General features: G+C 37.7%; 10 protein-coding genes across 10 annotated transcripts; 6 read left to right on the top strand and 4 right to left on the bottom strand.

The window, feature by feature from the left end:
* Positions 1 to 16197: 16197 nt before the first annotated feature.
* On the bottom strand, positions 16198 to 17070 carry GCK72_000770 (uncharacterized protein; the record flags this gene model as incomplete). Its single annotated transcript, XM_003109129.2, has 3 exons — positions 16198 to 16455; positions 16505 to 16693; positions 16960 to 17070. 3 exons carry the CDS (start codon positions 17068 to 17070, stop codon positions 16198 to 16200), a joined length of 558 nt encoding a protein of 185 aa, XP_003109177.2.
* Positions 17071 to 19255: 2185 nt separating this feature from the next.
* Positions 19256 to 20338, top strand: GCK72_000769 (uncharacterized protein; the record flags this gene model as incomplete). Its single annotated transcript, XM_053722670.1, has 4 exons — positions 19256 to 19287; positions 19335 to 19647; positions 19881 to 20152; positions 20197 to 20338. The coding sequence occupies 4 exons, from the start codon at positions 19256 to 19258 to the stop codon at positions 20336 to 20338; spliced, it is 759 nt and encodes a 252-aa protein (XP_053591315.1).
* A 283-nt stretch (positions 20339 to 20621) lies between these two features.
* GCK72_000768 (uncharacterized protein) lies at positions 20622 to 23125 on the top strand (the record flags this gene model as incomplete). Its single annotated transcript, XM_053722669.1, has 5 exons — positions 20622 to 21067; positions 21121 to 21185; positions 21231 to 21439; positions 21516 to 21650; positions 22970 to 23125. 5 exons carry the CDS (start codon positions 20622 to 20624, stop codon positions 23123 to 23125), a joined length of 1011 nt encoding a protein of 336 aa, XP_053591314.1.
* A 1616-nt stretch (positions 23126 to 24741) lies between these two features.
* On the top strand, positions 24742 to 27819 carry GCK72_000767 (uncharacterized protein; the record flags this gene model as incomplete). The annotated part of the gene is made up of 8 exons (XM_053722668.1): positions 24742 to 25166; positions 25216 to 25280; positions 25325 to 25524; positions 26393 to 26760; positions 26809 to 26873; positions 26918 to 27117; positions 27469 to 27540; positions 27784 to 27819. The coding sequence occupies 8 exons, from the start codon at positions 24742 to 24744 to the stop codon at positions 27817 to 27819; spliced, it is 1431 nt and encodes a 476-aa protein (XP_053591313.1).
* Positions 27820 to 28457: 638 nt separating this feature from the next.
* Positions 28458 to 29338, bottom strand: GCK72_000766 (uncharacterized protein; the record flags this gene model as incomplete). The annotated part of the gene is made up of 2 exons (XM_003109322.2): positions 28458 to 28622; positions 28736 to 29338. 2 exons carry the CDS (start codon positions 29336 to 29338, stop codon positions 28458 to 28460), a joined length of 768 nt encoding a protein of 255 aa, XP_003109370.2.
* A 4543-nt stretch (positions 29339 to 33881) lies between these two features.
* On the top strand, positions 33882 to 34679 carry GCK72_000765 (uncharacterized protein; the record flags this gene model as incomplete). The annotated part of the gene is made up of 1 exon (XM_003109284.2): positions 33882 to 34679. One exon carries the CDS (start codon positions 33882 to 33884, stop codon positions 34677 to 34679), a length of 798 nt encoding a protein of 265 aa, XP_003109332.2.
* Positions 34680 to 34800: 121 nt separating this feature from the next.
* Positions 34801 to 36030, bottom strand: GCK72_000764 (uncharacterized protein; the record flags this gene model as incomplete). The annotated part of the gene is made up of 4 exons (XM_053722667.1): positions 34801 to 34968; positions 35077 to 35313; positions 35410 to 35679; positions 35992 to 36030. The coding sequence occupies 4 exons, from the start codon at positions 36028 to 36030 to the stop codon at positions 34801 to 34803; spliced, it is 714 nt and encodes a 237-aa protein (XP_053591312.1).
* Positions 36031 to 36873: 843 nt separating this feature from the next.
* GCK72_000763 (uncharacterized protein) lies at positions 36874 to 37674 on the bottom strand (the record flags this gene model as incomplete). Its single annotated transcript, XM_003109215.2, has 1 exon — positions 36874 to 37674. The coding sequence occupies one exon, from the start codon at positions 37672 to 37674 to the stop codon at positions 36874 to 36876; it is 801 nt and encodes a 266-aa protein (XP_003109263.2).
* Positions 37675 to 41945: 4271 nt separating this feature from the next.
* GCK72_000762 (uncharacterized protein) lies at positions 41946 to 42814 on the top strand (the record flags this gene model as incomplete). Its single annotated transcript, XM_003109205.2, has 2 exons — positions 41946 to 42542; positions 42641 to 42814. The coding sequence occupies 2 exons, from the start codon at positions 41946 to 41948 to the stop codon at positions 42812 to 42814; spliced, it is 771 nt and encodes a 256-aa protein (XP_003109253.2).
* A 606-nt stretch (positions 42815 to 43420) lies between these two features.
* On the top strand, positions 43421 to 45107 carry GCK72_000761 (uncharacterized protein; the record flags this gene model as incomplete). The annotated part of the gene is made up of 5 exons (XM_003109292.2): positions 43421 to 43427; positions 43474 to 43591; positions 43639 to 43793; positions 43845 to 44139; positions 44186 to 45107. 5 exons carry the CDS (start codon positions 43421 to 43423, stop codon positions 45105 to 45107), a joined length of 1497 nt encoding a protein of 498 aa, XP_003109340.2.
* Positions 45108 to 52033: the final 6926 nt, after the last annotated feature.

Below are 52033 nucleotides of genomic sequence, written 5' to 3'. Positions count from 1 at the left end.
AAATTCCTAAAAACAGGAGTTTTCTAAATCTAAAAATCAAGAAAATTATAATTGAAATTCCTAAAAACAGGGTACTTTTTATGAAATTAACTTCCCCCACCATTCTTATCTGTGTCGGTTCCGGTTAGACTGATCGAGCATGGCGCTGTAATAGTCTATACTATCCGGGCTGAGGTTTACTTCAGTAGACGCGGGTTTGAATCCTCCCGGGTTAGAAATCAACAAAATTATAATTGAAATTCCTAAAAACAGGAGTTTTCTAAATCTAAAAATCAAGAAACTTATAATTGAAATTCCTAAAAACAGGGTACTTTTTATGAAATTAACTTCCCCCACCATTCTTATCTGTGTCGGTTCCGGTTAGATTGATCGAGCATGGCGCTGTAATAGTCTATACTATCCGGGCTGAGGTTTACTTCAGTAGACGCGGGTTTGAATCCTCCCGGGTTAGAAATCAACAAAATTATAATTGAAATTCCTAAAAACAGGAGTTTTCTAAATCTAAAAATCAAGAAAATTATAATTGAAATTCCTAAAAACAGGACTTTTTTAAACCTAGAAATCAAGAAAATTATAATTGAAATTCCTAAAAACAGGGTACTTTTTATGAAATTAACTTCCCCCACCATTCTTATCTGTGTCGGTTCCGGTTAGACTGATCGAGCATGGCGCTGTAATAGTCTATACTATCCGGGCTGAGGTTTACTTCAGTAGACGCGGGTTTGAATCCTCCCGGGTTAGAAATCAACAAAATTATAATTGAAATTCCTTAAAACAGGACTTTTTTAAACCTAGAAATCAAGAAAATTATAATTGAAATTCCTAAAAACAGGGTACTTTTTATGAAATTAACTTCCCCCACCATTCTTATCTGTGTCGGTTCCGGTTAGACTGATCGAGCATGGCGCTGTAATAGTCTATACTATCCGGGCTGAGGTTTACTTCAGTAGACGCGGGTTTGAATCCTCCCGGGTTAGAAATCAACAAAATTATAATTGAAATTCCTTAAAACAGGACTTTTTTAAACCTAGAAATCAAGAAAATTATAATTAAAATTCCTAAAAACAGGGTACTTTTTATGAAATTAACTTCCCCCACCATTCTTATCTGTGTCGGTTCCGGTTAGACTGATCGAGCATGGCGCTGTAATAGTCTATACTATCCGGGCTGAGGTTTACTTCAGTAGACGCGGGTTTGAATCCTCCCGGGTTAGAAATCAACAAAATTATAATTGAAATTCCTTAAAACAGGACTTTTTTAAACCTAGAAATCAAGAAAATTATAATTGAAATTCCTAAAAACAGGGTACTTTTTAGGAAATTAACTTCCCCCACCATTCTTATCTGTGTCGGTTCCGGTTAGACTGATCGAGCATGGCGCTGTAATAGTCTATACTATCCGGGCTGAGGTTTACTTCAGTAGACGCGGGTTTGAATCCTCCCGGGTTAGAAATCAACAAAATTATAATTGAAATTCCTAAAAACAGGAGTTTTCTAAATCTAAAAATCAAGAAAATTATAATTGAAATTCCTAAAAACAGGGTACTTTTTAGGAAATTAACTTCCCCCACCATTCTTATCTGTGTCGGTTCCGGTTAGACTGATCGAGCATGGCGCTGTAATAGTCTATACTATCCGGGCTGAGGTTTACTTCAGTAGACGCGGGTTTGAATCCTCCCGGGTTAGAAATCAACAAAATTATAATTGAAATTCCTAAAAACAGGACTTTTTTAAACCTAGAAATCAAGAAAATTATAATTGAAATTCCTAAAAACAGGGTACTTTTTATGAAATTAACTTCCCCCACCATTCTTATCTGTGTCGGTTCCGGTTAGACTGATCGAGCATGGCGCTGTAATAGTCTATACTATCCGGGCTGAGGTTTACTTCAGTAGACGCGGGTTTGAATCCTCCCGGGTTAGAAATCAACAAAATTATAATTGAAATTCCTAAAAACAGGAGTTTTCTAAATCTAAAAATCAAGAAAATTATAATTGAAATTCCTAAAAACAGGGTACTTTTTAGGAAATTAACTTCCCCCACCATTCTTATCTGTGTCGGTTCCGGTTAGACTGATCGAGCATGGCGCTGTAATAGTCTATACTATCCGGGCTGAGGTTTACTTCAGTAGACGCGGGTTTGAATCCTCCCGGGTTAGAAATCAACAAAATTATAATTGAAATTCCTAAAAACAGGACTTTTTTAAACCTAGAAATCAAGAAAATTATAATTGAAATTCCTAAAAACAGGACTTTTTTAAACCTAGAAATCAAGAAACTTATAATTAAAATTCCTAAAAACAGGGTACTTTTTATGAAATTAACTTCCCCCACCATTCTTATCTGTGTCGGTTCCGGTTAGACTGATCGAGCATGGCGCTGTAATAGTCTATACTATCCGGGCTGAGGTTTACTTCAGTAGACGCGGGTTTGAATCCTCCCGGGTTAGAAATCAACAAAATTATAATTGAAATTCCTAAAAACAGGAGTTTTCTAAATCTAAAAATCAAGAAAATTATAATTGAAATTCCTAAAAACAGGGTACTTTTTAGGAAATTAACTTCCCCCACCATTCTTATCTGTGTCGGTTCCGGTTAGACTGATCGAGCATGGCGCTGTAATAGTCTATACTATCCGGGCTGAGGTTTACTTCAGTAGACGCGGGTTTGAATCCTCCCGGGTTAGAAATCAACAAAATTATAATTGAAATTCCTAAAAACAGGACTTTTTTAAACCTAGAAATCAAGAAAATTATAATTGAAATTCCTAAAAACAGGACTTTTTTAAACCTAGAAATCAAGAAACTTATAATTAAAATTCCTAAAAACAGGGTACTTTTTATGAAATTAACTTCCCCCACCATTCTTATCTGTGTCGGTTCCGGTTAGACTGATCGAGCATGGCGCTGTAATAGTCTATACTATCCGGGCTGAGGTTTACTTCAGTAGACGCGGGTTTGAATCCTCCCGGGTTAGAAATCAACAAAATTATAATTGAAATTCCTAAAAACAGGACTTTTTTAAACCTAGAAATCAAGAAAATTATAATTGAAATTCCTAAAAACAGGACTTTTTTAAACCTAGAAATCAAGAAACTTATAATTAAAATTCCTAAAAACAGGGTACTTTTTATGAAATTAACTTCCCCCACCATTCTTATCTGTGTCGGTTCCGGTTAGACTGATCGAGCATGGCGCTGTAATAGTCTATACTATCCGGGCTGAGGTTTACTTCAGTAGACGCGGGTTTGAATCCTCCCTTGTTAGAAATCAACAAAATTATAATTGAAATTCCTAAAAACAGGACTTTTCTAAATCTAGAAATCAAGAAAATTATAATTGAAATTCCTAAAAACAGGACTTTTTTAAACCTAGAAATCAAGAAAATTATAATTAAAATTCCTAAAAACAGGGTACTTTTTAGGAAATTAACTTCCCCCACCATTCTTATCTGTGTCGGTTCCGGTTAGACTGATCGAGCATGGCGCTGTAATAGTCTATACTATCCGGGCTGAGGTTTACTTCAGTAGACGCGGGTTTGAATCCTCCCTTGTTAGAAATCAACAAAATTATAATTGAAATTCCTAAAAACAGGACTTTTCTAAATCTAGAAATTAAGAAAATTATAATTGAAATTCCTAAAACAGGAGTTTTCTAAATCTAAAAATCAAGAAAATTATAATTGAAATTCCTAAAAACAGGAGTTTTCTAAATCTAAAAATCAAGAAAATCATGAATGAAATTCCTAAAAACAGGGTACTTTTTATGAAATTAACTTCCCCCACCATTCTTATCTGTGTCGGTTCCGGTTAGACTGATCGAGCATGGCGCTGTAATAGTCTATACTATCCGGGCTGAGGTTTACTTCAGTAGACGCGGGTTTGAATCCTCCCGGGTTAGAAATCAACAAAATTATAATTGAAATTCCTAAAAACAGGACTTTTTCAAACCTAGAAATCAAGAAAATTATAATTGAAATTCCTAAAAACAGGGTACTTTTTAGGAAATTAACTTCCCCCACCATTCTTATCTGTGTCGGTTCCGGTTAGACTGATCGAGCATGGCGCTGTAATAGTCTATACTATCCGGGCTGAGGTTTACTTCAGTAGACGCGGGTTTGAATCCTCCCGGGTTAGAAATCAACAAAATTATAATTGAAATTCCTAAAAACAGGAGTTTTTTAAACCTAGAAATCAACAAAATTATAATTGAAATTCCTAAAAACAGGACTTTTTTAAACCTAGAAATCAAGAAAATTATAATTGAAATTCCTAAAAACAGGGTACTTTTTATGAAATTAACTTCCCCCACCATTCTTATCTGTGTCGGTTCCGGTTAGACTGATCGAGCATGGCGCTGTAATAGTCTATACTATCCGGGCTGAGGTTTACTTCAGTAGACGCGGGTTTGAATCCTCCCGGGTTAGAAATCAACAAAATTATAATTGAAATTCCTAAAAACAGGACTTTTCTAAATCTAGAAATTAAGAAAATTATAATTGAAATTCCTAAAAACAGGAGTTTTCTAAATCTAAAAATCAAGAAAATTATAATTGAAATTCCTAAAAACAGGAGTTTTCTAAATCTAAAAATCAAGAAAATCATGAATGAAATTCCTAAAAACAGGGTACTTTTTATGAAATTAACTTCCCCCACCATTCTTATCTGTGTCGGTTCCGGTTAGACTGATCGAGCATGGCGCTGTAATAGTCTATACTATCCGGGCTGAGGTTTACTTCAGTAGACGCGGGTTTGAATCCTCCCGGGTTAGAAATCAACAAAATTATAATTGAAATTCCTAAAAACAGGAGTTTTCTAAATCTAAAATCAAGAAAATTATAATTGAAATTCCTAAAAACAGGGTACTTTTAGGAAATTAACTTCCCCCACCATTCTTATCTGTGTCGGTTCCGGTTAGACTGATCGAGCATGGCGCTGTAATAGTCTATACTATCCGGGCTGAGGTTTACTTCAGTAGACGCGGGTTTGAATCCTCCCGGGTTAGAAATCAACAAAATTATAATTGAAATTCCTAAAAACAGGAGTTTTTTAAACCTAGAAATCAACAAAATTATAATTGAAATTCCTAAAAACAGGACTTTTTTAAACCTAGAAATCAAGAAAATTATAATTGAAATTCCTAAAAACAGGGTACTTTTTAGGAAATTAACTTCCCCCACCATTCTTATCTGTGTCGGTTCCGGTTAGACTGATCGAGCATGGCGCTGTAATAGTCTATACTATCCGGTCTGAGGTTTACTTCAGTAGACGCGGGTTTGAATCCTCCCGGGTTAGAAATCAACAAAATTATAATTGAAATTCCTAAAAACAGGAGTTTTTTAAACCTAGAAATCAACAAAATTATAATTGAAATTCCTAAAAACAGGACTTTTTTAAACCTAGAAATCAAGAAAATTATAATTGAAATTCCTAAAAACAGGGTACTTTTTATGAAATTAACTTCCCCCACCATTCTTATCTGTGTCGGTTCCGGTTAGACTGATCGAGCATGGCGCTGTAATAGTCTATACTATCCGGGCTGAGGTTTACTTCAGTAGACGCGGGTTTTGAATCCTCCCGGGTTAGAAATCAACAAAATTATAATTGAAATTCCTAAAAACAGGAGTTTTCTAAATCTAAAAATCAAGAAAATTATAATTGAAATTCCTAAAAACAGGGTACTTTTTAGGAAATTAACTTCCCCCACCATTCTTATCTGTGTCGGTTCCGGTTAGACTGATCGAGCATGGCGCTGTAATAGTCTATACTATCCGGTCTGAGGTTTACTTCAGTAGACGCGGGTTTGAATCCTCCCGGGTTAGAAATCAACAAAATTATAATTGAAATTCCTAAAAACAGGAGTTTTTTAAACCTAGAAATCAACAAAATTATAATTGAAATTCCTAAAAACAGGACTTTTTTAAACCTAGAAATCAAGAAAATTATAATTGAAATTCCTAAAAACAGGGTACTTTTTATGAAATTAACTTCCCCCACCATTCTTATCTGTGTCGGTTCCGGTTAGACTGATCGAGCATGGCGCTGTAATAGTCTATACTATCCGGGCTGAGGTTTACTTCAGTAGACGCGGGTTTGAATCCTCCCGGGTTAGAAATCAACAAAATTATAATTGAAATTCCTAAAAACAGGACTTTTCTAAATCTAGAAATTAAGAAAATTATAATTGAAATTCCTAAAAACAGGACTTTTTTAAACCTAGAAATCAAGAAAATTATAATTAAAATTCCTAAAAACAGGGTACTTTTTAGGAAATTAACTTCCCCCACCATTCTTATCTGTGTCGGTTCCGGTTAGACTGATCGAGCATGGCGCTGTAATAGTCTATACTATCCGGGCTGAGGTTTACTTCAGTAGACGCGGGTTTGAATCCTCCCGGGTTAGAAATCAACAAAATTATAATTGAAATTCCTAAAAACAGGACTTTTCTAAATCTAGAAATTAAGAAAATTATAATTGAAATTCCTAAAAACAGGACTTTTTTAAACCTAGAAATCAAGAAAATTATAATTAAAATTCCTAAAAACAGGGTACTTTTTAGGAAATTAACTTCCCCCACCATTCTTATCTGTGTCGGTTCCGGTTAGACTGATCGAGCATGGCGCTGTAATAGTCTATACTATCCGGGCTGAGGTTTACTTCAGTAGACGCGGGTTTGAATCCTCCCGGGTTAGAAATCAACAAAATTATAATTGAAATTCCTAAAAACAGGACTTTTCTAAATCTAGAAATTAAGAAAATTATAATTGAAATTCCTAAAAACAGGACTTTTTTAAACCTAGAAATCAAGAAAATTATAATTGAAATTCCTAAAAACAGGGTACTTTTATGAAATTAACTTCCCCCACCATTCTTATCTGTGTCGGTTCCGGTTAGACTGATCGAGCATGGCGCTGTAATAGTCTATACTATCCGGGCTGAGGTTTACTTCAGTAGACGCGGGTTTGAATCCTCCCGGGTTAGAAATCAACAAAATTATAATTGAAATTCCTAAAAACAGGACTTTTCTAAATCTAGAAATTAAGAAAATTATAATTGAAATTCCTAAAAACAGGACTTTTTTAAACCTAGAAATCAAGAAAATTATAATTAAAATTCCTAAAAACAGGGTACTTTTTATGAAATTAACTTCCCCCACCATTCTTATCTGTGTCGGTTCCGGTTAGACTGATCGAGCATGGCGCTGTAATAGTCTATACTATCCGGGCTGAGGTTTACTTCAGTAGACGCGGGTTTGAATCCTCCCTTGTTAGAAATCAACAAAATTATAATTGAAATTCCTAAAAACAGGACTTTTCTAAATCTAGAAATTAAGAAAATTATAATTGAAATTCCTAAAAACAGGAGTTTTCTAAATCTAAAAATCAAGAAAATTATAATTGAAATTCCTAAAAACAGGAGTTTTCTAAATCTAAAAATCAAGAAAATCATGAATGAAATTCCTAAAAACAGGGTACTTTTTATGAAATTAACTTCCCCCACCATTCTTATCTGTGTCGGTTCCGGTTAGACTGATCGAGCATGGCGCTGTAATAGTCTATACTATCCGGGCTGAGGTTTACTTCAGTAGACGCGGGTTTGAATCCTCCCGGGATAGAAATCAAGAAAATTATAATTGAAATTCCTAAAAACAGGAGTTTTCTAAATCTAGAAATCAAGAAAATTATAATTGAAATTCCTAAAAACAGGAGTTTTCTAAATCTAAAAATCAAGAAAATTATGAATGAAATTCCTAAAAACAGGGTACTTTTTATGAAATTAACTTCCCCCACCATTCTTATCTGTGTCGGTTCCGGTTAGACTGATCGAGCATGGCGCTGTAATAGTCTATACTATCCGGGCTGAGGTTTACTTCAGTAGACGCGGGTTTGAATCCTCCCGGGTTAGAAATCAACAAAATTATAATTGAAATTCCTTAAAACAGGACTTTTTTAAACCTAGAAATCAAGAAAATTATAATTGAAATTCCTAAAAACAGGGTACTTTTTAGGAAATTAACTTCCCCCACCATTCTTATCTGTGTCGGTTCCGGTTAGACTGATCGAGCATGGCGCTGTAATAGTCTATACTATCCGGGCTGAGGTTTACTTCAGTAGACGCGGGTTTGAATCCTCCCGGGTTAGAAATTAAGAAAATTATAATTGAAATTCCTAAAAACAGGACTTTTCTAAATCTAGAAATCAAGAAAATTATAATTGAAATTCCTAAAAACAGGAGTTTTCTAAATCTAAAAATCAAGAAAATTATGAATGAAATTCCTAAAAACAGGGTACTTTTATGAAATTAACTTCCCCCACCATTCTTATCTGTGTCGGTTCCGGTTAGACTGATCGAGCATGGCGCTGTAATAGTCTATACTATCCGGGCTGAGGTTTACTTCAGTAGACGCGGGTTTGAATCCTCCCGGGTTAGAAATTAAGAAAATTATAATTGAAATTCCTAAAAACAGGAGTTTTCTAAATCTAAAAATCAAGAAAATTATGAATGAAATTCCTAAAAACAGGGTACTTTTTATGAAATTAACTTCCCCCACCATTCTTATCTGTGTCGGTTCCGGTTAGACTGATCGAGCATGGCGCTGTAATAGTCTATACTATCCGGGCTGAGGTTTACTTCAGTAGACGCGGGTTTGAATCCTCCCGGGTTAGAAATCAACAAAATTATAATTGAAATTCCTAAAAACAGGACTTTTCTAAATCTAGAAATCAAGAAAATTATAATTGAAATTCCTAAAAACAGGAGTTTTCTAAATCTAAAAATCAAGAAAATTATGAATGAAATTCCTAAAAACAGGGTACTTTTTATGAAATTAACTTCCCCCACCATTCTTATCTGTGTCGGTTCCGGTTAGACTGATCGAGCATGGCGCTGTAATAGTCTATACTATCCGGGCTGAGGTTTACTTCAGTAGACGCGGGTTTGAATCCTCCCGGGTTAGAAATCAACAAAATTATAATTGAAATTCCTAAAAACAGGACTTTTCTAAATCTAGAAATTAAGAAAATTATAATTGAAATTCCTAAAAACAGGAGTTTTCTAAATCTAAAAATCAAGAAAATTATGAATGAAATTCCTAAAAACAGGGTACTTTTTATGAAATTAACTTCCCCCACCATTCTTATCTGTGTCGGTTCCGGTTAGACTGATCGAGCATGGCGCTGTAATAGTCTATACTATCCGGGCTGAGGTTTACTTCAGTAGACGCGGGTTTGAATCCTCCCGGGTTAGAAATTAAGAAAATTATAATTGAAATTCCTAAAAACAGGAGTTTTCTAAATCTAAAAATCAAGAAAATTATGAATGAAATTCCTAAAAACAGGGTACTTTTTATGAAATTAACTTCCCCCACCATTCTTATCTGTGTCGGTTCCGGTTAGACTGATCGAGCATGGCGCTGTAATAGTCTATACTATCCGGGCTGAGGTTTACTTCAGTAGACGCGGGTTTGAATCCTCCCGGGTTAGAAATCAACAAAATTATAATTGAAATTCCTAAAAACAGGACTTTTCTAAATCTAGAAATCAAGAAAATTATAATTGAAATTCCTAAAAACAGGAGTTTTCTAAATCTAAAAATCAAGAAAATTATGAATGAAATTCCTAAAAACAGGGTACTTTTTATGAAATTAACTTCCCCCACCATTCTTATCTGTGTCGGTTCCGGTTAGACTGATCGAGCATGGCGCTGTAATAGTCTATACTATCCGGGCTGAGGTTTACTTCAGTAGACGCGGGTTTGAATCCTCCCGGGTTAGAAATCAACAAAATTATAATTGAAATTCCTAAAAACAGGACTTTTCTAAATCTAGAAATTAAGAAAATTATAATTGAAATTCCTAAAAACAGGAGTTTTCTAAATCTAAAAATCAAGAAAATTATGAATGAAATTCCTAAAAACAGGGTACTTTTTATGAAATTAACTTCCCCCACCATTCTTATCTGTGTCGGTTCCGGTTAGACTGATCGAGCATGGCGCTGTAATAGTCTATACTATCCGGGCTGAGGTTTACTTCAGTAGACGCGGGTTTGAATCCTCCCGGGTTAGAAATCAACAAAATTATAATTGAAATTCCTAAAAACAGGACTTTTCTAAATCTAGAAATTAAGAAAATTATAATTGAAATTCCTAAAAACAGGAGTTTTCTAAATCTAAAAATCAAGAAAATTATGAATGAAATTCCTAAAAACAGGGTACTTTTTATGAAATTAACTTCCCCCACCATTCTTATCTGTGTCGGTTCCGGTTAGACTGATCGAGCATGGCGCTGTAATAGTCTATACTATCCGGGCTGAGGTTTACTTCAGTAGACGCGGGTTTGAATCCTCCCGGGTTAGAAATCAACAAAATTATAATTGAAATTCCTAAAAACAGGACTTTTCTAAATCTAGAAATTAAGAAAATTATAATTGAAATTCCTAAAAACAGGAGTTTTCTAAATCTAAAAATCAAGAAAATTATGAATGAAATTCCTAAAAACAGGGTACTTTTTAGGAAATTAACTTCCCCCACCATTCTTATCTGTGTCGGTTCCGGTTAGACTGATCGAGCATGGCGCTGTAATAGTCTATACTATCCGGGCTGAGGTTTACTTCAGTAGACGCGGGTTTGAATCCTCCCGGGTTAGAAATCAACGAAATTATAATTGAAATTCCTAAAAACAGGAGTTTTCTAAATCTAGAAATCAAGAAAATTATAATTGAAATTCCTAAAAACAGGAGTTTTCTAAACCTAGAAATCAAAAAAATTATGAATGAAATTCCTAAAAACAGGGTTCTTTTTATGAAATTAACTTCCCCAACCATTCTTATCTGCAAAATGTTTTGGTAGTGAATGCTTATTGAGGCTAAAAAGCTTCGAACTTAAATCCTTCAATTAAGCAAGGACTGGAATATTAATGACCTAAAAAAACTATCTAGGAAAAAAACTGCTTAACCACGTGATACGTCAAAAACATTGTTGTGTCATGTAAGCATAGTGTGGTAAAAAGGTATTACCTACTTGTTTCCTTAAAATTTTTTTTCCAAAATTTCCGGAAAAACGGACTGATTTTGTGTTTGGTCAAAAATCATTTTCATGTTTTAAATTTTTGCAAAAAAAAATACACTGAAGTTATTCATTTCAAGCAAAAATTACAGCGTTCTACGTTCAAAAACAAAACAAATTTTTTTTGCTCTTTGAGCACCTACAGTACTACCGTAACCCGAAGCCCAAGCTCAAAACTTTTTGTATGGGTTACTTCCATTTCTCTAAACGGAAGAGCCATATTGAACAAATATTTTCAAGTAATAGGTTTCGAATCATACTAATATTGTTTTAGGCCGTTTTAAGAAGGGGAAGTACAAAGCTACGCTCAAACTGACTAAACCGATAACGATCCTAGCTAGAAGATAGGTGTGGGCTGTTGCTAGATATATACTCAGGTATTTTTGGCCCATTTCGTGGGCAAAGTGCCGAAATTCGGTTCAACGCGCAGCATTCAGCTCCCTTTTCTCTTTCCCATTAATCACAATAATTAACAAGATTACACATTTTTGTACTTTTCTACTATTTATTTCTCAAATTCAAACACAAAACAATTATTTCGATAATTATGGAAAGTAATAGGATAATATAAGCTGAAATTGGTCAAACTAGAAGGTGGAACATAGGGGGAAAGGAAATAATTTTTCGTGAAAACTACAAATATACAAATTACAACAAAAAATTCAGAGTAAATGCAAAAAATTAAAGACAGAAGAAAATGAGCAGCTGGAGAGCGTAGTTGGTGATGACTCTTGTGTTGTTGAAATCATTTTTTGCTCAGCTGAAATTTCACCAAAAGTGAACAAAAACAAATAAAAAATACTGTCTTACCTGTTAAGTCGAATTTAGATTTGTTTCATTTTCTGTGCGAAATAAGTAGAATTATATGAAAGGACGATAAAATTGAAAAAGAAACGAAATAAATAAGAAAAATCGTGGCGAAAAATCAGAGTGCGCAGTAGAGCGCGATTTCTCAACCTGTGCCCACTCCGTGCCCATGCTGTGCCCATCCTCCTCACCAAGCGCCCAACCTGTGCCCACATCCGCCAAGTATTTCCTATCTCTCAACCTGTGGCCCAACCTGCGCCCAACTTGCGCCCACTGTGGCCCTTTTTGCGGGCACTGTGCCCTATTCACGGGCCACATGGCCCAATCGAAAGTTTCGTTGCCCAATCGTTGCCCAAAAATACCTGAGTAGAGCTAGGTATCGATGATCATCGATTTCAGCTCAGCGTGCGCTCTACCGAACTGATTACTGTAGCCTAAAGATGTTTCTCCAATCTCCCTTCCTCAACAACTGTCTAAAACAACAACTTCTTACTTTTCCCTTTATTCAAATCAAAACACTGACAGATATGTGACCTATTCCATCACCCCCAAACTCGATATGATATGTATATCTGTGAAGAAAGAAAAGAGAAAGGTGTCCACGCAGTGATGGGGGTTCTAAATGCCATCTAGGGGTGTACAGAGCAGTTATTTCACTCATTAACCTATTTTTTCATTCAATCGAGAGGAATGAGCGCGCGCTAGCAAACTATCTGCGAAATGGGATTCTTTTTGGAGAGGTTTTAAGGTTGTTTTGACATTTCTAAAGCCATTTTAAGTTGGTAGATGACGTGCTACTTCAAGAATAGACTAACTATTTCTAGATTTGGAGGCGGCGCTTAAAATTCAAAATTTCGAAGTCGAAAACACCGAGAATTTTTTTATATGAACGTCCCGCTCGTACTCCTTCAACCACCATCTAGTCTCATTTTCTAACAAAAGTTTGTCGAATTCAGCTTGAAAATTGAGCAGATTTAGAAAAAAATTGCCGAATAAAAAGTCGGCAACCCAACAACGGCAATCCATTTAAAAAAGTCGGCAATTTCGGCAATTCGGCAACGCGGCAACGGCATTGCCGCTCGTCCCTGGTTCGAATATCTGCTAAAGAAATAGGAATAACAGATAGCAATAAATGGGACAGGTAATATGAAATGAGCCAGTTTGACCGGGAGTCCACGTTTTGTAAACCTAAAAGAAATCAGCTTGTTCTTTCATATCTTAAACACGTTAACCCCCAGAAACAGCAGGACAAGAGGAAGTAGAAGAGTAAGAATAATGAGAGAACTGAGCGGTTTCATCTTTGGAAGGACTCTGGTTGAGGGGCGTGGCTTCGCTCGGCCGAACTATCGAAACTCCGCCCACCTCGCATTCTTAAGTGTTGCTGGCGTGGTGCCAAGAATAATCCAATTGGGCGGGCCAAAACATGATTTGGCATGCTGCCAGGTTTCGAATTTATAATTGCTACGCAGCAAGATCTTCCGTGAAGCAAGATGGGAGATCTTGAACACGTTGAGATTATTCATACCAAATTCTGTTTATTCTGAAGTTGAGCTATCACGTTCCCCCCTCCCCCAAGAAATATCTCATTCTATTAAAAATTAAATTGCCTACATTTCAATCGGCAAGTCAGCCCATATATTACTAAACGTTTGAATTGTCTCTGTTTAGAATATATAGCTGACTTGTCGCCAGAAGTGGCATTTTCAATCTCAAACCAACTGATGAGATTCCGCTTGTAGTAACTTGTATTATGCATAAGTAACTACTGAAGGGTCAATCTCAACAGCTGGTGAGATTGTGGTTCGAATATCAGTACGAACAATAGGAATACATGGGACGGGATATTGTGAAATGAGCAAGTTTAGCCGGGAGTCTACGCGTTATAGGCTCAAAAGAAATCTGCTGATTCTTTTCTCCCTCAAACGTGTAAACCCCCAGAAACAGCAGATGTAGAAATAGAACAGTTGCAGGTTCTTTCTATGAGCTGGTTTATTCAGAACTCAATGCTTATTATAGACACCAAATAGTTGGGACTGTTTAAGTAGGGAAAAGGGGAAAATGGGGGAGAAGGCAAAATGTTTGGTGGTAAGGAAAACTGAGGAAAAGGGACGGAACGGGGTCTCTTTTATACTAGGGACTGTAGGAGGGGAGCTAGAGAGATAGTGGGGAAAAGAAGGAGACTTAGAGAAGTCAGGATGGGTTCTGGAAACAAGCGAACGGAATGGTGGTTGGTCACTTAGACCACGAGGTGTCTGAGTCATCTAAACAATACAATGCTAGAAGAAATGAGGGGAAATTGATAATGTGAGGAAAGTATGTACAAGAGAACAATTTACAAAAATAATGAACAAGAAAAAACAAACTTAATCTTTACGGAAACAGCGACGTTCTGATATCGCGGTGGTTCCAAGAAACAGTTCAATTGGTAAAACATGATTTCGCACATTTTGCAGAAAAAGAAGGCACTATGCAGCTGATACAATTGTTTTAGAGTACTGATAAATGATAAAGAGTCCATTTGGCACATATGGCTGGTTATTCTCGGAATAAATTGTGACGGGGGAGGGTTGCTTGGACGAGTTAATCTGATAAAATGAATATATTCCTACTATGTGATTGCAAAGTCCGTTCTAGCAAACTGTTATCGGGTGTTGAGACTCAAAAACTCATCTACAGAGAAGTCGTTTGTTACTTTATCTTACTGGATGTACAATGTTTTAAGTTTGAGATAGAAGAAAGGATTTTGAACCAGATTCTAGTTTGGGTGCTCTGAAAAAATAAGAACGGTTTAGAACGGTAAAGTTATTAAATAAGAAGTCAGAAGTAAAATTCAGTACAGAAGGCCTCTATTCCGAGTTTTATATATCCCCTGTCTTCAGCATGCCAAAGAAAATCATTCGAAATAGTTTTATTATTTCATTTTCATATAATGAAAAACATCATCATTCTTATATATAAAAGACAATTGGGCGTTGTCTGTTTGTCTGAGGCGATGTCCGCAGCGGTTTTGGAAAGAGAAGAGAAACTGAGCCAGTGGGCAAAACCGAACTAGCGTGCTTTGGACACGACCACCGCTTTGGACCACTCACAGGTAGTTGGCGTGTGGTCCGCATGCGGATTCAGTCCTATTTTCCGTCCGTATAGAGTCCGCGGCGAAAAGATGGCCCGCTGCGGACTCTATATGGACGCAGTGTGGACTTCGGGAAAAGAGGGAGATGTGGAGGGTGGAAGTTCGCGCGCGGACTCAGCGCGGACCGTATATGGATTGGCGAAATAGTCCGTATGGACTGGCCGCGGCGGCCGCTTGCAGCAGATCTTCCGAAGCTCTCGGACTCCTCTCGGATAATGATAATTTTTGTAATCATTTACGGAGCTTTTACGTTTCTTTCCCTATTTTTCGAAAGTTTCGCCTTTCTTTATGTTTTTTATATTGAAATTTCTTTTAATTAATTTTTTTCGTGAAAAATTCTCGCATTTAACTGGGAATGATCGAAAAATTAGTATGTTTTCAGTCAGTCCGATGATCCCAAAAAGAGAAACAGCGGCGATAGCTGAAATGAAACCAATTCATCGATTTCCTCAAAGGTTTGTAATGGTATTCAGCTTTCTCTATTCAAAATAAATTTTTCAGTGAGAAGCTTAGATAAAATTGGCCGGAACTCCTTCTCAAGCACGACATCTGTATTTGTCCGGAGGAGGAACCCTTTTTCGAAAGTAAGTTAACTGAATAATTATTTTTTATTCCGCAATTAATGGATTTTTTTCAGTAATACAAAGGGAAACACGGAAATCAACGACTGAAAATTGCTTCTACGACAATTGGATTTCGATGGATTTCAAGGACACGACTGCCCGACAAACGTGTGATTTCTATGTCTAATTTGCAATGTTTTCTTCTTATTTTCTCTATTTTAATGTTCCTTTTTATCTTTCTTTAAATAAAATAGTAATTTTATCACTAATCTTCCTTGTTAAATGACGATCTGAACCGGGGAACAAAGTAGGGAGGGGGCTGGCGGTAGGAGGGAGAGGAGCGACTTTTTCGGCGCGCGGACGCGAAACGGACCGTATATGACGCACACATTTCGTCCTTAGCTAATTCTTTTGGAGTCCGCGCGCGGGCGCGTATATGGTCCGTATTTCGTCGCTGGCCAACTACCTGTGACTTGGCCATGCGGGCACATTCGAAAGTCAATCACCACGTGAATGAAGAGAGACCAGCCGGCTCAACCGCCGAAGGCGGGGGAGACAGGCTGGTCTTTAATAAAATTCAGACAAAAATAAATCCAACAATGAATAAAGTATTCGAAATACCAAGTCAGGTACTCGAAACCTCACGCCTTCAAATACAAATAATCCTCCACCTCATCATCAAATTTGAATATCTTCGGCAAATCTTCTGTGTTCTTCATTTTCTCGTACATTCTTCTGACAACTACGTGGCAAACGATTTCATTGTCTGAATTCTCTTCGTTGTTCATCAATGGACGCTGATCATAGAAGATGTATGTGTCAGTGAACAGACACGAATATGCATCAGCACAGAAAACGAATGATGATGCTAAAAGAAGGAGGCAGAAGGGCCAGGCTCTCTGAAAATTAAGAAGACTTACACAAACTTTTTAAGCCACAAAAACTTACAGTAAGACTAACAACGGCGATTCCGACCATTAAATGGAAAAGTCCAAACATGACAACGTACAATTTAATTCCAGAGAACGACTGCCTTGCACGAGGAAGACTAATGTAGTAATCATTCCCGAAATTTGAAAAAACGAGATAGAATAATGTGAGTGAACAGATACATAACATGAATATGCATCCAGCAATCTGAAAAAAACTCCTGTTTTTTGAGATTCATGACCTAAAAATTCAATAATATATTGTGAAAGTAGTCCTTGCTTGATTTAGAGCGTTCTTAAATGTTTACAGACAAGTTGATTCCGTCATTTCGTGAATTAACTTTCCGATGAATTTTTGAGAATACTATTTATTTCAATCGTGAGGATACATTACTTTTGTCAGGAAATAGAATTCTCATGATCAAAGTACACTTGACTCATAATCAGTAGCTTAAAAATATTCTTTAAACTCACAGTGCGGTAGAAGTCGAATTCCCACGAAACAACACATCCAATCATCATCCAAACCGATAAAATCATACCAAAAAGTCCAATAATAATATGAGATATTCTTTGAACTTTCATTTTGATATAATCCAAAATTACATGAGATTTCGAAAAAATAGGCGGATATAGCACGAAAAATGCCAGAAACACCCAATATAAGTCTTCAGTTCTTGCTTCTGGATTCTTCGGAGGGAAAATCATTGGAAATGGAATAATTGTTAATATTAAACAGTGCCAAAATGCTTGATGTGTTAGAAAGAAAGAGGAAATGTGAGTGGAATATAAAGTACTATTTACTGCAAACCATATAGGATCGATCAAAATTAATAAAAATATCTTGAAGAAGAAACAAAAATCTAATTCTTGATGACGTGGCATTTAATCGATAGATCTTGAGGAAGAGAGGGCAGAGTGAATGAATGAGAGAACTCGTTCGAAAAAGAATGACCAGATGTGTTAGGCGACGGTGTTGTGCGCCCCCTGGGAATATGACGTAAAGTATTTTACGATCAATGGCCTATAGAAATGTGCCAATACGTAACAGTGGTATACAGTGCGCGTCATAAAGCCACTCCCCAAAAAAATCTGATACTAGCTCATCTGGGATGACAATTTGAAGTGCCTATTAGGGTATTAAGAACTGATCTTGTAATAAATTCAACTGTCTTGAACGGGAGGAATAAGAGTCTCAAACCTTATTTTTCGTTATTTTACCAAGAAATAATTCCGAGCCGAGATGAAGTTACGGGTCGAGAAATATGTGGCAAGAAAGGAAATCGGCTGGGAATTTCAAAACTACTCTCAAATTTTTCTGAAGGCATCGAAGAATGGAGAACATTTAGCTCAAAGTTCAAACTCTGACCTCAATTCTTAACCATACAAATCTTTTGAATAGGAGAGAACTACTCCCAAGATAATCCACATTTTCCAATCATTTTCCAATTCGATCATGAAAATTCTATTTGAGCACTGAGAATAGGTTAAATACAGACGAAGCTGAGTTATGGCGTGCTTAATTCTTTCGTTTCAGACCAGTTGCCCTGGAAAAACAATAATCATTTCAATATTTCTGACAAAAGAAATGTACTCTTGACTTTTTTTGGGAGCGCCCTAATTTCATCATTTTAATGAGCTTTTTAAGTTAGAAACTGTAACAGGTATTGAGAAAAATAGGCTATTTGATGATTGTAATCTGGATACCTTGGATTGGGATCGATCGGATAACAAAAAGAATATGTAATGACGTGTTTGCATACGGTGAGTGCGCAAGGACCACACTAATCTTGCCACTACACCTATTTGAACGCATCGGATTTCTATTGATTTTTCTCTTGATTTGTTGAATGAGTTCGATGAAATTACTATCATTCCCTTTCTTGGTTTTTTCCAAAATTGTGAACTCGATGGAACTAATGGAAATGTGAGTTTTGTGAGAAAGGAATACATGAATAAACAACGGGCCGGCCCGGTCCGGCCGGGCGGACAGAAATTTTTTTGCTGGCCCGGCCCGGTTTTTCACATATTTTTTCGAAATTTTCATTAAAAAATAATCAAAATACTCTAAAACTCTCGTGCACTTCAGTTTTCATCTTTTTTCAAAACATAGTCGAAAATTCGGCTTTTTTGCGAAAAAAAAATTTAACATTTTTTCAAAAAATTTTAAATTTCTAAAAGAGCCGGTGCTCAAGGTTTAAGAAACTAATTCAACATTATATTATATTTTTATAAACGTTGTTCAACTTTTTTAACTTACAAAATCAAATGGTCCAGTTCAAAAATAAAAAGTTTTTTTCCGGATTTTCAAATCAAGATCCGGAAGAATCGATAATCAAAAAAATCAGTTGATCACTTCAAACGAAAAAATTTATGTCAGTATTACTGGATATTTCAGCTATCTTTGAAAAAATGTTTATGCAAAACGGACACATTTCAGCTGAGATACATATGAAATTATGGAGGTATACTCACTTATGCTCGCTACTGTAAAAAATTGAAAAATCTTCATCGACGCTATGGTGATATGATTGCTTATGACACTAAGACCAAATTCTTTTCAGTTTTCCCTACCTTGACTTTCAGATTCGAACTGTCTCAAGTGTCTCGTAGGATACTGAATAGATTGCATCTATCAAGAATTCCGATAGGAACAGTCAGCGTAGTGAGTGGAAAATCGGATGAAATTGTCTTTTATGAGAAGAATAATAGAACAGAAAGAGATTTTATGATCCTTTTTCTCAAAAAATCTCAACCAATAGTTAGCCGAATGAAAGTCAACAATGTTTGCATTGATGTCTGGTTCGTCAAAACGTTTATAGAACAAAAGTTGAAACTGTGTATTGCAGTGAAAAGAACGTAAATAGAAAAATCATTCGTTGCAATTCAAACCAATTCGGATACGGTCTTATCCATGTGTTGACACATTTAGACAGAATATTCTACCGAATCGATTTTGGACTTGGTATAGAAATCAACATGGTACCGGTTTTAAAAGGAATACTATCCCATCAGATTTTCCAAAAATGCATTTATGTGCAATTTCGAGGCAAAAAGGAGATCCTATCGAATGAGATCTTTGACTATTTGTTGGAGAAGACTCAGCCTACTATTGGTATTACTATATTTTGCAGTCTGAGTCCTGATTTCGATTATAAAAAGGTGAGTACGGTGACAAGGTTTGATGCATGATCTAGGTGCTAGAATGAGTAAAAACTCCAATAACACCAAGCTAATTTTTCTTCTCATTCGTTAGTCAACTACTCATAGTCAGTAGCATGTGTAGATCAACCGGTTACGTTTTCGTGCCGGTGGGAATCTACCTATAGGTTCGGATCAGTCGAAGGATGAAAAATGACAATTTTTAAAGAAATACTATCCAAACCCTTATTCAGATTCTTCATTTTTCCCGCCTTCGTGTACCAAACCTTGGTGAAATGCCGCTGAAAGACCTGAAGGCTTTGGATTGTGAAATCGCCATTTTGGGAAGTCATCAGTTCAAAGAAGCTGATATCAATGAATTCCTTCATCACTGGATAAAAGGAAACAATCGGAAATTAAGACGTCTGAAGCTTGATGGATTCCAGGAAGCTCCAGATTGGGATATTTTATTGAAAGACATAGTTCATACGGAATGGAATCCAAAAGAGAGAGGAAAGTACTACAAGTGAGTTGTCAACTGAGATACTAAACCCATTTCTCAGTTTCAAGATCAAAATATACGAACACAATGGAAACTATCGATTGTCAGAATGGGAGAGACTTCAAGAACAAGGAAGGACAAATGTCTACTGTAGTCCATCATTGGAAATTCCTGGATTTTCTCATTTGGAGTGACCCGTTCCCAGAGTAACCTGACAAATTCTAATTGCGTTAATATCAATAACAGATTCAATAGCTGTACTCGATCATTCTTCATGATTCTCTTCGGAATCTCCAATTTCCTTCTCAAATGTTGCTTCTCCAGCTTTCCTGTCATATAATTTTTTCTGATCATAGTCTTTCAGTAATTGTTTGTTTCAAACAAGACACGTGACACCTGAAATTTTTAGTCTCGATATTTCTGTTGAAAATAAAGAATATGTTTCCACCTGTCTAACGAATAACCTGGTACTCCTTACTTCTCCTCTATTCCTATGAATAGCTATGATATAATTTCAATTCGACAATATCAGGACTCTGATGATTACTGTAATAGCCTCGCTACAATTGCTCAAACTTTAAAAGTAACTTTCCTTGTGTTCAATAATGTTCTATTTTCATTATTGATTCTCTATAAACTTCGAAAGTCGAAAGATGTTCAAGATCAAAACTTCCACGAGCCGATATTCAATCAATTATTCTATAACTCTGCTGCATTTCTCGTCCTGAATAATATTATTGTTTTTTCAAGCTTTTTTTGGGATCTTTCCGATGAAGCCACAGCTCTGACGTATTTAACAGCAGCAATCATTTCAATCGAAGTTTTTCTCGAATGTTCCTGCAGTATATTGTTTGCAATCATCACATTGTTTTCGTTTCTGGCATCCATTCAAAGAATTATTATGATTTATTTTTCTGATTACAAATGGATAGTTACTGGGTAAATTGTGGGCGTGATTTTGGATATCAGCTCAAAGTTATTCTGGATTTCAGAAATTGGCTAAAGTATCAAATATTGTTAGTGTATGCGTCTCTCATCCATTATTCGTACATTACAGGTGAGCAATTCTTTCAGATATTTTAAAAAACATAATTTATTTCAGTGAAATGTTTTCCATCGATCGGAAACATAATATGCTCAACAGATGAGACAAAACGAATCTATTATGCTTACAACACTGTTTTCCTTGTGATGTCTCTGATAAGCGGTGCAATTTATTTTCATATTTGGAGAATTTTCCGGAAACTCAAAACAGGGGACAATGGAACTTATTTGTTGTATCAATTCGTACCAATCCATACAATGTTGTTGGTTAGTCCCATTATAATTGATCACTCTCCCATTCATAGCGCTCTCAAATTGAGCATCTAACAAACCCAGTTTTCAGATCCACAGTTTAGCACAATCCATCGGAGAGTTATTGGATGAAACGCTAGAAATTCAAGAAAGTCACACCATCAGTCTGTATTCAAACTTTATTTTTGTACCGAATATTCCAGCTGTTGTGTCTTTATCTTATATTGTATCGCAGAGAAGTTTCAGACAAACGTTTACGATAATTTTCTATCCAGTTTGGAGAGAGTTGTCTTCTTGAACAGAACAAATTCATTTTTATTTAAAAGTTTTATTTGCTCGAAGACCAATGTTCTTTCCAAATTACTGAAAACGGTGACAAAATTTTTTCGAAGATTTATTGTGGTCTGCGACAGTATTTTGTGAACTCATAAAAATGACACAAACGAACTCACTTCCAGAGTGAAATTTTGATCCCGGCGCGCTGAAGGGAAATAGTTTTAAATCCGCTGGAAATATTAGTTAGTGAGATGACCTAAATCCAGTTTTAGTTTTCTGTGTCGTCTAGTCACATTCCTTGAATAAATTCGTGTCATATGAGTTCTAGACGGGTTTTCTTAAACTTCAGTATCAACATTTCTGTTATTGAAAAAACAAATTATATTTTTTCACCTGTCTTCTTAATATCTACATTTTCTCTACTTCTCCTCTTTTCCTATTACTACTCAGGGAATTTTGAGCGAATCGCCCACCGTTTGGGCGATCTGCCCACCAATTGGGCGGCCGTGCCCACCCGGGTTGGGCACTACCGCCCAAATCAAGGGCGAATCGCCCAACGTGTGATGTTTTTAGCGCTTGCTTTCCTTGCCGATTATCATATATTTTGCTTGTAAAAAACAGAAGGCAGTTATTGTTTTCATCAATATTTATTAATTCAATTAAAAAGAAAAAATTTATCAAGTCTCTGGCACTTCTTTTTGTTGTTGGCTGTGGGAGGAGTTGGTGATTGAGAGAAAACCATCGATTCACGAATTGGTGTGGGAGTATGGTTTCATGATGATCCGTATTCATCGGGAAGAAATCTGTATAATGAATTATGAAAGCATGAAGAGTTAGAACCATATAACATTTGGTCCTCTTTGAAATCTTTTTTCACATCAACCGGCGGATCACTTGCAGAAAGAAACGATTTAGCAGAAAGACATTTTGAAAAATATATTTTCATACATTTCGCGAGCGTTTTTACTCTATCAAAGTACACTAACCTCAATTAGAAATCCATCCTCGGGGCATGAGTTGCAGATTGAGCAACTAACGCGGTTGTTGTTCGCAACAAAAAAATGACCCCCTATCCTTTCCGACGAACAATTTTCTGAAATCTTAATCGTGTTTTTTAGATTAATTTGTGTAATTTTTCACTTACAAACATCTCTTCTTCTATCGGATGGTGTTCTTTTTTCATATTTATAACAGAATAGTGCCTTTGAAACAAAGAATTAATGCAGAATACTAATGAAAAACAAAGAAAAATTGAAATGATTTTTCCAGTACGATAGAGCGCGTGTTCATAAACTGGGCGAATCGCCCTACAAATGGGCACTTCGCCCTGCCCCACCACTCCTCCTTTCTCAATTCTTCGACCTAACCGTCGCCCAACCCTCGCCCACTGGGCACTTCGCCCAAAACGCCGCGGATTCGCCCTAAATGAAGGCTCATCGCCGATACTGTAGGCAATTCGCCTACCTGATGCCCACCCGATGCCCAACCCTTGCCGAAAATTCCCTGAGTATGAACCTCTTCGATATAGTAGCCATCCGGTCATAACAGGATTCCGATGATTTCTGTAACAGTCTTGTACTCTCGTTCTAACTTTCAGAATGATTTTATCAACAATTCTGTATTTTCATTATTGATGATCTACAAATTTCGAAAGTCAAAAGACATTCAAGATCAAAATTTCCAGGTGCCGATAGTCAATCAATAATTCTATAACTCCGCTGTCTGTTTAATCATAAATGATGTTTTTTTTTTTTAAATTTATTTACTTACTTCAAGGGAAAACTTGAAACATATCCCTCACGAGATAGTCTCAAGTAAAAAAAACAGGAAAAATAAGGTGCATGTCATAAAAACAATAACGGGGGGAAGGAAACAATTGAAATGACTAAAACGGGGAAGAACTGTGTTATGGAATTGAGATCAAAGGGAGTTAAAGGAACTAGGCAATTAAAGGCAGGGAATAGAAAAACTGATACAATTATGCAACAAGAAGGGAGCAAGAATTATTAGAACCGGGTGATTGAGGAGTCAAGTAAAGTAATAAATTGTAAGGGAGAAAGAAAAATATTTACATTGTAGGTAATGTCATTCCAAAACGGAACAGTAAAAGAGAAAAAGTTATCAGATAAGGGGGATAGATAGATAAGAGCCATGGGTCTTCTGAGAGAGTTTGAGAGTCTGGCATAGGTGTTAAGGAAGGGGAAGTGAGATGCGCCAGCAATGAATTTGTAAAGTAAGAGCAATGGGGCTTTGAGTCCGCGGTGTCTAATGGAGTGCATTGAGAGGAGTTCCAAACGTTGCGAGTAGGAAGAGAAAGAGATGTTGCATCGCTGGAGAGTTTTTCTAGAGTATACTCTGAGGGTGGATTTTAGAAGTCTAGAGAGATGAGATGAGGGGGAAAGGCAGAAAATAACAGAGCATTACTCCAGGATAGGAAGAACGTAAGTTTTAAATAAGAATGAGAAGAAAGCAGGATTATTAGACTTAAAGGATTTTTAAATCTGGGAGCAACGCAGTCGGGCAAGAGCCACGGTTCGATTAATGTGAGCACGGAACTTGAGATCAGGTTCAACAAGCAAGCCAAGATCACGAACGGAGTTTGAGTCAGGAATGGGAGAACCCGCGATAAGAAACTGATGATTAGGTTTGAGAGAACCTAAGCGAAGTAAACCCGTTTTCGAATGAGTAAGAGGAAGGAAATTGGATTCAGCCCATTTAGAGACTAAATCAATGCCTGCTTGAAGACTGGATGGGAGGTGAGAGTAAATTTTAATATCATCAGCATAGGCTGCCACGTGCAGGTAAGGAATATCATTCAAACTGAGTAACAAATCGTTGTTATGTCAACTTTTTTATTTGAGTTTAAACTATATTATACAGCAGAAGAAAAACAAGCGGCACTTGGAAAAATCAGATAATGTTCTCGTTTTCAATCTCAACCAGCACATTTCAATTTGTTCATTTTCACCTGATCGCCACAATTATTCCTCATATTTTTCCTCACTACCATTCTTCTAATGTACCACGTTTTGATAATAGCAATGCGGAGTAGTAACGATACAACTGCTCATTACAATAGTATTGCTACCATTTATCAGACTTATGAGATTCTCGGGTTTATCATAAACAATATTCTGTTTTTATGCTTATTGGTATACAAGTATCGAAAAAAGGCAGATAAAACTGATGAGAATTTCCATGAGCCCATATTCAACCAGTTGTTTTATAACTCTGCTGTCTGTTTAGCGATCAATGACATATGTACTCTGGTATCTTTTGTTATAGGAGATCCAGGAAAAGCAATTTCTGCGGAAGTCTATATTTTCTCACTTGCGGTTTTACTCGAAATGCTTTTCATGTGGCTTGCGAGCGTAATGTTTGCTATCATAACCGTTTTCTCATTTCTGGCAGCCATTCAAAGAATCGTCATTCTTTATATACCAAACTACAAGTATCTAGTAATAGGGTAACCGTTTTTTTCAGTATTCTAAATCCTACAGTTATATAGTTTTCAGTAATTGTCTGAAACTTGAAATGTGTCTAGTCTATGTATCAATCATCCATTACAGCATTATCGTTTGTGAGTATATTTCTAGAGATTCAATTTGAATAGTTGATTTTCAGTTCAACAGGGAGAAATCGGCAAAAAATTGACATATAATATGAAACAAGCTCTCTACATTTATAACGTTATAATTCTGGCGATGTCTCTTATTAGCGGTGTAATATATTTTCATATTTATCGAATCATGAAAAAACTCACAATTATTGATAATGGGACTTATTTGTTGTATCAGTTTGTTCCGATTCACACTATTTTATTGGTAAGTTTCTCATTGTTTTTCGTTTTTGAAATATAACTTTCAGATTCATAGCGTTGCAAATTTAGTTGGAGAGTTGTTACGTCAATATTCTGAACTAGAATATACATTTGAGATTAGTGTGCTGGTTTATTCCATATTTGTGCCGAACATTCCTGGAGTTGTTTCTTTGTCTTATATCGTTTCACAGAAAAAATTCAGACACGTATTTACAAGGATCGCATTGTCTATGTGGAGAGAGATCTCTTCGTGAATAAATAATAAAAAGTGAACAGTTTTTTTGTAATATAGAATGGTTCTAATACGAGAAGTCTTTCTGCCCAGAGTCTTTCAAAGATGCTCAATTGAGAAACCAATGAACGTTGCACCTCTATGGGTCTCGGCGCGAAACTGACCAAGTTGCGGTAGTTTTATCGAAATAGAAGCCCACCCTGGTTGAACGATTGAAGATCTTTTGTTTAGAGTCCATTTGCAAAGTTTGGACCTTAATATCCATTCTCAGCGTGATAAATTCAAAATTTCTAATTGTAGATCCGAATCGCAATCAAACTTACCATTCGGAAGTGACCCTCGCCAATGATACAAGAGTAGCGGAATTCAGTCTTCCGGATTTTTTCGCTATATTTTTTACGTTTAAACAATGTTACGCTGCAAAAGGCAAAAGAAAAACGAGTGGGATGTTAAAACCCAGAACATGTTATCTTTTTCAATCTTATGGCGCATTCCAATTTGCTTATTTTTCACCTGCTCAACACAATCACTCGTTACTTGTTTCATAACTGCCACTCTTCTAATGTACCACCTTATGATTTTAGCCGTACGGAGTCGTAACGATACTGATTCTTACAATGGTATTGCTACCATTATCCAGACTTATGAGATTATCGAGTTTATTGTAAATAATATTTTGTTTTTATGCTTATTGGTATACAAGTATCGGAAAAAGGCAGATACTACTGATGAGAATTTCCATGAGCCCATATTCAACCAATTGTTTTATAACTGTGCTGTCTGTTTAGCGATCAATGACATATGTACTCTGTGTACTTTTGTTATAGAAGCTCCAGAAGAAGTAGTTTCTGTGGAGGTTTTCGTTTACTCACTATTGGCTACACTCGATATACTTTTCATGTTTCTTGTGAGCGTCATGTTTGCTATCATAACCGTTTTCTCATTTCTGGCATCCATTCAAAGAATCATCATTCTTCATATACCGAACTACAAGTATCTAGTAATAGGGTAACCGTTTTTTCAGTATTCTAAATACTACAGTTATATCGTTTTCAGTAACTGTCTGCAACTTGAAATCTGTCTAGTCTATGTATCAATCATCCATTACAGCGTTATCGTTTGTGAGTAGATTTCTAGAGATTCAACTTGAATCGCCGATTTCCAGTTCAACAGGTAGCACTCCACAAACCATTGACATATAATATGAAACAAGCTCTCTACATTTACAACATTATAATTCTCGCGATGTCTCTTATTAGCGGTGTTATATATTTTCATATTTATCGAATCCTCAGAAAACTTAAAACTGGTGATAATGGGACTTATTTTTTGTATCAGTTTGTTCCTATTCATACTATTTTATTGGTAAGCTTCTTATTGTTTTTCATTTTTTTTAAATATAACTTTCAGATTCATAGCGTTGCAAATTTAGTTGCAGAATTGTTAGATCAATATTCTAAATCAATATATAAACTTAATATTAGTATGTTGTTTTATCTTATATTTGTGCCTAACATTCCTGGAGTCGTTTCTCTGTCTTATATCGTTTCACAGAAAAACTTTAGACATCTATTTACAAGGATCGCATTGTCTATGTGGAGAGAGATCTCTTCTTAAGTAAATAATAAAAATTGAAGAGTTTGTTTTTTGCGATTATGTATAATGATTCTAATCTGAGAAGTCTTTGTGCACAGTGTATGAAGTTATAAATTTCAGAATCTATTTCCGCCAAAACCTAAACTCTTGATCGGAACTATAACGTCAGTGTACATATTCTTGTTGATTAAAGTATGTTTTCACCTGTTAAGCAGGTGTAAATATTCTCTCGCTCTTTTCCCTTACAAATTATGTACAACTCGATATTACAAAAATTTGAGTCAATGAGGACAGCAGAGTTGTGCGGAAATGATTTTTTTCTAAAACAGAAGTCGGAAGTCGGAATTCCGCACAACTCTGAAGGACAGCTATGGATTTGAAGAACCTTCATAACATTCAAATTGTACAGAGTAACTCAAAGTGTTGAAATTTCAGAGTCGTGAAGTGTCACAGTTGCGAGTTGTCACTTAACCGTTTTATCTGCAACTGTTTTTGAAATTGAAAAAAACTAATGCGTACTCATATTTTAACACTTTATCATAACACACATTAGAAAAATATGAAATACCATTGAATACAACAAATAAGAAGATCTCATAACAGATAACATGAAAAAAAAACAACAGAAAAAGGTCGAAGAAGAACAAATGAAGAGTGAAGGAAACAAGGGAAAAGAAGGAGGTTTCACAGGAGAGACCCTTGGTACTACGATATACTACCCTTATTAACTGGAATTCCGAGGTTTTTTTGGAATTTCGGATTCCAGATTCCGGTATTTTGAGTTTCCGCTTTCCGGAATTCGGAAGTTAAAATTCATAATTTTTTTGAGTTTTTATAACTTTTTTTTTTGAGTTTTTTACTTATTTTTGTTTTTTATCCTTAAAAGTAGTTTTAAACGTTATTCGTTGTTAAAAATACTGGAAAAAGTGACTGGATCTTGTAAATTTAGCAAATCATTTTTTTTTGGGTTTTTTTTCGTTTTCGGTTTTTTTCTTTTTTTATCATTTTCGGTTTTTTTTCTCCATTTTGGCTCCTGATTCCGGATTTCGGAAAATGTCATTCCATACAACTATGTACACTACACTACAAGTTCACATAGAATCTCATATCTACTTCATAGTTTTCAGCTTGAGGTGTCGTCGGTACTCTTTTTCCAGTGCGATTTCGCAGAGCATATAGTTCAACGGCCACTCGTTCTCAATTTGTTCCTTCGTTTGAGGGATGTTTGTTGGCGGGAAGAAATCGTTCTGGGCGATTTTTGCGTACTCGAGGTCCTGAAAATGATTATGAATTATTGATAGCAAAGTGGTGTTATTGGTGTTAAATAGATAACTAAATGCTTGTAACTGTCCTGGTGCTAGCCCCCCACTAAAGCTTGAGCCCTTACCTCTTCCGCCAGACGCAGTCGTTCATTAAAACTATCCGTCGTCCTGTTTTCACTAAGTTTCATCAGTTCCACGTGTTTCTTCTCCTTAACTAACTCCATCAACACCGGCACTTCCTCATCTGTTAGCGTTCCAGTGCACACTGCCTTCGCAGCTTCAATATCCTTCTTTAACGCCATGATTTCATCAATAATCCTCTTTTCCTCTTTTTCCAACTCCATCAAACTCTTCGTCTGCTCGTCATAGTTCTTCTGGTTTCTTTCCATTTGCTTCTGGGTGGTATGAGACAGTTTGTATTCCTCTGCTTCGAGGATGTACAAGTTATCCATTAGTTCATCCACATCCTCAAATTCATACTCCTTCTGGGATTCCTTCATTTTCTCATTCTCATTTTCAAGAGAGCAGAGTTTCATTATAAGGGCCATCTTCTCCGAGTCTCTCAGATCTGGCTTGTTCTTGTTGAGCTCAATAAGCTGAAGGTCCAGCGTAGCACGAAGGACACGCTCTGTGTGGATCGCTTCTTTTAGAGCGACTTCTTCAGCAGCCGCTGTCGTTTCTTGATGAAGTTCAACAACGACTGCGGAATCTTCGAATTGAGCAGACATTGCGATGCTTGAAATTTTTCTGGAAATTAGAAGGCTTGTGAAATGAAAGTGCAGGAAAACGAAACGAATAGAAAACGTACTAACACAAGACAAGTTCTACAACTCTACAACTCTACCGTCAGTGAGAAATTGAATGAGAAAACGAGAGATGCAGGGATTTCGGTGGGGCGCGGTTGCAACCACTGTCGCACTAAAAGGATTACACAGAATAATATGGTAGGAGTGAGAAGTCTTTATTGAAGTCTTTTGACAAGGCAGGTGCTCAGTGATTTGTTAATTGGTCTTTTCGAAGCAAGTGCTTACGACAGTAGAATTTTGTGCTCTGGGAAGTTTCCACATTAGGATAGACAGATGCCCCAGAATAGGTGTAACGCAGAATAATACATTAGGAGTGAGAAGGCTCTACTGCCCTTTGACAAAGCAGGTGCACAGTGATCTCGTAATTTGTCGTGTCTTGTCAAACAAAAATCGATCGAGTAAGGACAAAAAATGTTATTGTGCTCTGGGAATTTCCCACAGAACACCCACAGTGAGGGACGAAGATTCAGAGTTGAGAAGAGGTCATGAGAATCCGTATGTGGGCAAACACCCAGGTAAATGGGAAGATCGGAAGGTAGAGTACAGTGACTTGTGAGAAATCGATGATGTCGGATCAAGCAAGAGAGGTCTGGTACCATGTCGTGATGGTACTTTCTGGCATTCTATTGAATTAGTCTCAGTTAAAACGGAAGTTCGGAGGATCCTTATTTAATAAAGCTTTTGTGATTCTCAGATCCCTGGTGAAAACTCTAGACCTCTTTGGGTTAGGGTAGTGGTAGGGCTTGGTTTAGGCATGAATTGGGTATGCATTCGGCAAGGTATGGGGGATGATAATGACAAAGGTTGGGCACAGATTGGGTAGGGGTTTTGGCAAAGGGAAGTTCGGAAATTTTTTGAAGGAGAGCTAGTTGAAAAGTGTGCACAACGCTAATAAAACGGTCAAATGAGGTGGGATGAAGGGATAGATGGATAGGCGGGATCTTCGTTTGCGGGGGAGATGGGGGTCTATGGGAAAGATCCCAGAGCCATTGTGTATAGAAGGCAGATAGATAATTGGCGTGTCACGTCACGTAAAGAATCTAGTGAGTGAGAGGTGAAGAAAGGGAGTATGAAAAGATTGAGATGCGGGCGGAAAGATAGGATAGACAGTCTGAAGTGAATCGGAACCAAAATAGAAAAATACCTTGGAAGCAGGCATCTTTAGAAAAAGTAGTTGAAATTGAGGTTGCTCCATTTTAACGCGTTTTTTTTTAAGTTCTGTACTCGGTTCACGAACACTTACCGGGGGTGTTATAGGCTAATCTAATTAGTTCGAAATGGTTTTGAAGCGAAAAACATAGTTTGCAGTTCTTATCAAACTAACAATGCTCAAAAACACGGAATTTTATCTTTTCAACTACGAGACCATTCCGCGAAACTCTCAATAAATTAGATGCGCCTTTAACACCCTTCGACAGCAGACCATGAACCGATAATATGAGAATAAGGGGGCTTTCAAACCTATAGGAAATTATTCGCGAAATGAGAGAATAAAACTCTAACCGGATCAAACAGTCCTCAGCATCCAAAAAATAGAGTTTTGTTTGTTTGGTGAGTGCAATGGACGACTACCAAGCAATGCTAATAGAGGTATGCACACACACATCTACAGAGATTCTTGTCGGCATTCTTGGCATGAATCCAAGTTTTCCCAGGAGCAGACTTCAGAAGGCCCGAGGTTAGGCCAAAGAGAGTGAGTCTGTGATAATCTATCTATATGCCACTCTTAGAATACAATAGTTTTGGAATCAGGAATTAGGAAAGGATAGGTGTACTCGGCCTGCCTGATCCGAATCCTATTTTTCCCAGAAGAAAGCTTCAGAAGGCCCGAAGTCTAAACGATTGAGAAGATAATGGAGAAGTCACTCTCATAGAACACAAAAGATTTGGAATCTGGTTGTCAGGGAGACGATTGGAAAGGTAGACTACTATTACTAGGAAAAAATCTATGATGTCGGACCAAGCAGGGGAGGTCTGGTACCATGTAGTGCTGATACTTTCTGTCGTGCCATGGGATAACTCACTATATTCAGTGTTAATTAGAACGGAATCTAAACGGGATATTGATTTCTTAAACATTGGAGATTTTAAAATTTTTTGAACGGTGTGAAATTTTGTGCCTGGATAGTTTTCAGGAAAGGGTTGGACAAGAGTTCGGTATAAATTGGGCATAAGTTGGTCATAGCTAGGTTATTATTGAATGAATCAATCATGAATTGGACATAGATTGCTGGAGGAAGGGATAAGATTATCGAAATGTTTTGATAGAGAAGAAGAAGTGTGCACGACACTAATAAAACGGTCAATCGAGGGGAAGTGAGATCACTAATGACGAGACATATACTAGTCGGATCTAGTAGGCGGGATCTTCTACATCAAACAATTGTGCGGGGAAAGACGACGTAGGATCCTTTGGGAATCTGAACGTGCCACCAGAAGGCCAGAGAGCGATGAGTGTAAGGTGATAATTGGTATGTCACGTCACGTTACACAAAGAATCTGTGGAATGAAAGAAAGAGTCTCTCTTCTTCTTCTTCCTCTTTCCCTCGATTCTACTTTTCATGTCCCCCTCTATTTATTTACTCGAAACTGTCTCGTGAGGGACCGTTTCCAGTCTTTTGTATCTATATCTTTTTCCTTTCGTCCCAATAAATAAATAAATAAAGAGGATAGGAGACGTCAAGGGTGTGAGCGGATCAGGCAAGTGTGAATAGAGGTTAATAAAATGATTCGAAATAAAAATAAACTGCATTTTCCACCTCATCTTCTGTGCAGGAACATTACGGAACTAGCCATTTCGAAATTGACTAAAACCTTCATGATGGACGATTCTTCATCACGTTAAAAATGGTAACGTGTCTTATTTTCTGTACCTAAAGAAGGATCCAACAAGCCTAGATGGCCTCTCTGGTAAACATCCAAGTTTCCCCAGGAGCCAAATTCAGAAGGCCAGAGAACAGAGAGTGAGAAGACAATGAAGCCGCATCTTTATCTTGATGTCAATCTTAGAATACATTAGATTGAGAATCTGGAGATCATTACAAGAATTATGGTAGGACAGAGCGTTTGGTCTTTTTGGCACTGATCCAAGTTTTCCCAGGAGCAGACTTAAGAAGGCCCGAGGTCAGCCCAAAGAGAGTGAGGAGATAATCCATCTAGATGTCACTCCTAGAATACAATAGATTTGGAATTTGGTGATCATGGCAAAAATAGGAGAGGGCAGGTGAATTCGGTTTTCCTGGCCCTGATGTAAGTTTTCCCAGGAGCAGACTTTAAAACGGTCAGAACGGTTGAAAAGATGATGAAGATGTCACTCTCCTAGAATACAATAGATTTGGAATCTGGTTGTCAGGGAGACGATTGGGGTATATCAGGAAGGGTGAAGTGGATTTGGGGGGTTGAGGGTAGACGGACGATGTTTGCTTTTTGTGGAATCAAGTTTTTGAAAACGGTCATTCCGTTGCGGAGCTTAGCATTGGGAGATGAAAGTTGAATTACAATAATTAAGAAAATACAATTATCCTGGTTCTGATTTATGAAAAACGGGGAAAAGGACGAAGTTTTCAGAATGAATTTTCTATCCTCAATTCACTTTCTGATAAGCCAAAAATCGTGCTACAGAAAACGGGATAAGCAGACAAAGTTCTCCCAGGACCTTAGTCTCAAAAAAAAAACGGTCAAGACCAACCAGAAAGCGGTTCTAACTCGTCTTTCTCTTCTGGCTCGTTGCCAAGTATTCCCAGAAGCATTCTTCACAAACTCTGAGAACGAAGACTGTGAGGAGATAATGGAGATGTCACCTAATACAATAGGAAAAAAATTGGGAAGATTAGATGAGATGGGATGTGTAAGGATGGGCGAATGTGGAAAATCGGGGTGAGATTCGTAGTGGAGGGATTGGAATGGTGTTATCGTGAAGTAGCTCTCGTTGAAAGAATCCACTGTTCGTACTTTTGAAGTCAGAATAGCATTTCGATATCTTTGGCTGGCCAGATAAAACAATATGAAAGCCTGAAAAGATTAGGTTCCAGTTCCGATAAGATTCTTTCAGAAATCTCAATCTATAGTGGATACTAAGAACTGCAAACTTTATTCAGTTCGGTCCAGTACAACGAATCTTCTCCTCTTGAGATTTTCTCACCCCTCCTCTTTTCTATCAATCATCTTAATGATTGCTGGTTACGGTAGGACTACAGCACTCTCACCCGCCACGTCATCCACTCAGTGCAAATACGACCTAGAAGACTCTAGAAGATTCGGAGACAACATCTGTTGAGTCTATTAGTATGGTCCACCTCCATCACTCTCCACCATTCATTCTCGCATCGAGGCATCCCAATTCGGTTGCTCCGACTTTCTTTTCTTTTCTCTCTTTTCCTTTTTTCTAGTCTTTTCCCTTTATACTGTCCTAAACATATGCATTTTCAGCAATCTATCTGCACAACAACCCTCTGTTCAATTCAAAATGATTCTCGATAAGTCAATGAACTGGTGCTATTACACCGACGGATTCGATAGTCCTTCTGAAGAAGAGGAGCGAATCGATCGGTTGAGAATGGAAGCCGATCGGTTAAAGAAAGACAATGATGTGAGAAATAATGAAATCAAAGAAGGAAAAGATTATAACAAAAGAGTTGGAGAGAAGGCTGAGATGACTGTGGAGGAGTTGAAAAAGAGGATCGAAGAAGAGGAGAAGATGAGAAATGAACTATTGAAGAAGGCAGAACTGAAGAAAGAGGAGAAGGAAAAGATGAAGAAACTAGAGAAGCAACGAGAGTTCTCAACGAGACTCATCCAGAATCAGAAGAGAGATTTCGAGTCGAGGAAGATTGAGATTCACACGAAAAGAGAGGAAATGGTAAAGCTGAAAATGAAGTTGGAAGAGTTGCAAGTGGAGAAGAAGACGTGGAATTTGTTGTCGACAGACATGACTGCCAATTTGAAGGATCTTCTTGTAAGGGAACGAGAGACGAAACAGAAGATGGAACGGAAACTTCGAGAATACACTGGAGGTCTGTATTCCAGACTCACCCACCTCGTCAATGAATTCAACGAACTCTCTCAGCTCGTGTTCTGTCAGAAACAGATTGCAAACGATCATGATGATGCTGTCAGATTCATGAAGAAGAAGGAAGAATACGAGAAGAAGAAGCGAGAAGATATCGAGAGATTCGAGAAGCTTAGAGAAGAAGAAGGGAAACGCCGTCGTTCGAGACCGAATCCAAGGAAGAATGATCTCTACTACGGATATCTTGCCTATTAATTTACTTTTTTTCATTTATTTGTTATTTTCAACTTTTTTCTTGATTATGAACTATTAAAACATGAATTATGAACTATTAAAACATAAAAATAAAATTGGAAAACGTTTGAGTATGGTTTGGTTAATACCAGAGAAGTGTTTCATAATCCGAGTCATCCGAATCGCCATCCCTTGAAGCAGCCTCCATGATAACCCTCAAATCGGATTCCACATCGATAGCATGAGCGATGATGTTCGCCGCTGTCGCTTCGAAAACATTCTTGAGGAAATCGATGGCTCGCTGTCGGACCTAATAAATATTTTATTTAGCTGAGAATTCCTACTTGCAACCCACAACTTGAATCTTATCTGTTGTCTTTCCCTTCTGCTTTAAGTGTCCCTTCATCTACCCCCAGACCAACTCTATGGGATTGAGGCTGCAATGATAAGGGGGCAGACGAATGATTATGACTCCATACTCCTTGGCGATCTCATCCACCGCGTATTTCTTCATGACGACACTGCCGTCATTCGCTCTCATGAACCGCTCCGCTTCACCCCATAGCTCTGCTTGCGTAGACTTGGGGTCCACCGCGATACCCTGACTTTCAAAAAACTCAGCAATAACTGGGTTGGTAGATGTAGATACGGGAATCTGGAATATTTACTTGTTTTTTTCTTTCTTTCTCTAAACTTGTTTCAATTTAACCTTTTAAATCGGGGTATTATGAATTGACGCGTTGTCAATTACCAATACCGGCTGTCTTCCTGGAGGGGCTGCTGCTGCGATTGCAGGAAGCACTCTCTCCATGTACTGCTGGTAGGAGTGAGCGTTCATGTTTTTGTGGTAATCCACAAGCTGCTCAGAAACTGGACGTTTGGATGTGACCACGTCGATGGATTCGTGTATGATTCCTGATTTGGTCAGGACGGCGACGGCAACTCTGACTCCTTTGTCGCTGGCGGCTCTGAAACCTGGTAAGCTTCTTCCAAAAAACTTTGCATTGATGGATTGTTTTCGCTGGACTCTTCATTTAGGTAGTCTGAAAAAGGGAGGCATAAGTAAAATGTAAGGAATAACAAGAAAAACACCAAAAGTAAACAAACGAGAAGCATTTTTACACGTTCGGTCAAAAGGTAATAAAGAAAACAAGTATAATAAAGACGAAAACTGAACAACTGACCGTTTTCATGCCGATTTCGATTTTAAAACAAAAAAAAAACATTATTCCTATTTTCATTACAGAAACGCGAGAAAAACTGCTGTGTTTGATTGTTTGAATATTTTCAACATTGAAACTACGGTAGACTCGGTGTTTGCGGACTTGCGTACCGTAGTCATCTCGAAATTCTTCATTTCTTGTACACTCATGTGATAACTCTCACAGCAGGGGTGTGCGGACAGGAAAATTTCGGAATTTCGGACACTAAAAAATGTCCGAGTTTCAAAATTTCGGAATTTCGGAATCTCGGAATTGTCCGAATTTCAACTTTTCGGACTTTCGGAATCTCGGAATTGTCCGAATTTCGGATTTTCGGAATTTCGGAATTTCGGAATTGTCCGAATTAAAAAAAACACTGCGAAAAGACGAAAATTTTCAAAAAAAAAACCGCTTGAAAACTGCGGAAAAACAATCTGTCCGAGACCCGTCATGAAAAGTGCGCAAGCACCTTTAATACAGTACTTTCTCTTCCATTCCGAATTTTTTTCGGAACGTTCCGATCGGAATTCCATTCCGAAAATTTTTTTTCGGAATATTCCGATCGGAATTCCGTTCCGAAAATGAGCCGATTTTCGGAATTTTTCGGAATTCCGAATTCCGTTCCGCACACCCCTGTCTCACAGGCGGTGCTTTTATTATCGTTTTTATCGAATAATAATGTGAGAAATGGAGGAAAACGACTTGTTCGTTATATCAGTGTTTACCAATCCGCTGATATATTTGCAGGTTCTGTCATCTTGCAGAAAATTTCAGATACATTATAAAATGGCCTCCCTTCCGCTTAGTTGACTTCACCAATAGAATTATCTATCACTGGTGTGAAGTATCTTTTCTGATAAAGCATGAGTCAATGTAACAAAGAAAGTGAACATCACAAGCTCTCTCTTCTCAATACATCAACGTTTTCCAGTTTTATCTTTATTCAATTTTCAAAATTTCATAATCATAAAAACAATAAAAACCAACAAATAAATGGAAAGAAAAAAAATAAATTAATAGGCAAGATATCCGTAGTAGAGGTCATTCTTCCTTGGATTCGGTCTCGAACGACGGAGTTTCCCTTCTTCTTCTCTAAGCTTCTCGAATCTCTCGATATCTTCTCGCTTCTTAACCTCGTATTCTTCCTTCTTCTTCATGAATCTGACAGCATCATCATGATCGTTTGCAATCTGTTTCTGACAGAACACGAGCTGAGAGAGTTCGTTGAATTCATTGACGAGGTGGGTGAGTCTGGAATACAGACCTCCGGTGTATTCTCGAAGTTTCCGTTCCATCTTCTGTTTCGTCTCTCGTTCCCTTACAAGAAGATCCTTCAAATTGGCAGTCATGTCTGTCGACAACAAATTCCACGTCTTCTTCTCCACTTGCAACTCTTCCAACTTCATTTTCAGCTTCACCATTTCCTCTCTTTTCGTGTGAATCTCAATCTTCCTCGACTCGAAATCTCTCTTCTGATTCTGGATGAGTCTTGTTGAGAACTCTCGTTGCTTTTCCAGTTTCTTCATCTTTTCCTTCTCTTCTTTCTTCAGTTCTGCCTTCTTCAATAGTTCATTTCTCATCTTCTCCTCTTCTTCAATCCTCATTTTCAACTCCTCCACAGTCATCTCAGCCATCTCTCCAACTCTTTCTTTTCCTTCTTTGATTTCATTCTTTTTCGCCTCGTTGATTTTTTCCAATTTCTTGGCTTCCAAGCTCAACGGATCGATTCGTTCGTCTTGCTCAGAATAGCTATCTAAGGAATCTTCGAATCCGTAGGTTGGATAGTACCAGTTCATTGACTTATCGAGAATCATTTCGAATTGAACAGAGGGTTGTTTTGCAGATAGATAGCTGAAAATATATATGTTTAGGACAGTATAGACCGAAAATACAAGTGAAAAGAAAAGGAGAGAAAAGGAAAGAAATGAGAGAAGAAAATCGGAGAGCAACCGAATCTTGGGTTACCTCGATGCGAGAATGAATGGTGGAGAGTGATGGAGGTGGACCGTACTAATAGACTCAACAGATGTTGTCTCCGAATCTTCTAGAGTCTTCTAGGTCGTATTTGCACTGAGTGGATGACGTGGCGGGTGAGAGTGCTGTAGTCCTACCGTAACCAGCAAACATTGAGATGATTGATAGAAAAGAAGAGGGGTGAGAAAACTTCAAGAGTTGAAGATTCGTTGTACTGGAACACCATAGAATAAAGGTTGCAGTTCTTAGTATCAATTATAGATTGAGAGCTCTGAAAGAATCTTATCGGAACTGGAACCTAATCTTTTCAGGCTTTCATATTGTTTTAGCTGACCAGTCAGAGATATCGAAATGCTATTCTGACTTCAAAAAGACGAATCGTGGATTCTTTCGACGAGAACAACCTCTCGATAACACCATTCCAATCCCTCCACTCCGAATCTCATCCCGATTTTCCCCACATTCACCCAGCCTTACACCTCCCATCCCATCTAATCTCCCCAATTCCTTTCTTATTGTATTAAGTGACATCTCCATTATCTCCTCATAGTCTTCGTTCTCGGAGTTTGTGAAGAATGCTTCTAGGAAGACTTGGCAACGAGCCAGACGGACCGCTCTGTGCATTTTCTCTGTGCTCTCATCCCCCTGATCTATCTCGATTCTTTTCATGACAAACTGATTCCTGGTTATGTCTATTGTGTTCTAAAAATGGCATTTCTGACCACTCGCTGTGACCTTGGGTCTTTTGAAATCGACTTCTGGAAAACTCGGATTCTGGCCGGGCAGACCAAACCTTTTTTCCATCATAATTCTTGTAATGACCACCAAATTCCAAATCTATTGTATTCTAGGAGTGACATCTAGATGGATTATCTGCTCACTTTCTTTTGCCTGACCTTGGCTTTTCTGAAGTCTGCTTCTGGGAAAACTTGGATTCATGCCAAGAATACCGACAATAATCTCTGTAGATGTGTGTACATACCCTGCAGCATTGCCTAGCAGTCGCCCTCTATTCCCGAGTCTTTTGAATTCTGCTCCTGGGGAAAATCGAATATTTGCCAGAGAGGCCAGCGACGATCTGGGCTTATGTGTGTACACGTTCTACCAGAATTGGTCTTCTTAGTGCCCACAGAGGTTGATACTCTTCATAATTTTTCCGAAAAGTTCTAGCTGTGTGTAAACCACCGTCAACCATCCTTTTTGAGCCGGGTTCTCTGGCTTTCTCGCGTTGGATCCTTCTTCAGGTATAGGAAGTAAGACCCGTTACCATTTTTGACCCGATGGCGCATGCTTTTTCTGAAGAATCATTCCGTAATGTTTCTGCACAGAAGATGAGGTCGAAAATGCAGTTTAATTTTCTTCCGAATCATTGTACTGACCTCTGTTAACACTTGCCTGATCCGATCACACTCAAATCCCTTGACGTTTCTCATCCCATTTCTCTCATTCTACAGATTCTTTGTGTAACGTGACGTGACATACCAATTATACCAATTATCACCTCACACTCCTCGCTCTCTGGCCTTCTGAAGGCACGACCGAGAACTACAGAAATCTTCCCGAAAGGATTCTGCGTCGTCTTTCCCCGCCCAACTGTCTGTGTAGATGGTCTCCGCCTACTCGATGCAACATGTATCATCATTATTTATTTCACTTCCCCTCGATTGACCGTTTAATGTGTCGTGCACATTTCCCTTTGGTTCTCTCTCAAAACATTTCGATATAAACACAACTGGCTGTGGTTTTAATATATTTATTAAAGAAGATAGAATAGACGCTCTCCCCTGGGCTTTTATACCAAGAACATAGGCGGAGCTTATAATAATATATAAAGTAGGATAGAATAGTATAGATGATGATTCACCCAGACGGTGAATCATAAAAGTGCAATAAGGTGAAAGGGGGGCACGAAAGTGGGAGAGTGTACAGTGTACAATCGAGTACACTCCCGGCCTTCAGAAGGAAAGAAAGAAAAATACAATTACCAAAATATGAATTATCTTGTTGCTGCATCCTTCCATTTTGACGACGTTGACTATAATGTCCGGTTGTTTTCGTCTGTCATCGTGGTATTCTCGAACTGGAGGTCTCTCTGTGCAGAGAGAGGCTCCCGGCGAGCAGAAGGGGTTGCGTTGCGGCTCCTTGATATCTCTGACCTTGTGGTAACAGAGATTGTCCGGAGCGTAGTCTTAAAGTAATGTCTCTGTCGCGTTGTTGATGTTGTTTTGAATGAAGAGAAACTTGTGTTTCATCTTCTTGGTTGGCTGTCTTCGTTGTTCGATTAGGCGAACGACAGGATCTTCGGAATGAGTGAAGAAACAGCTGAGTTTGGACCCAACTCCATTCTGTCCTTCGGGGTACGAAATGTGATTTCCGTTTCTTGGGTGACTGGCATACTGGTTCTTTCTGTCTCATGTCTTTCGGGACGGTTCTGTGTCCGTGGCGGTGTGATCCGGCGTCTCTGAGCAGAAGTCTTGGCTTGAGGTGGTGATCTCCGACGGTTCCGTGGAGATTCCTCGGTTTTGGGTGGAGAGATGCGGCGTCTCTTCAGCGTTTCTTTTGCTCTTGGTTTAGAGGTTCGGCGTCTTGGTGGGGCATGTCTCGTTGCTTCCTTGGCGGATTCACTTCTTGAAGCATGTCCATTTGATTCCTCGGTGTATTCACTTCTTGAAACATGTCCATTTGATTCCTTGGTGGAATGGCTACTTGTTTCATGTCCTTTGGATGGTGTTGAACGGTCCGTCTTCTGGTTGAGCTTTTTGTGAAGCTCGATGAGTGCTGGATTCGCTATCGTTTAGCTTGTCCAAGCGAATGTCCCGTTGTCGATTTTGAGACTGGTGCCAAAATACTCGAGGATCTGCGGGTGTCCAAGCAGCGTAATGGCGATAGGTGAAGTTTGAGTGAGCCAGGTGCTGCACCTTCCTTCTGACTGTTAGTTCTTCGGGAACTACAGTTCGGGTGATCTTCCTCGACAAGTCCATCGTTCGTCAGCTTCAGAATAATAGAACTAGTCAAGCCCACAGCCAGCGCCTGCCACGCGGGACTTGAGAAACACCGGGGGCCGAGACCCACGATGCACCATAAACACAACTGGCTGTGGTTTTAATATATTTATTAAAGAAGATAGAATATATACCAAGAACATAGGCGGAGCTTATAATAATATATAAAGTAGGATAGAATAGTATAGATGATGATTCACCCAGACGGTGAATCATAAAAGTGCAATAAGGTGAAAGGGGGGCACGAAAGTGGGAGAGTGTACAGTGTACAATCGAGTACACGATAATCCTATTCCTTACTCCAGCAATCTATGCCCAATTTTTGCCAAACCTTTGCCCTACCCTTTCCTGGAAACTTGCAAGCTTTCACACCGCTCAAAAGTATCGAGATTCTCCAACGTCTAAGAAATCAGTATCCCGATCAGATTCCTTTCGAATAGACTCTGAATATAGTGAGTTTTCCCATGGCATGTCAGAAAGTATCATCACGACCTAAACCAAGATCAATCCTCACTGTGCCACTGTTCTGACCTAAAGAATTCTAGACTTCTCTCCAGGTTTTTCTTAGAACTTTGAGAATCTCCTAAGCTTTATAAAATGAGGATCCCTTTGAACTTCCGTTCCGGTTGAGACTGACTTTATAGAATCCCAGAAAGTATCATCACGGCATGTTGCCCGACCTCGCCTGCGTGATCCGACATCACCAATTTCTCTCTAGTCACAGTATCTACCTTCTGATCCTCCCATTCCCCTGTCTGTTTGGCCACACACGTATTCTCATGACCTCTTCCCAAATTTGAATCTCACTCCCTCACTGTGGGTGTTCTACGGGAAATTCCCAGAGCACAAGAAGGTTGTTTGTTATTGATTCTGAAGACCCCTACTCTGGGTCATCTGCCTCTCTTAATATGGGAAATTCCCGGAGCACAACATTCTTCTGTCCTAAGCACTTATTGCTTCGAAAACACCGATTAACAAATCACTGTACACCTGCTTTGTCGTTCTGGCCAAGATTGCATATATTATTGCCATTCAAACTTGCTGATCTTTCCAATTTTTCTTTATTCTTCCCAACTTATCCTTCTTTCAGAACAACCTCAAGTTCAACAATGTCCTACCATTACACCAACACACCCTTCGAAGTGGATCAGGACTTAGCCACTCTAGAAGAAGAACTCAAGAAGAAGATCCAGGCAGAGAGAGTCCTTCGGGACAGATTGGACTTGGAGCTTTCGGATGTCGCCAGAAACAAGCCGAAAGTGGATATCCAGGACAAGGAGAAAGTCGCTTTGGTGGTGAAGCTCCTCGAATTGGAATGCAGAAACTCGAAAACGAGAGAGCTCCAGAAAGACTACGAGTTCGAGGATGTCGACGAGTTGAAGGACAATATCTTCATTTTGGAAGGACAACAGAAGAAGGAGGAGTCGGACAACTTTAAGGAAGTCATTCGGAATCACAAACTGAAAGACGATCAAGAGTTTGAGTTGTTGGAGTTGGAAAGAGAAGAAAAGGAGATTAAGGAAGAAATCGAGAAATTGGAGAGAGAAAATGAAGCGGAGAAAACGGTCGCCATTCGGACGACAAATCCAGATCAAGTCGAAGAGCTGATGGATCTGTTCCAGGAGATGAAGTGTTCGGAATTAGCAATACTCAATCAAGAGAGGGTCAAGAAGTACTTTGAGGATTACATTGCTTATGTGGAAACGGTAAGAGCTTAAGATTCTTGATAAGAGTTATAAAAATAGAGTTTCTCCGTTTGATCATATTAGGCAGACAAGTTTTTCCACAAATAAATAATTTTCAGAAAATCGAGGACGCAAGAGAAGAACATCGAGCACTCTGCCAGCCGATAGATCACCCACAGACGCAGGAGCAGATCGAGACCGAGAAGGCGTTGACCGTCGCGCTCGGCGAACTTGCATGGGAAAAGAAACACAGACGGAACTTCGAGTTGGAAAACATGAAGAAGGAGATCTGAGATTTCTTGTTAATTTGTAGTGTAGTGTGTAGCAGTCTCAAAAGTGTCATCTGTGTTCATCTTTCCCTGTTCTCATCTTTCTTTATATGATCTTCTCCAATCCTTTTTTATGTTGTTCTTGGTTTCCATACTTCTGTTTGTTTTTGGTTATCTGTCTTATCTAATTCTATCTTGTGTTGTAATAAATCATAAAAATATAGAGATGTTTTTATGCATTTCAAAGTAATTTTCAGTTCAAAAAACCAGAAATTTCTCTCGGAGTCTCTAAATTTCGCACACAATTTTCTTCGGTTTCGGTAGAGCGCGGATGTAAGATGAGTGCCATGCTAATAGTTTACTGATTTGAAAAGGACAATTCTAGAATGGAATGATCTACGTAGACATGCCACCCAAGATTAAACCTACTATACTCCTATTATCCTTTGGGTTCCACAAATCTTCAACTATACAATCTCTCAGATTTTTTACCTCTATCACAAGCCGCTTTGAACTCGATAGATAACAGATAGGAGCAATCAATCTTGAACGTGTGATCCAGTGCAAATCAAGACACCTTTTCCCTTTCTTTTTCTTCTCACATTGCTCAGCTTAGAACGCAGGCTCAAGATGTCAGGTAAGAGAGTTTTTATATAATCTTAGTGGTTTCTTTTTTAATTCAGAAGACGTGAAAGTTCACTTTGAGAATATCCCAATAAATGAAGAAGCTCCTCCCGATTATAGCAATCCTAATTTTGAGACTTCGGCGAACGAAACAAATGTTGTGGTCGTTAATCAACAGTAAGTTGGTTCCATATTTTAAAAATAAATCTAGAGTTTACTTTTAGAAGTGAACCCGCTCGAATTGATTCAAAGCAGTCTCGTTTCAACAATTTCAAGAGACAATTTCCTATTTTCATCTCTGGATTCATTTTGTGTGTGATTGTCTTTCTCATACTGAAAGCTCTCTCTATCGGTGGATCAAGCCCGTCTCTTGTTTCAGGTTAGCTTTTTCATACTAAGAATTCTTCGTGATATGTTTTCCTTTTTACAGAAAATCCCGCTTTGAAGTGCGGCAAACGGTTGATTGGTTACTACAAAGGGTATGATAGCCGGAAGATAACAGAACAACAAATCGAAAAACTGACACATATAATTTTCAACGGGATCAATACGGAAAAGGATGGAAGAGTTCAGTTTCATGATGACAATGCACGATTCTCCTTTTTGGACATGAAAAATAAGGCGAGGGTTATGAAGTCCGATGTGAAGATCATGTTCTCTACTGACCATCATTCTTCGAATCAGGCTCGCATAACAGAAATAATTACTGACTCGAAAACGAGAAAGTTAGTTGAATTGGTTTTGTTTCCAATCCTTATTTTGGTATTTCAGGCAATGGGTTGACTCAGTTTCCGCATTCATCGTTGAGCAGCAGATCGACGGAGTTGAACTTGATTATAGTTGGCCATACACAGACACCGAGAATGAGAACTATTTGTTCTTTGTTCGAGAGTTAAGATACAAATTCGAACGAATGGAAAAACTGACAAGACGAAAGACCCCATATATCATCAGCATTGCCGCCCCTCCTTTAGTTTCAGTCGATGAAGAATCATTGCTTATTCAAGAACTATTGGATTACGCAGATTTTCTCAACATTAAAACAGAAAATTATTATGGTCCATGGCAAGAGAATGGGAAGACTGGACCATGTGGTCCGTTGTATTCAACCAATTCCAACTATTCGATTGACTGGACACTAAAAAAGTATGCGTGTAAAGCTGAAATGGCCAGCCGATTAAACTTCGTGATACTGTTCACCGGAGCGACTTGGGTGAAAGTGAACGATCATTTATCATCGACGGATGCTGTTTATAGGACCTATGACAAAAACCCAGATGCTTCCTCTACTCTTCTTTGGACTCCATGGAGAAAATTCAAGGAAAATGGATGGAACATGACGTTGACTTCCTGGCACAATGCTTCAAGAACACCTTACATTTGGGATTCCGAAAATCGAAAACTTTTCACTTTCGAGAATGAAAGGAGTCTGATTGAGAAAATGAAATATGCTAAGGAAAAAAACATTGGCGGAGTGTCGATTGACCATGTGGAATTCGATGACGACTTGAATACTCTTTTGAATTCCGTGACATCAGTTGACATGTGCTCCGGGGAGAAATTTGAAAAAGATGAGATCCGTTATGAGTGTGGAAACAGCAACTCTGGACAAACTTACTATATCTATAACTCTGCTGAATTGAAGTTCAATTTTCTGATCATCTTCGTATTGTTCTTTTTTAATTTCATTTGAATTTTTTACAAATACAATTAATTGTTGAGAATAACCTCTCTTGAGTCAAAGCTCGACCTGTGTGATTTATTGGACCTTGATCATAGGAGGGCAAAAGAGAAGATATCGGTAAAACTATTGGGATCCATCTGATTCATCCGTTTGCCCTTTTCGCTGTCTGTTCGACAAACTGCTAGGCTTGGGACCAACCACTCTTGCTCTGGAAGATGGAGTTTGCTGAAACTGCGGTGAAATATCAAATAAAAATGTATTTAAAAGATAGCTAAAATCACTGTCAGTCCCCGCTTCCACATTTCTTATGTATTATTGGTTCTGGTTCTGTAAACACGACAACAATTGGATACATTTCGTACTGAAAACTGCAAAATTGTTACAGTCTCACGATGCGTGCATCATGAAAACCTCAAAACTCACAAGAAGCTTTTATCCAATCTCATTTTTAAGCTTCCTCGTTCCAGACACTTTCAGATAATTTTTTCTTGATCATAAATGTGTGATAGTATGCTTCGTGTGTGCATGGAATGCATAATAACCACCCCGTCTCCATCTCTGCTTCTCTTTTTCAGAGAGATACTTCTTCTCACTGAAAAGAGAACACCAACACGAAAGAAAAAGAAAAACAACACATCTCAAAGAACTGCCACTTTGAAAACGAAAAACGCGAGGAGAGAAAACTTTTCCCACTTCTTCTTTTTTCTAAAAGCTGTTTCTATCACTTATCTATTTAGTGCTGAAAAGAAGAAAAAAACATTTTGAAAGCTGTTTTTTCAGAGATTCTAGACTTATGGCGGTGGCCAAAAAACCCAAGAAAATTGAAATTCTCCAGAGATTTTTGAACATTTTTTTCAATTTTTATTGCTTTTTTCTTCTTCATCCATCTTTTTTCTTTGTTATCTTCCGGTTCATGTCAATCCTCTTTTATTGTTCAGTTCTTTTTCTCTCTGTTATGTCGCCTCTTTTACGTCACATTTGTGTTGGCTATTCGCTTATTTTTCATACTTCTACCTGGTTCGTTTTCAGTTTTTACTTGTCGACAAGCTTGTCATCTGTGAATTGTTACTGACGAAGTGAACCTTTTCAGATATTTTAGACTAAAATAGAATATGGACGTGGCTATAAATGCGTGCATCGTTAAGAAAAAACTTGAACATTTAGGGAAAAAAGTAAGAATTGTACTTAAGAATTACATCTTTCTGATAAAGACTTATCACTTTTTCGAACGTATTCAAAAAACTTTTCTAAATATTTTTCTCTTGGTTTCACAGAACTTTGGCTTCATTTTCCAAAACCGATTTTTAGGATAATTATTTTCTAAGTACTTATAAAAACGGTTTATAACCCCAAAAATCTGGTGAAAATTGTATCAAAAGCTGCATTTTTCCGAATAATTCAGTTATTGAAGACATTCCACTAGAAAAAAAGTTGCATTTTTTGATTTTTCACTTTTTAAAAAGATTTACCTCAAAATCAATGCTGAATTCTGCGAAAATCACTTTACCCTTCACCAATTTTCCAATTTTCCAAGAATCCCCGGAAAAGCAGTTTTTATCTCTGAAAAACTATAAAAAATACCCATCAAAACCTGAATTTTTCTGAAAAATCTGTAAATTATGAGATTCAGCAAATGCGCTCCAGCGCTAACATTTTCTGAATTTCAGAAAAATAATTAATTTTTCTCATTTTTTCTAATTTTTCTCAGTTTCTCGGTAGTTTTTCCCCGTTTTTCTTCAAAATTCATGTCATCCCGTCGTCTTTTCTTCATTTTTCTCCCCCGAATGCTAAAAATCGGCTAAAAAAGAATGAGAGAGAGAGAGTAATCAAATTCAGGAAGCGAATAATTATTTTTTCGAAAAAATCTCTTTCTCGGAACGTGATCAATCCGTGATACTTCTCAACTGAAGGAAAAATGTGTGCTTCGACTCATGATGTTACACAAATTGAGCGAGAAAAGAGATGAAGAACGGTGCAGAGAGCTCGTTTCTCTTTTGAACTCTTTTTTCCTCTCATCTTATCCTAATGTTCATCAGCCACCACTGCAACACACTCATCCAGTCCCTCCTTTGAATTACAAACTTTTCTCTTTTTTCTCTCAAAAAAAAAAAACATTTTTCCATTCTTCATTCCGTGACTCATGATTTCACCTTCACTTTTGTTTCGTTTCGTATACGTAAGGCTTTCTGTCTGAAATTGCGAGTTTTCTATTGATTCATCGGAGACGCTTCTCTTATCATACGCCCTTCTTATCATTCACTTTCAGCGCTTTCTCCCCAACAATTTACTTCGTTTTAGTGCCCCGTCGGGTCTCTTTTCGGTGCTTTGAGACCGGTGAGACCATCAAAATCATTGGAATTCATTTTCCCGACTTATATTATCACGGCACACTTCTTACAACCGCGCTTTACCGAAACCGAAGCAAATTGTGTGCGAAATTGAGAGACACAGAGAAAAAGAGACATTTCTCAAGGGCATTTCGGTGGAGCGCAGTTTTAAGAACTGTGCTGAGCTGATAACTCGCTGCAAATTTGTCGCAAAAATCAAAAGTAGTTATTTCTACATCTAGTATATTTATTTGCGTTGCCTCCTCTCTTTTTTTTCCGTCTATTTGCTCTTTACTTCAAAAAAAGAAATGACAGGCAAACTCTTTGTATCGTTTCAGAGAGCGAAAGAACGTGGTTTTCGTCAATATTTTCAGTTTTTAATGGGCAACTTGTGATATTTTTTAAAGGTTTTTGATTTGAAGAATGAGTTTTTAAAATTTTTTCACTTTTTCTGGTTTTTACCAAGAAAATTGGATTTTGCCATTTAAAAGCCGTTAAAATTTCAATTTTCATTCGAAATATTGCCAATTGTTTTGCGATTTTTGCAGATTTTTTCTCTCAATAATCACTAGAAGTCGAGTTTTGGAAAAAATTTCGATTGAAAATTGTAGATTTTGTCAGAAAATCATTAAAAATTTCAATTATCTTTGAAATTCGAATAAAAAATAGTTTTTCTGGCAAAAGCTTCAAATTTTGACCGAAAAATTGAAATTGTTGACTTTTCTTTCTTCAGATTTTGGCGTTTTCATCAGATTCCGATAATTTCCAGCTGATTTTCTGTCGAATTTCTTTTCATTTCATACTGAATATCCAAAAAAAAAATCTGAAATCTTCTTCTAATCTTTCTGGAACTTCTGACTTTCTGCTGACAGAAAAAGCGTTTCCGGATTGAAAACTCTAATTTTCGATTAAATTCTCGCGATTTTTACAGTTTCTGCTTCCGAGAATCAGAAAAATTCTACAAAAATCGTGAAAATTATTGAAAACTTCTGAAGTTTTCCAACCTGGGTATTCAAAATCAGAAATCTTTCCATTAGATTAACATCTAGCTGTTCGAGATTCCTTCTCCATCTTTCTCGGGATTTCTTTCTGTTCCGCTGACCCCTTTCCTAATACCATACACGTGCCTCCTTCCAACACCTGTAACTCTCTACTAGTATCTCGGGTGTCTCTCTCCATCTCTGCGTCTCTTCTCGCTCCCGTCCTCTAAACTCTCTTCCTCTTCAACACCTCGTTTTTTGGCTTCGCTTCCCGCGTGTGCGCGAAAAAACCGTAGATATAGAGGCATAGAGAGAGGAAACAGTCTTCTCTTCTTCTCTACGTCTCTCTCCCTTCTTCACGTGGATCCCACGTATCTCGTCATCTGAACGTTTCCCTCTCGCCTCCAAATGACTGTCGAAAAATGGTGTGGGCGCCTCACTCAACGCTTTTTATTTCTATTTTTTCCACCGATCATTCCCGCATGTTTCTCTCTTTTTTGGCAATTGTTCCTCCACCCCGTCACGCTGTTTTGATTATCACAAAACACTTGTGTTCAATGTGTTTTTTCCCTCACTTTTATTAACCTTACTCCTCACCAAAGATGGAGAGAATCCGGTCTTGAAGAAATAGTCATAAAGAACCCTCATCAACTCTTTTTTTTCATCCCGACGACGAATGATTGTCTAGAATTCCGAGAAATAATTGTGAAGGAAATAAAAAATTGAGTGTTTTCATATTCTAGAGATTTGGAAAGATAGAAACGAACGAATCCTCTCATAAAGTGAATGAGGTTTCTCTAAAATTTGGTATCTCATTGTCTGAAAATCAAACTCCGAACTTCTGAATTTTTGTACATGTTGTTCAGTTATGAAGAAATAACGCTCTACTGAAAAATCTCTGATAGAAGAGATGCAGACAGAGTAAGAACATGAGAAACGAAGAATCGCAGACATCACATCTCTATTCTCGTTTTCTGTTAGGAAAATGGTGCTTCGAGATTCAGAAAATTTCGATAACTTTGAAGTTTCATTCAATTCCAGCTACTCTTGTGAAGCGATTCGCCATCCCCCTTTGTCATCTACATGTAGAATGTGATCTGCAAAAAAGTTCAAAAAATTTGAAGCGGAAAATCCTGGGCTTTCAATATGAAAAGAGAGGTCATAAAAACCTCATCAAAATGTCTCTCTCTCCCCTATTCTAGTACATAATCTTTTGTTGTTTATATATGAAACGACACAAAGTACACCGCCAAATGTCCGATAGAAAGTGAAGCGCCTCCTTTCAAAAATTGAAGGTCATCACCACCAGAGGGATGGCAACAATGAGACGTCGTCGATCGTTGTTGTCTGAAAAAAGCATTATGATACATCGTCGTGTTCGACCTGTCTCCGTACTATGAATTCTCGAAAAAACCGAATTCAATCGAAGTGAGGAGGAGAGGCAACAGAGAGTGAGAATAGTGTAACATGATGCCAAGGGAAAATTTTTGGAAATTTTGGAAAAAGGGGGCGAAAATTCTCTTTTTTGGAATTCGCCCGTTACCACCCAGCATCACCAACTTGGTATTTTCATTTTGATAGAGAAAAAGAGGAATAAAAGTTATACGCGGTAACCAGTTTCGTGAGGGTTGGTGTATGTGTATGACCAATTTTGGCAGCATGATAACGACGAGACCCCTAGTAATTGGGTGACTGTCACTTCTGGCCCCCCCTCGCCGTCAATCACATAGACGGTCAGCGGATGATGATTGGAAATAACAATAGAATTAAAGGGGGGAGAAGTTTGCGGTAAAGTTTCGCTTTCGTCTTTTTCAATGGGTAATTGTTTTGTCTCGAAAAAGTTGCATTTTTGATGTAATTTTCTGCTGAATCAGACGAAGTAGTATGTATCCTGAGGGAGTTTTCTTACATTTTTTCTAAAAATTTAACAAATTTTGCCGAAATTGATGCTCTCTTGAGCTTAAAAAAAGGGAAAGATTCGATTTTTCCCAAAGAGTTTGGGTTTTCGATATTTTGATAAAAATTCTCTACTCTCTGAAAAATGTGTTTTTCGGAGGCAAAATTCTTGAATTTGTATGAAAACTGTAAGTGTTTCATGGACAGACGCATAGAAACCTGTTTTTGAGTACAAAAGTTCAGAAAAAATCGAGAAATTACAATTTTCGAAAATTTCGGAAGAAATTTCCAAATTTTTTCGAACGGTTTTTTCGAAAATTATCCGAAAAACTTTTTCGAAAAGTTTATACCGAACAGAATTTCAGCTCCGAGCGAAAATCGGTTCCTTGTCTGTTCAAAAGTTCTTACTGTAACTACTTTTCTGAAAGTTCTGGATTCCGTTTGTTTCGAAACTGTCATCATTTGAGCTTCAGAAGCCTTCAGTTTTACAGTAAGAAACTGCAAAACTTGAAAATTCGGTTTCAGAAACTTCATGAGAACTGTTTTCCTTTAGGAACTCTCCCAAAACACCCACTATCTAATTTTCAACCCTTTCTACAAAAAGTATACAACACTGATGCTCTGAATCCATGAAACACTTGTGATACTGCTTCTCCGTGCTCCTCGTTTCAACTCCTCGTGTGCGATACGAATAGGAATCACCTTCTTCTCGTGTGTTTCTGTTTCTGCCCTTCCTTCATTCATTTTCATTTTTCAGTCAGCTGTTATCACCCAACCGATCGTCTCTCTCTCCATCTCTCTATCTCTGTCTATTTTCTCCATCGTTCATTTTCTTTTCTTCTTCTTTTCTCCATTTTTTCTCCTTCTTCACCCCTGCTTATTATTATTTTTTTATCATCATGGACCTTTATTTTTTTGTGCGTGTATGTGCGTGCTTCTTCTTCCTTTCCTCTCATTTTCTCTATCTCTTCTCATTCCTATTTTTAAATGCTCCTTCCAGTTCCCCTCCCATCACCTTCCTCTTTTCAGACCTCTGACCCTCGAGCTCCATTGTGTTGGCTCTGCAGGAGGCGCGTCTCATTCTCTCTTCCAGAAACAATACAAATTTTCAGTTGTTGGAAGAGTGCACAATGAGCAACGGGTATGGTGTTCAGGTTAGTTTTTTCCTTTTCTTCTTTTTTCAATTTATATATAAATATGAGTCACATATATACAGTCTCCCTATATGTACACATGTTTTTGTCGGTCGCTCCAGGAACAAACGAGAGAACTTGATTATGTTTCAAAAACCAGAAAACTCGATGTCTCCTCTGCTGTTTCGGTGTGAAATTATTGTTATTTCAGGGGAGAAGAAATTTGAGATTTTACATGCGTAAATACACTAAATACTACATAACGATGACGACAACGACGTCAAGCTTTTAGTGACGATTGGAGAAAACTTTAGTTTAGAGTTATTGTTTATTTGAATAAGGGAGAGAGAACGAGAAAACAAATAATGGGATAATCAGCTGACCCGAGAAAAAAATTCAAAAAAGGAGAGTTTGGAAATTGTAGGGTTTTTGGAAAAGAGAATTGAATATTTGTTAATTTTTTGGTTTTTTCGTGGAAAAATGTCGAAAAAGGCGTCTGAATTTTAACAAACACTGAAAAATGCCAGTTTTTGTCAAAATTTAGCAGAGAGTAGGTGGAAATTCGCTGAAACTCGCTCAAGTATTTTTCTTTAAAAAAT

This window comes from Caenorhabditis remanei, chromosome I, assembly GCF_010183535.1.
Source record: "Caenorhabditis remanei strain PX506 chromosome I, whole genome shotgun sequence".
Taxonomy (NCBI): domain Eukaryota; kingdom Metazoa; phylum Nematoda; class Chromadorea; order Rhabditida; family Rhabditidae; genus Caenorhabditis; species Caenorhabditis remanei.
Note: the sequence above shows the minus strand (reverse complement) of the source record. Positions and strands in the feature narration are given on the sequence as shown.